General features: G+C 33.2%; 5 protein-coding genes across 6 annotated transcripts; 1 reads left to right on the top strand and 4 right to left on the bottom strand.

Annotated features, from left to right (window-relative positions):
• Window positions 1-14,245: 14,245 nt before the first annotated feature.
• LOC108331890 (peroxisomal membrane protein PEX14) lies at window positions 14,246-22,528 on the bottom strand. Of its 2 annotated transcripts, none has more exons than XM_017566889.2 (12): window positions 22,358-22,528; window positions 21,679-21,923; window positions 21,514-21,553; window positions 21,181-21,374; window positions 20,814-21,003; window positions 20,607-20,696; window positions 20,095-20,156; window positions 19,936-19,984; window positions 19,786-19,853; window positions 19,033-19,077; window positions 15,254-15,322; window positions 14,246-14,889 (listed from the first exon to the last, which is right to left on the bottom strand). In XM_017566889.2, exons 1-12 carry the CDS (start codon window positions 22,404-22,406, stop codon window positions 14,461-14,463), a joined length of 1,530 nt encoding a protein of 509 aa, XP_017422378.1. In that variant the 5' UTR covers window positions 22,407-22,528; the 3' UTR covers window positions 14,246-14,460. The 2 variants fall into 2 exon arrangements, with proteins under 2 accessions (XP_017422378.1, XP_017422380.1); XM_017566891.2 differs by having other exon boundaries at window positions 19,936-19,978.
• Window positions 22,529-26,880: 4,352 nt separating this feature from the next.
• Window positions 26,881-27,508, bottom strand: LOC128196196 (uncharacterized). Its single transcript, XM_052876429.1, has 2 exons — window positions 27,406-27,508; window positions 26,881-27,332 (listed from the first exon to the last, which is right to left on the bottom strand). Exons 1-2 carry the CDS (start codon window positions 27,506-27,508, stop codon window positions 26,881-26,883), a joined length of 555 nt encoding a protein of 184 aa, XP_052732389.1.
• Window positions 27,509-40,459: 12,951 nt separating this feature from the next.
• On the top strand, window positions 40,460-44,245 carry LOC108331116 (carbonic anhydrase 2). Its single transcript, XM_017565742.2, has 9 exons — window positions 40,460-40,543; window positions 41,505-41,573; window positions 42,611-42,742; window positions 42,838-42,886; window positions 42,968-43,084; window positions 43,209-43,262; window positions 43,374-43,459; window positions 43,627-43,732; window positions 43,822-44,245. Exons 2-9 carry the CDS (start codon window positions 41,521-41,523, stop codon window positions 43,999-44,001), a joined length of 777 nt encoding a protein of 258 aa, XP_017421231.1. The 5' UTR covers window positions 40,460-40,543; window positions 41,505-41,520; the 3' UTR covers window positions 44,002-44,245.
• Window positions 44,246-44,778: 533 nt separating this feature from the next.
• Window positions 44,779-48,887, bottom strand: LOC108331988 (protein KINESIN LIGHT CHAIN-RELATED 3). Its single transcript, XM_017567053.2, has 3 exons — window positions 48,565-48,887; window positions 45,944-48,007; window positions 44,779-45,323 (listed from the first exon to the last, which is right to left on the bottom strand). Exons 2-3 carry the CDS (start codon window positions 47,992-47,994, stop codon window positions 45,113-45,115), a joined length of 2,262 nt encoding a protein of 753 aa, XP_017422542.1. The 5' UTR covers window positions 47,995-48,007; window positions 48,565-48,887; the 3' UTR covers window positions 44,779-45,112.
• Window positions 48,888-65,957: 17,070 nt separating this feature from the next.
• LOC108332157 (serine/threonine/tyrosine-protein kinase HT1) lies at window positions 65,958-70,569 on the bottom strand. The gene is made up of 3 exons (XM_017567325.2): window positions 69,718-70,569; window positions 68,277-68,732; window positions 65,958-66,316 (listed from the first exon to the last, which is right to left on the bottom strand). The coding sequence occupies exons 1-3, from the start codon at window positions 70,075-70,077 to the stop codon at window positions 66,056-66,058; spliced, it is 1,077 nt and encodes a 358-aa protein (XP_017422814.1). The 5' UTR covers window positions 70,078-70,569; the 3' UTR covers window positions 65,958-66,055.
• Between the last annotated feature and the right edge of the window lie 1,520 nt (window positions 70,570-72,089).

Below are 72,089 nucleotides of genomic sequence, written 5' to 3'. Positions count from 1 at the left end.
TGTGTTATTGTGTCATTGTGGTGTTGTTGGATACAAGGGAGGAGTCATGAGATGTTGTTCGCATGAAGTTGTTCAAAGAACTTAGTAACATTATAAATTATGATAATCTATTTAGAGGTAATTAGTGATAAGAATAACTAAAACACTTCTTATAGTCGGGTGTCAATGATATGAAATGATGATGCAATTGTAGTACTTTTTATACGTAACACAATATATCACATCTCATTATATATTTGTTATTTTCATGTAACTATACTTAAGATGAGCCAAATGTCTCTCATGATTAGTGAGTAATGAGGTTTCTACATGTCCTCCTATATAACCATCATCCTTCACTAATTTAAGGTCTTTTAATATGACATTCTCTTCTTCATGGTCTACCTCGTTAATCAAACTAGGTTTCCCATGTTCTCATCGTCTTACTAAGGCAATTGGTCTCACACGATCATATTGAGAACCACTTCCTCTTGTTTTAACCATGAATATTTACAAGTATGCAAAAAAAATATATCAATATCATTAGCTATAATAACAATAGGATCCAAAAGAACATGTTCCGTAACATGTAATCTGAAAACATGTACGATATTGGGCATTCTGAATCTGAAATGTTAAATCCAAAACTTCTTTCTAAATTTCATATTCTAGAATATGTTTTTGAATTGGTCATTCGAGAACACTTTTTTTCAAAAATGTACAATTTAAAACACTCCAACACATTACTAATGATAAAAGACTATCCCATGACTCCATATAAGAAGAATTTGTAGAGGAACCTTTGACATTCAAAGGAAATGAAGGAATGAAGATCATGGCTTGGAGTACATTTCAAGAATATTTCTTAGGAAAATTAGTTTATGTTTCTATGTTTATGGGCTTTAGACTTTCTTTTAGAAATTACTTTATGTTTTATGATTTTGGGTTTGCGTTTTTTCCAGGGTTTCTAGGTTTTCTTAAGCTTATGTATCTATATATAAAGGTACCAAAATCTGATGAAAATACTTTTAGTTATATATTGAATTTGATTTTTATCAAAACAGATGATTCTTTTGGTTCTTGTTTTAGAACATTGGTTCGTATAAAAAATTAACATCTTTGTGACGACACTTCTTTGACTTATCAATTTGTTAGGTTATGGAATCATTTCATTCTTGTTTAATTTTATGTTCTTTATCTTATTTTCATGTTTATATTTCATACAAAATTCAAACTAAAAAACGATCATAATCTTTTCTGGATATGATCATATCATTGTGGTATTCAAACCAATGTTCTAGTTTAGATATCTTCTTAAGATACACATATCATTTTGGCTCTAAAACAAGGTTCTGATTTGAATTTCTTACTCTGTCTTATCTTTTTATTATATAAAGAAAACCCTAAAATTCTTTAATGTTTTGATCTTATCTTATCTTATATCTTATTTTTCTATCATATAAAGAAAACCCTAAAATTCTTGAATGTTTGATCTTATGTTATCTTATATCTTATTTTTCTATCATATGAAGAAAAACAAATTTTTTTGAATATTTTGTTTTGAATTCTTATTCTAAAATTCTTGAATAACATTTTAGTATATTTTTGGCTTAATACCATTATTGGTCCCTATTTTTGTCAACTTTGTTCGAAATGGGACTCATTTTTTTAGAATGTTCAGTTGAGTCCCTTATATCGTAATTTATGTTCAATTTAGTTCTTTTGGCTAACGACGTTTAAATCGTTAACGACTAAATATCCAGATGAGAAATTAGTGAATGACCTGTTGGCTGACGTGGACACTTTAAGACATAGTGAGGTGGATTTATGTTTTTTGGAACTTATTTTATGATATCTAATGACCTTAATATTAGGGTTTTTATCGAATTAACGACCACCGTGACATCCATAGCCACCTCCATCTGCGCCTCCTTTGCCACAACTCTCGCAACCAGAAAAATACCAATAATCAGATATAAAACATAACTCTTAATCCCAGAGACAACCCCAAAATGTAGCCATCAACCTCAATCCCAAACGTTGAATGATTGAAAACATAAAATCTCCAACCCGATAAACCCTAAATCTCCATTTCCAATTTCGCAAACAAGATCAATAAAACCCCAAAAAGAAAACCAAAATTCCCTATGAGATGCACCACCCTAGTGGTCGCGAGCGCGCTGATGAACGAAGGCCGCCACACCGCGAACATCAGGTCAACTTTCCCCCCTCCACGATAACACCATCATCAGGGTCTCTTGCAGCGCACCGTTGTCACTCACATGTTCGCGCCCTACCTGCACAAAACCCCAACAAGAACGACGAAGGAGAAGAGGAAGAAAAGCAAAAGAAAACCCTCCATAGGCGAGAACTTTGCACGAGAGAAAAATGGCGCCCAAGACCAATTCATCCGCGAGAAAGGAAGGGAAAGAAACTTGAAGCTTCTTGGTTTTGCTTATGGTAAATTGAGAAAATAAGAGATTGGGGATGAATCTCTCTTGCGTGACCCTAAGGCTGGGTTCCTAGATTCTAGAAGGTTAAAGATGGAAGATGATGAAATGGCCAGGATGAAGATGACGAGAGGCAGTCACGTCAGATAAAATAGGTTACATCATTTATTGATTGTTGACTTTGACACTGTGTCGTTAACGATTTAAACGTCGTCAACCAAAAGGACCAAATTAAACATAAATAACTATACAAGGGACTACATTGAACATTAAAAAAAAAGAGTCCCACATCGAACAAAGTTAACAAAAATAGGAACCAACAATCGTATTAAGCCTATATTTTCTATTCGTCATGTTTTTCATTTTAAATTGAAATTTTTTGCATTTGATTCGTAGAAATTATATGTTTTATGTTCCAATTAATTATTATAAGTGCAATTACATTGCTTTAAATGAGTTTTGGTGTTTGAACTACAAAATTCGTTAACAAAAATTAGTGGATCCAAAAACAAAAGAAAAGGAAAAGGAAGGGTCCAAAAGCAAAAGGAAAATTGTAGAGTTCAACACAAATTATCTTTTTGCACTAATTGTTTATGGTTTGTTTAATTTGTTAGTTGAAATTTAGTCTTTTATTAGAGTATCTGTGTTGTTTAAATTAATTCTCTTTGGTAGTCCTATTTATTCTAGCTATATTGTTTTATGTATTTTAAAATATCTTAAAGTTTTGTCTAGAGTCTCTTTATTTTTTACCTCTTGAGTGAAGTTTAGATTTTGTAACGTTTTTCATATTGATTGTCAATTTTTGTTTAAGCTATTGAAGTTCTTTGCCAAGTGCTACGGGGAATTTGAGTAGCAAAAGGTAAAAGAGTATATTGAGAAAAAGCCTACAAGTGTGATATACAAGTGGATTTGAGTGATATACGAGTGGATTTGAGTGAAACACTTAAAAGAGTGATGAGGACTTATTATTGTTATTTTTTTTAGGTTTAATTGCTTGCTTTGTTCCCAGTTTGGTTGTAGTGTGTTAAGTTCGTCCACCTTTTTAAAAAAGTTTCAATTACGTCTAAACTTGGTTTAAAAGTGTCAATTTCGTCCAAACGTAGTAAAATTTGCCTCAATCAAATCCCTTCCATTAAATAGGCAGTAACGGTGTTAACTTTTTTTTTCTCTCTCTTCTGTTTTTCTGTACAATACAACCTCTTTGTCAATGTTTACAACATAAAATGATTACTTTTCAAATAAAGCATTTGCATCCAGTTTTCAATGTGTTCCACACCAATTTTTATCAACCTATTTATTACGTTTACATATATACCATTCTTTAAATAAAAAAGAATGTTTTAATAATATAAAAGGACAAAAACAATATATATTATTGTGTAAATATATCTAACCAAAGTATATGTGTTTTTGTTTGACGTCCAATTTCAAAAGAATATTAATATAATAAAAATATTATAATAAAGTTAAATAGAAATAGAATTTGTAAAACTCAGTAGTATTTAAATAATTTTAATAAATAAAAATAAAACATAGACTAAGAGAGAAAAAACGAGAGCTTATTAGAAAAAGTTAATTTTTTTGTGAATTGTTAATTGGCAGTTTTCATTTTTTTTAATATCTATAGCGAGTTTTTTTTTACTATCAACACAAATGTTATTATTTATCAATTGTTTGTTTCAACTTTTGTAAATGTTGATTAAAAAAGAAATTCAACAACATTAATTATGATTGTTTTACATTTAAATAATTGTATATTCATCCGAATAATTAAGATTTAATTTCATAATAACTTGTTGATAAGTAATAATGAATAATTTCACTGTAAATTGAGATGAGCAAATTTTTACGAAATATATTTTTTTCAATGTCTAAAATGATTAAAATTATAAAATTAGCATGGAGAAATATTCTGCTGTATAAAACATAATAAACTGTTTAGTTCTTTAAAATTATAAATGTAAAATATTATACTATTTCCTTTTTCACTTGATGAAAATAATTCAAAAGCTAATTGAAAGCGTAGAAGACAACTGTAAGTCATTAAAAAAAATGACACAAATTAAATCTTTAGATAAATAATGATAGAACGATAGTAAACAAAAAAATAAAAAATAACCGAATAAAATAAATGGTTGTATTTTAATGATAAAGAGTTAAAAGGGTAAGATAAAAGATAATATTTCATATGAAATAATTGATTTTCTTTTCTTTTCATAGTTAAAAAGTTACTACAAAAAACCATGTACATAAATTTAAGCAGGAGAAATAAAAAGGAGGGATTGTTTTATAAAAAATAATAATTGATACTTTTTAAATACGTTGTGTAAGAGGTGAAGGTAAAAATTAAATGTTAAAAGATGTTATTTTAAAAGGTGTTTAGAGATCAGAAGTGAGAAAACTGCAAACTTATTTAAATTTTATTAATTTAATATTCTTTTGAACACGGGTCTTTTAACAAAAAAAAATATATACTTTGGTTAGATATATTTACACAATAATATATATATTGTTTTTGTCCTTTTATATTATTAAAACATTGTATTTTATTTAAAGAAAGGTATATATGTAGACGTAATAGTTAGGTTGATAAAAAAATGGAGTGAAACATAGTGAAAAGTGGCTGCAAGTGCTTTATTTGAAAACTAATTATTTTATGCTATAAACATTGTTTCTGTCTATTTAACGGAAGAGACTTGATTGAGTCAAATTTTACAAAGTTTGGATGAAATTGACACTTTTAAACCAAATTTGGATGTAATTGAAATTTTTTTAAAAGGGTGGACGAACTTGACACATTGCAACCAAACTAGAGACAAAACAAGCAATTAAACCTTTTTTTTACTAACCTTGCTTGCATAATTTATCAATTTTGAGCAATGCAGTATGTTTCCACAAAGTCATCCTTCTGAAAGTGATTTAACATATGGTTTTACTTATTCCACTCCTCATTGGATCATTTGGTTAGAGGAATTGAAAGTACTAAGAGAGATGCACAAAGATATACACCTAGTGTTTGTGTGGTCTTGGAGGAAGAAGTCAATGAAATCGTATAACGCAAAATACATATAAATGAAAAAATATTTGAGCTGGGAAGAAGGCATAAGCATGACAAAAATCTTTGTTAACAGATAGGACAAGTGTTTTAAGATGCATTAAATGTTTATGGTCATGAAAATCATTAGTGTTCTAATTAAAGCACAACTTCCATAACCAATGCAAACCTCAATAACTACATTATATACTTTAAAGATGAGGAAAAAAGAACGTTGCAAAAGTTAGATGTGTTGAAAAGAAGACAAGAACAACAGATAAAGAGAGTACAAGAAATTTAAGCACTTATAGAAAAGGAAGCAAAAGAAAAAAGAGAAAGAGAAGAAAAAAAAAGAAAAGAGAGAAAGAGAAGAGAAAGAAAATAAAGAGAGAGAAGTGGAAGTAAAGAGAGAGAGAAAAGAGAAAGGAAAGAGAGAAAAAGAAGTAAAACAAAGGGAGGAGAAAAAAAAAGAGAAAAGGAAAAAGAAAGAAAAAAACACCTTGATTTGTCATTGAAAGAACATACTAATTCATCTCATTTTGTTTTGTTTCCTAGGGAAGAATTGTTCGTCAAGAAACAGTGACATCAACATAAGGAGAGGAAAGAATGATGTTACCTAGGAAATATTTATTCATCAAGGAGTAGTGACAATAACAGAAGGAAGAAAATATGATAGAAAAGGAAGACACAAGCTTGACATTCAATGAATATGTGTTTGATACTATTAGCTTGTTTTTCAATTACTTTGGATAGTCCATGCCTTTATTTTGTTTGGACACAAAATTAGAAATAATTATACATCAGTTAGAGTTGTTTTTCCATTCCCAACCAATCTATGGGCAAGGAGAATTTGGATATATATATATATATATATATATATATATATATATATATATATATATATATATATATATATATGTACATGAGTTAGCTTGCTTGTCCATCTCTAGGCAACCTAAGGACAAAAAAAGTCATACTTAAAATTTGAGTGTTTATTTGGCCAATATTCTTTTGACTTTATTTGAGCATTGCATCTTTAATTTAAATTGTTTAATGATATGTGTAAGTGAGTATTTGAACTTAGAGGAAGACTTTCAAAATCTTTGATAATAAGATATTGGCCTCTTTCAGAATCTAGATCTTATTTTAGTAGAATTTTTATTTTGGATTATTTTAAATTTGTTTTTGACTTATGTTTGCGTTTTTTGTGTAGGATCTTTTAGAATTCGTGGTCGGATTTTCTCCAAGAAGGAGATGATAAAGAAAAAAAATTGAGAAGGGAGCTACCTAAAAAATCATTCATAAGGGGAGCTACTCAAGAAATCATCCACTTCATGGAAGGATAAGGAGAAATTTAAGGAGGAGTAAGCTTCTTCTAATAAGGAGAATGAATTTTCAAATGGTAGAATTTATTGAACACTTTCCTTGTGTTGTTAAGAATAAATAAAGCATGGTACGATGTTAAGGATTACTGTGCTTCAAGAAGGAAGGTATAATAAAGTATTGTCACATGACTCCATAAAGAAGAACATGAGGAGAAGCCTTTGACATTCAAAGGACATGAAGGAGTGAAAATCATGGCTTGGATTTTACTCGAAGAATAATTCTTAGGAAAATTAGTTTACATTTCCGTGTTTTTCGGCTTTAAACTTTCTTTTAAAAATTAGTTTATGTTTTTATATTTTTGGACCTCGGACTTTCTTTTAGAAATTAGTTTATATTTTTATATTTCTGGACTTAAGCTTTCATTTAGGATTTTTAAGCTTTCTTAAACTTATGTACCTATATATATATATATATATATATATATATATATATATATATATATATATATATATATATATATATATAGAGGTACCAAAAGCTAATGTAAACACTTTTAGTCATATATTGAATTTTATTCTTATCAAAAGAAAGGATTCTCTTGGTTCTTATTTTAGAACATCGATTCTTGTGAAAGATTAACATATTTCTGGAAAATCTCCCTTGATTTATCAATCTGCTATATTATGGCATCATTTCATTCCTGTCTAATTTCACTTTCTTTATCTTATTTTCTTGTTTATATTTAGAAAGAATTCAAAGTCAGAAACGATCGTTATCTTTCCTGTATAGGATCGTCCCTTTCTTAAGATGACCAATATGGTATGTTTCTAAAATAATGAATCCAAAAAGTATAAAACAAAATGATACTAGTGGTGACTATGAGGTGTCAGCAAAAAATAATGAAGGGTTTAAGGAGAAGGGAAGGGTGCAGTGCGGCAAAAACATGTCAAGCAATGGTAGAGGTGCAACACAAGGTTTATGGTAGCAACCATGAATGAGAATAAGGAAGAGTTAGGTTAGGAGGTAAACCAAGTAGGGTTATTCCATCCACCACCACATGTTGCTCCCTGCACCTTCTCATTCCCATTTTTCCCTGCAGATCAACAAATATGAGAGATTTGTTTGGCCTTTAACGAATCTTAACATCCATCAACAGAAATCAAGATTTGTTTGACCTTTGAACGATTTTTTTATACAGAACAAATTTTAAACAAATTAAATAATTATAATTAAATTAATAAATAACTCAAAATCTAAAAGTATATAGTACACATAAAAATTTATACAAAAAGAATAAAATTAATAAACTAAAACGAGAAAAAAAAATAAAAGAAGTCAAACACGAAGGCCTGAACGGATATGCGAGATCCGTTGGGCCTTCAACGAATCTTGACATTCATCGATGGAAATCAAGATCCGTTGAAGGCCGGATGAATCTCCCATATCCATTTAGGCCTTCGCGTTTGGCTTCTTCTACGTTTTTCAAACAATAGTGCACAGATACCAGCATTTTTGGGGAGAAATCAACCATAAACCACACTCTTCTTTGCGAAGCAACCATCTCTAAAACCAACTCAGTGACAATGGAAGCATCGAAAATGGAGGAGGAAACATAAATCATAAATAAGAGAAGTATTAGGAGGTGAGGAAGAAGAGAGTGAAAGGAAAAAATAAAGTTTTTGTGAGGGTGTGGGGGTGTGGTGTTGCGATAGTGAAAAGGGGAAATAGGAAGAGAGGAAGAAGAGAAGTTTTGTGGTGTGGGGTGTAAGGGTTGCGATAGTGAAAAGTGAAAGGGAGTGAGATTAGATTAGGGTTTTAGATTAAAATACGTAAAATTAAAAAATAAATATTTAAATAAAGTCAATTTTGAAAATAAAAAAAGTTGAGAAGGTGGAGGGAGCAACCTCTGGTGGTGAAGGGAGTAATCTCTAAACCAAGAGTCAAAGGCCTTTTTTTTCACTATTAAGAGCGTGCAATAAGCAAAAAGCCTATTAAACTTTTGCTTGTGTCGACAAACCTAAAAGACATAGAACCCAAACTAGTACCAAAAACAACAACACATTCCAAGCTTCTACTTCCTGCACCCCTTAGTTTATAAAATATTCATTCTACCTTAAGTCAATAGTAAAATCAACCCTAAATTTTCCTCTTAAACTTTGTGACGTAGTTCCTCCTTCACGTTCTGCATCCCCTTCTCCAATCTCTTTTTCCTACCAACACTGTTGCACCTCCATCATACCCAACACTTCATTCTCCTTCTTCCTCACCAACGTTTTGCAGCAAATATCTTTCAGGAAAGCCATTATGCAAAAACACTTTCATTTTACTCAAAGAAATGCTTTTATCCATACTCACTCTCCATTCCTCTTTCATTTTCATTAGTGGTGGACTTCACTAAGACGTTGAGGTAAAGTGAAATGAAGTTTAAATCATGCATCACTGCATTCTAGAACAATTGTTCCAGGAAGTATTTTTGAATTTAGAAAATATCTTCCGAAAATGCTGGTTTTGAAAACTTATTTTATATTCTGAATATTAAATAAGGAGATATGGAATTTTTATTATATTTTTAGTGATGGATAATTTGAGGAGCACCACTTTTATGGGAGCTGCAGGAAAAAAAAAAGGGAGGTGAAGCACCCCACACTCCTTCCTATAAAAGTAATCCTAACAGTGTCAAACTTTCCTCCTTTGCGTAAGAATAAACCATGATATTCCACCAAACCTCGTTTCTCTCATTCATCTTATGAATTATTTTCTCCTCTATGTCTGAGCAAACATATGTCGCAAAAAAATGAATCAAACTGTTACAAACGTGTGTATCTAATTCAAACAAATCTTTCAAACCGTGGGCATGCACCTCTTTTCACACTAAGAAAACGTGTAAGCGCATGCCTTATCAGAACTGCAGTTTTGTATTCCAAGATTATACAGATCTTCCAAATAAATAATATTGTATCGTACTCCTTCCTAACACGGAACGATTCTTCTTAGGCTAACACCAGGCCAACTACCCCTACCAACCAGGTCGACCACCCATACTGACCGACCATCCCGGTCGAACAGATCGCATGATTAGATTACAAATAATAATAGCTCATTAAAGCTCCTAATGGAGATTAAGGCATGATTGGACCACCATTAGGCTAACAAAAGGTAAAATCTCATTACAACCCGTATAAATAAGAGTCTCAGGTATGATTTCTGCACAGGTTGCATAGGATGCACTATATACATTCATTACTTACCGCTCGATTACATTACTAACTTGAGCGTCGGAATGCCTTTGACAAGTACCTGCCCGGCTCGGAGGAGGAAGGAGAACGAACAACTTGGAACATGAGGAAGATCGAGGTGGCCGTCCGGCCTTCAATGAATCCGTCTACCCCTCAACGTGTCTGTCCCATCATCAAGAATCGTTCAGCCTCGAAACCATCTCGGAATGTTTTAAGGGGTCTTCAACGTTCGTCCAGCTTCCAATGGTAGTCTGCTTGGAGCAAAGCCCGCCCGGTCTTCATCCTGCAGCACGTTGAACAGAGTTCGTCCGTCTGGTCTCTAGCATCCACCCAGTCTTCAATACAATTAGGAGTGTTTTAGTAGGGTCACACCAAACCCGACCGGAACATTTTGGCGCCCACCGTGGGGCCAGCTGGTATTCCTCATTGTAGCCACAAGGAACCAGTGAGTGGTGCCTCAAGACAACGTCAACTCAACCTTTCGGCCTCTCACACTCGGCCTCAACTACCCGACAACTCGGCCACTTGGCCTCGTTCGCACGGCCATTCGGTCTCCACTTTCCGACCGTTCGGCCTCCAAGGTAATTCCTCGAACCTAGCCTCGCATGTACTTAGTCAAATCTGGCATTAAGTGTTCGGCCTCAGCTTCTCGGCCTTCCGTGACCCCTACCTTCGGCCAAATCTAGCCTTAGGGACTCGGCCTCCAAAGGCCTCAACCGTACGGTCGTAGTAATCATGTACTTTCTTAAACCAGGCCTCTAGGTATATGGTGACAATCGGCCATAGTAATCAGATACTCTCAAGTACAACCGGCATCCGGCCTCAACGTTCAACCGTTCGGTCATATCTTGACCTTCCAGTTACTCTACCAAACTTGGCCTCACAAGTACATAGCCAATCATTCGGCCCCTAGTGTTCACCCTCGATCGGTCGGCCATACTACGAGGAATCTCGGTCGAAACGTATCAAAACCCAAGTTGATGAACGGAGTTTCACTCCTATCAAAATGGCTGGGTGGTGAACAGCGAGTTCTTCCCAGAGAACCACTGCCGCCCGGTTACTACGGAAACCCAACTTGATGAATGGAGTTTCACTTTTGTCAACTTGGCCGAGTGGTGAACAACGAGTTCTTCCCAGAGAACCATTGCCGCCCAGTTACTACGAAAACCCAACTTGATGAACGGAGTTTCAATCCTGTCAACTTGGTCGGGTGGTGAACGGCGAGCTCTTCATATAGAACCATTGCTACCCAGTTACTACGGAAACCCAACTTGATGAACGGAGTTTCACTCCTGTCAACTTGGCCGCGTGGTGAATGGGACACCTTGCCGCACCAGTCGTTTCGAGGTCCACCCTACCGTTCGACGCGTTTCAAAGGCCTCAACTCCTCGACCTCTACGGCCTCAAGCGTTCGGCCTCTAGAGGCCTCAACATTCTCGGCCACAATGGCCTCAACCGTTCGGCCTTCAGAGGCCTCAACATTCTCGGCCACCACGGCCTCAACCGTTCGGCCACTGCTTGGCCTCAACTTGGCCTCAACTCCTCGGCCTTCAAAGGCCTCAACTCCTCGGCCTTTGCGGCCTCAACTGTTCGGCCTTGAAATGGCCTCAAGCGTTTGGTCATCAGAGGCCTCAACATTCTCGGCCACAATGGCCTCAACCGTTCGGCTTTCAGAGGCCTCAACATTCTCGGCCACCACGGCCTCAACCGTTCGGCCTTCACAGGCCTCGACCGTTCGGCCACTGCTTGGCCTCAACTCCTTGGCCTCTGCGGCCTCAAGCGTTCGGCCTTCAGAGGCCTCAACATTCTCGACCACAACGGCCTCAACCGTTCGGCCTTCACAGGCCTCGACCGTTCGGCCACTGCTTGGCCTCAACTTGGCCTTCTCGGCCTCAACTCCTCGGCCTCTGCAACCTCAACCGTTCAGCCTTGAAATGGCCTCAAGCTTTCGACCTCCAAAGGCCTCAAGCTTTCGGCCACAATGACCTCAATTGTTCGGCCTTCAGAGGCCTCGACATTCTCGGCCACAATGGCCTCAACCGTTTGGCCTTCACAGGCCTCGACCGTTCGCCACTCCTTGGCCTCAACTTGGCCTTCTCGGCCTCAACTCCTCGGCCTCTGCGGCCTCAACCGTTCGGCCTTGAAATGGTTTCATGCTTTCGACCTCCAAAGGCCTCAACAAATTGGCCTCCTCGGCCTCACTTGATCGGCCTCCTCGACCTCAACTTCTCGGCCACCACGGCCTCGACCTCTCGGTCATAGCCTGGCCTCAACTTCTCGACCTCGAGTGGCCTCGATCGTTCGACCATCCATTGGTCTCAACTTCTCGGCCGTAGCTTGGTCTCAACTTCACGGCCTCTATCGTTCAGCCTCAACTTGGCCCCAAATTATCGGCCTCCCAAAGGCCTCAGATTCTAGGCCTCGAATGGCCTCAACAAAGCACGACTCTTTATCTTCCATTCGCTCACCAATAAGCATAGATGACTTAGAAACGAAGGCCAACTAGGGCAATCGTCCTTTCCAGGAAGGGCATCTACTAAAACCCTTCGCATCATTAACATCATGCTCGAGCTTGGGAGGCTGATGTACCATACGGTACCCACGGTCTCCTTCCTAAGACCGAACGGTTCTTCTTAGGCCAACACCAAGCCAACTACCCCGGTCGACCAGGTCGACCACCCATAATGATCGACCATCCCGGCCGAACAGACCGCATGATTAGATTACAAACGATAATAGCTCATTAAAGCCCCTAATGGAGATTAAGGCGTGATTGGTCCGCCATTAGGCCGGCAAAAGGTAAAAGTCCATTACAATCAATATAAATAAGAGTCCCAGGTATGATTTCTACACAGGTTGCATAGGATGCACTATATGCATCCATTACTTACCGCTCGATTACATTACTAACTTGGCGTCGGAGTGCCTTTGACAGGTACCCGCCTGGCTCGGATGAGGAGGGAGAACGAACAACTTGGAACATGAGGAAGATTGAGGTGGCTGTCCGGCCTTCAATGAATCTGTATACCCCTCAACATGTTTGTCCAGTCATCAAGAACCGTCTAGCCTCGAAACCCTCTCGGAATGTTTTAAGGGGTCTTCAACGTTCGCCCAACTCCCAATGGTAGTTCGCTTAGAGCAAAGCCTGCCCGGTCTTCATCCTGCAGCACGTTGAACAGAGTTCGTTCGTCCGGTCTCTAGCATCCACCCAGTCTTCAATACAATTAGGAGTGTTTTAGTAGGGTCACACCAAACCCGACCGGAACAAATATTATAAAGCTTGAATACAATACCCCATTTTTTAACTTCCACAATACACAATTCAAAAAAATTTCTGACCACTCAATCCAAAATCTTTCCAATAAACCAAAAATAAGAATATTATTGATATCTCTCAATGTATAAGCATGTGCAAGAAGAAAGCAAGGTGCAGAAAGAAAAAATCTATCATTTATTTATTGTCTTTACACTGGCTTCCAAATTAGTCCATATACGAAAAAGCATTTCCTAAGCTTTGGTCTCTAGGAAATTGACATCTACATTATAATGGCCTTAAGCAAATCTTACATTTTAGTTTTGTATAAAACTAACACTATGCTATGGCTCCTATATAAAATTATTACATTTTATACTATACGATACATTTTAGTCATTGCATAAGAATTGATTTATTTGCTTAATTGTTTACGAGATTTCCTTTACTAAGGTGTCATCGCTGACGGAAGGCCTAAGCTAGCTAAAATTCTTTAATTTCTTCACTTGGTTATTATCTATTCATGAGGGTACCATTCTCGCTCTCAATGCAAAATGATAAAACTCCACACATTTTACAACTCCAATTCATTAACCATCCGTTTTGTAAGAATTGAATAACACAAAGTTATTAAATAAAAAAAAGTACAACGTACGCAAATTTGTTGACTTAATTAAGAATAACTATTTTAATTGACCAATATGAATAATTTTTTTATTGAATTTAAGCTTTACATCGTTCCTCCTCATTGATTATCCTTCAATCTGTTCGCGTAAGAGAACAACTACCAAGTCTTTTCATCTAAGCCAGCTAATTTCTAACATAGGATTGAAATATACTGATTTCAGATACAGACTAAAAATTTAAAAAAATACTAACTGATTATTAAAAGGTAATGTTTTGTTCAAAGAAAAAAAAAAGGGAATAACCAAAGTACTTATGTGGTGTTGCATCTATAGTGAGACCGTTGTTTAGGCGGGAAAAAACACGGTAACCACTGACTATTAACATTTTGACACTTAATGTTTTGGTGTACGTAGAGGACTCGACCCTCATCTAAAAGGGAGCATAGTAGAAATAAAAGCTGAACCATATCAAGCTATTCCACAACTTAGAGACCTCTGGATCCAATTTCATGTATTGTTATGATGAATCAAGATGACCTAATACAAAGATCTACATTTATTTTTCTTCGTAATTGAATTCATGATTTTGGATCTCACCAGAGCTGATAAGTGAGTCGATGCCGTTGCCTTCTATAGCATCTTCGGAATTGGATCCATTAGAGAACTCTGAAGAATTTGGTGCTGACTGATCATCCTGAATTGCTTCCTTTTGGACGACTGATTTTGGGCGCCTGATTGCTTCGGCAGCCTCCCGCATTGCTATAGGGGGAGGTTGAGGAGGAACCCACAATCGTTGGACTGGCTGCTGACTGGATGCAGCAGATGCTACATTATATTCAACTTCGTTATCAATCTCTTTGATTCTGATGTCCTTCGTTTGCCACCAGGGTACTGAGTTGTCACCACCACTATCTTGGACCTTGCCATTTGCTTGATACTGGACGACTTGGGATGAGGTGTTTTGCACCTGACTAACCTCCCAAGGCTAGAAGCCATGGGAAGCAAATAATAGAAAATAATAATAATTGTTAAATTGCCATATAAATCAGTTACCTGATTCTGCAATTCTGCATGCTTATGATATTTGCAAAACAACTACGAATAAAATTTATGCCTACATCAACTATCTTTTCCTTGATGGTCCAATGAGTCATTGGTGTTATCACATAAATGGTCAGTAATCAGAATCGACAATCTAGAAATAATAATTTTGCAATTGAATTAATGCATAGAAACACTTGAAATGTGAACAAAAATTAATTTATAAATTATAGACTAGCGAAACTAGTCTAAATTTAAAATAAAAACTGTTAGGAAATGTAATGAAAGATCTAGAAATATAAATATACCTTCGCTTTAGGGGCTAAGCGAGGGTTTGATGGTTGCTGATAAGGGTTGGGGGCTGAATCATCAATTTCCTGCATTAAATCACCGTGTCATAGAAGTAACAATGGGGCCACGCAAAATTCGAAAACCAAATGAATAAGAGTAAATTTATTTGCGTGTTACAATCTTTTACTTCATGGTAGTAGCACCACCTTCCTTGTCTCACATTTTACTAACAAATTTTATTTCCATCAATATTTTATTAGTTTATATCAATATAACACAAATGAGATGCATAGTACTCTAAAAGCTACTGTTTGAATACACAAAGGATACTAGTTGATATAGGCTTGAATACATGAATACCATAATCCGAGGATTTTTTTTTTCCTTCAAATCATATATATTACTGGCCTATAAATGCAAAATATTTCAATCTAATTTGGTGAAAATATTAGTCAATAAAGCTAGTCGTGATATCCTATGCTTAATAAAATGACATCTACCTCAATGTGTTATGTCCTCTCATGACAAACTACTAAATTAGATGCAATATGCAAAGCACTTGATTATTGCAAATCAACATCATATGCATCGACTCTTCAAAGTGGATCTCTCTAAGGAGTTGCTTTAGCAAGATAAGTTCACAGTTGCTAAAGCAGGGCGCATTATTCTGCTTCAATGAGGTAATTTAGTTTTTCAATTGACCTTCTATATCTTCTTGAATCTGACAAGGGATTCACCTAATTGGATAGCAGTTTCCCATTGCCCTCCATAAGAGTATCCACAGGTTTGGCATTCAATAGGACAATTTCTTCAAAATATTGTGTGTATATTTCATCTGAGATCCTTGGATTGAGCTACCATGATAACTAAAGCTTACCAAGATCGTATGTCTAGATTGACGTGAGGAATTATTTTCGATGGAGAGTGCCATCTTGACATTGAGGTAGATGCTTCCTTGAGGTGATTAATGATAGAGGACAGCATAGTCAACTTTACTATGAATCATACCAAAATGTATCACAATATTGTGATATTTGTGAAACTAGACTCGGGAAGATTGTTTAAGTATATACAAGGACATATGAACACGGTAGAGGAATCCCGCTGAACAACAAATCCATGTATTTGTTCCATGAAAACATCTTTCTCGAGATTGCCATGCAAGAAATCATTTCAATTATCAAATTGAAATACAGGTTAGTGGCAAAATGGTATTCAGAGAGACTGTGTAGCAAGGCGTGCTATGTTGGGACAAAAACATAAGACCATCTCCCATACTAGGTTCTTAAACTATTCTTAAAAGTAAGAAAACGTTGTTATGATATGGTTGTGTTTTGAGAATTCTTATATGTTAAAGAACCTTTCAAAATAACTTGTTCTTAACATAAATAATACTTTTATTGGATAAAAAATGAGCAAAAATAGCAAACAAAAAAAATCTCTGTTATGAATTTAAGATCAAGAAAAGGGAAGACACAATCTCAACCCAAACAAATTAAAATCCTACATCTGAGAAGAATGTTGAGAAGAACATGGCCTGCATGTCACGAGCGCAGACGGGGATTTGGATCTTAGAATTAGTTGTTAGTTGTAGATGTTTGGCATGATGAAGAGGTTAATATCGACAAGGGATTTGGAGTGGCGTGATGATGTTTTGTGGCCCTCTTAATGCAGCAATAGGAGAGAAGGAAGAAAGAAAAGAGAAAGGTAAGAGTGGATGCTGATCACAAAAGATGAAGAGAAAAGGGAAAGGGGAAACATGGCGGGACTGATAACATTAATTTAAGAACTTGAAAATTGGTTCTACCATTGGAGGAAAATATCCACAAATTCTTAAACCCATATGGTGCGAAAGGGTGCACTCAAAAAGGCACTCACATCCGATGCCAATCATTTGTTCCAAACATTGCTCTTACGAGGTAACAATGTATTTAGAAAAAGTAAATAAACAATCATGAGATTGGGTGAGACAATGGACAAAAAGGAGATGAAAAGGACAATCAAGTACACAGAGAACAAAATCACAAGGGAGGAAGGGGACAAGTAGTGCCAATCCTTTGAGACTGACTTTGGGAACCATTGATAGATGTAATACGAGGTAAATAACTAAATGTAGAAAAGAGAAAAAAGTTATTTACTAAAAATGTGGGCCAAGCACACTAGAATCAAGAACCTAGAGACCAAAGGAAGGAGCAGTGTCATTGATATCAGATAATGGAAAATATTGGGAACGCATAAATCCTTTATGAAACTATAGCAGTAACCATTACGAGTTATTGCAGATGCATTGCGGTAAAAAGAAATACAACATATGCAGAAAAGATGAATGGCAATGTTAGTGGCGACGTCAATGCAAGTGGCAATGGGACTGAAAAAGGAGAGCCGTGGGTAGGGTATTAGGGTGTTAGGTTAAAATATAACAACTTTATTGAGCAGGTTATGGCCCTATTTTTAACAAAGTTATCATTTGGGTGTTTTACCCAACAGAAGACAAGGAAAAGAGAGAACAAATTTCTCATGTCCTACAACTAGGATTTCTTCCCTGCGTCTCTGCTCCTACTCACTAGGGTTTTCTTCACTTGCACCACTGCCTCTGCAAACAAGGGTTTTCCTCTCCACCTTTTCCACCATCTCTGTTCTGCACTGACTAACCGTGATGCAAAAAATGGCTCCCACGAGAAACCTGCATCGCCACCACCATGTTGTGAAGGCAAGCAGCAAAGCCCCAGTGATTTCCACCATGGTGCCACCACAACCAATTTTTGATAACACTAGGAAGGAGATGATGATGCAAGCAAATGAATTACCAATTTGTTCAACCAACAAGTAGATCCAAGGTTTTAGCAATTCCCATATCATGGGAGAAAGTTATACTTAAGAATGGCAAATAAGAAAAAATGTCTAGGAGAGTTGAGTGACTCTTATTTGATCCATTCATTTACATAGATTCTTACATTAGTAGAAAAAAAAAATATGATCTACACATAGGTGTCAGATAGGTAATACAAAAGATGAGTTAACCTATTCTAGTTCCACCAAGGACCAAATAACTCAAGCATGGACTAGATATTTGTGAGTAGTAAGTCCAACAAACTTTGCTAGCACAGACTTTGATACCGTCTTAAAAAGTGGATTTAAACCTAACTCAATCATACAAAATATGTTATCTAACATGGTATGAAAGCATTATCATCCCTCGTGTCCTCTTTTGTCACTTAGTCCTTTCAACATAAATCAAGTTCCATGGTGTCTTCAAACACAGATTTAGCCAACCATGTCACATAATTGGAGGATATTTTGTTTAGTCTTATTAGAAGGTGAGTTTTTAAGCCTAACTCATTCCCACAAAACCGGCTTGTAAGGTGAGGTTTGCACCTCACTTATATATTATAATTTGGCCTTATCTCTAGTCGATGTGGGACTTCCAACACACCCCCTTCACGCCGAGGTATAGACATCTCGTGCGTGATAGTAGAAATTGGGTGGTCCGATAACGGCCCAATAGCGGGTGGAATAGAAGAATAGAATGTCCACTTAGAACTCGCTAGGATAGACTCCAACTATGGCTCTGATACCATATTATAATATATAAGTGAGGTGCAAACCTCACCTTACAAGCCGGTTTTGTGGGAATGAGTTAGGCTTAAAAACTCACCTTCTAATAAGTCTAAATTAGATTTTTCTCACCTAAAGCCACACTATACAGTAAATGCAGAATATTTCATTATGATTTCAACAAGATATATGATTTTAGGCATGTATCTACAATTAACAATTGAAAGGAATAAAGATTTACTCTAATATTAGAAGGCTTCTCTCCTCTTTGGATCATGGCCATTATCTGCAGAAAAATAATGGAAGGAAATAATCCGCGCAAAGAAACATATGACCTCAATTAAAATAAACAAAATAGAGGATCTAATATTGAGTCTTTTCTAAAACATTGGTTAATCAACATGTAAAGTGGATGAAGTAAATTAAATGTTATCAGTACCAACAAAGTGTTGTAAATAGAGATATGGATAAAAATACCTTCAAAATCTTATTATTAGGACAAAATATCATCAGAATCTTCTTATATTATCTTTAGAATCATCTTATTTATTCATACATATTTTACTTCCTTATTTTAGAAAGATTTATTGTTACAAAATAGAAGAGCTAAGAATGTAATTGATATGATTTGTTATTTGTTGTTTCCCTGCATTGTTCAAGTCAAAGGAACAAAAAAATAAGCTAAAGTTGCAATTTAATATTTTTAGTTAAATCCCAATCATCTATTTGCTGGTGTTGATTTGGGAAGTTTTAGAAGCATAAACCAAGGAAAAATTTCCATAATTAAAAAATATATTTACCCATAAGAAGAGGAATTATAATCCACAGCTAGACTCCAAAGTACATAATGGCCAACAAGTGTCATCTTTTGATTAGTAGAACAATGATCTTTATTGATTGATTAGCAAAGACTCAAATATCACCTTGTGACTGTAGAAAGTGTGTGCATATAGGGGTAAATGGGGGAGAAAACATAAATAAGACAGAAATTTACCTCCAAATATGATTTTGGATGCGGAGCAGTAGATGGTTGAAGAGATTTAGGAGAGGATGAAGATCTCACTACATATAACACTCTAACCATAGGTAATAATTCAAAAAAAAATTAATTTATTTGATAGGAATTAAATTAATTTATAACAACCTGATTGGGACTCGTAGTCTGACTTCCCATAAAGGACAGACTGCTGTATCTATTTCAAAAAAATTCAGTTGTCAAATGTCAACATTTTGAACAACTCATATGGGGATCAGAGCTGTGTCAAAATTTCATTAAAGGCAAAATATTCCTTAATAATCTGACCTTTGAACTTGTTTGAGTGACTTGGCGATCTTCTTGCTTGGAGACAGAGAGTCCACCAGAAGCTGTTTAAATCCATAATTTGGAGCCGATGATATTTAGTAAGAATGTAAAAAATGAGAACCTTGAAATATCTTAAGGCTAAATATGATAGAATTTCTGACATGCAAAGTCACTAAGCTTTCAGGAAGCCTATCAAGATTTTAAGAAAGTAAAATGAGGTGTAAGAGAGAGCTTGCTGGCACAGTCAGGAAGAAATTCAGTCATAAAAGTCAAAATGCATATGAGTTATCAAAGCTCTTGCTCACCATGATACATAATTATCTCTGTTTCATTCTAGAGGGGGCTATAAATGCAGAGGTTATAAATAACAATCAAGAGCATTCTTAATAAACATAAAAGTGCCACTGCAAGATGATAAAACAAACAATCAAGAGCCTTCTGAACAAATATACAATTGCCCTTGTCATATCCTAAACAAAACCCTTTAGCAAATATTCAGAGCAGTGGAATACCTTCCAATCTTTTTACTGCATTGATCATCAACTTCATTTCCTCCACTTGCCTATCCAAAAGGCTCACAACTTGTACAAAATATCTTTTCTCTGCAAAATGTAAAACCATATGCAGCAACAAATAACAAAAGATGTCAACAAAAATTAGTAGTATTAAAACATTTATAGATATTTTACAAGTATTAAATTGAAGTTTTATTCATCCACCTTCAATTATAGAAGTCAATAATTCTTGGCTAGCTTTTGCCATATCAGCGGCTGCAACTGCAGCTGCTTTTGCCGCCTGTGCAGCTTCTTCTGCCAAAGTTGGTTTTGAGCCTGTTCTCTTTAATTGGACATTTTCCCCTTCTAGCACAACATTGCGCAACCAGGATTTTAACCAAGGAAGAACAGAATTCTAAAACAAGTAACATGCTACCAAAGTTCAGTGAGTCTCAAACCAAATCGCAAAGTGATAAAGCTTATGGATAGGGCAAGAAAATAAGTTAAGTACAAGAAAAGATAAATATATAAAACCGAGCCCACTAAGATACCAACTAAGATAGAATCATCCAGAAAAATTAGTTGCAAATACCTTAATTAGTATAACTGTACCAGCACCAGAAGTAGCTAGTAATCCAACGGCAATAAGGGCATGAGACCAGTGAAAATGGCGGCGTGACAAAGTTCCCAGTGAAGTAATAACACCAGTAGAAGCTGGTACAGTCGTCTGCAAAGCCTGTGGTTGGCTTTGCTGATGAATGTTTGAAGATGGTTTTAATTGTTCATCTGTGAGTATTACAGTGAGCCACAAGTTGATATACTGAGAGGAAATGCAGTATTTGAACAGAATAACTAAATGGCAGCTTAAACTAAGTCCAAAAAACATAAAAGAACAATTCGGCAACTTCAACATCAGACATTGCACCTTGAATTACACCAGCTGTCTGCACAGTGGGAGCTGAATCCTGAGATTAAAATTGAAGATAAGAATTTTAAGAGAAGAAAATACGGTAAAGTGACAATCAATTAGCTGGTTGTATTCATGCATATACAATAGAAAATTGAGCAACAAATCAAACAAGATGCATACAGGCACACGCCTAAAGGCTTCATCAATCTCCTCCTTCGTAAGGCCCTTCTTCTCCAGAAATGACCGCCTATGGATGACAGGAGAACCTCTAACTTTCGGGTGCGACAGAAATTTCACAGCATTCTGAATTTGTTCTTCGCGCATTGGTTCTGAGTTAACAAACACAGATGTGTCTGAACTTTGTTTACCAAGCTCCTCTACACTATTCTGCCGATCAACATTTTCCGGTTGAACAATTTCACCACCTACACCATGAAAAAGAGATTCAACGAATCAATTTAATCAAAAGATTCGATAAACAAATTATATAACCATCGAGCACAGAAATATCCAATAGCGACACAGCAAACTATATAAACACGATGAAAAATACAGTATTATCCACACAGTAATCACACCTCTCGAAGAACGAACCAGAGCTCAGGTTAACTGCGTAGGTTAATCATTTCATACAAAGCTATAATGCTTAATACTTTAATCTAAAACGACAAATAAAACACAACGAAATCACCGTATTTTTATTTGTTCTAGATTAATTGAATTCATCGACCAATGATTATCCAAATGCGAAGTACAAAGTAGAGAGCGTGTTCGTGAGCTTCAAATAATTGTTCGCAGATCATGCATAATATTATCGAGTTGCACGCGAAAAAAAGAAACAAAAAGTGTAGAGTGAAACCAGCGGTTTGAACTGTGGAAATGGGAAGAGACGAGGATTGAGAAGCCATAGCCCCTGGTCGCACTATCTCCGAACTCCCAATCGAGGTGTGTTTTTGCTCATCGCATTCGCAGTGTTGATTATTGCTACACTGATAGACAAAAAGGCAAAATCAAAAGTATTTTATGTGCCCTCGCCTTTTTCAGCCGCTATGTATATCCGTCCTTTAAATTCTTTTTTTAAAATTATTTTAAAATAAAAAAAAAAACTATATCTTTTAAAGCTTAAATAACTTTTTTATTCTTATAAATTTGTAGATTTTACACATGGCGCTCGAAGAAAATTCAGATTTTTATTTTCGATAAAAATTGTATTTCTACTTTAATCCTAATATTTTCAAGCATCTATTACATAATGATTAGTTTGTGAAATACTCGGTCAGAAATTAAACATATTAACACGTGTATTTTTTCTAAACTCATGTTAGATTATATATTTTAGTATCTCAACTAACATTCAAAATACAATAATTATATGTTATTACATAATTTTTTTTTATATTTTAGTATTTCAACTAAACTGACACTCAAAATACAATAATTATATCTCTACATGAATTTTAATTTCCTTTTAGGTTCTAACAAATTTATATAAGTTTTAATCTTTAACAAGGTTTTTCTCATTTTACTCCTTGTAATTATGTTATCATTGATGTTCATTAAGTGATGAGTTGTTTATGTTTGATATGGGTATTGTTTATTTTATCTTTTAATGTTTGTAGTAAAATAGGAAATAATGAAGGAAAAAAGATTAATCTTTCTCAGATAGGAAATGACACTATTTATTTTGTATCATATGACTTTTTTTTTGTTTCGCATAAAATAATTTTAAAAGTACTCGTGCTATTTGGGTAGATAGTCTCATTACTTGTCACTTAGGGTGTGTTCTTTTGGGTGTATTTGGGAGAGATGATTTGAGGGAGATTTGAGTGGATTTGAGGGTAATTTTTTAGTTGTTTTTTTGAGTGGATTTGTGGTTAATTGAGAGTGGATTTGGAAGTAAAGTGTGAGAATTAGTGTAGGATTTGATTGATGTGATAGATTTTAGAAATTATTTTAATTGGTAGAAAATAAAGATTACCAAAATGCCCCTAGATATAAAAATATTATAAAATGTTATTTTGTAATGTTATATTTAATTGTAAAAATGTTTATGAAGAGAAAAAAATTATGAATATTTTATAAAATTAATGGTGAAAAATTATAAAAGTTATAATGTAGTAAAAAAATATATTTTAAAATGTAGTACTTGCTTGTAATATAATTTAGTACGAAGTGATATCAATTTATTTGTTACGGAAGTGCGAATGATTAACATTAAACAAACAAATAATTAAGTAGCAACTTTTAGAATTACATGACCTAAACAAAAGTTGCAACAAGTTAGAATACAAATTTTCTTTTAATAGTTCATGATGACGTTGATTCAGCAAGGAATCGTTGCAATGCATTGAAACGATATTGTATTGGCATTCCTATTAGACGTCTTGTATGGGATGGATGCGAAGATAAAAAATCGAAGCACTGTCTAAATATATTATGATCTTCAATGTTCATAGTCCGTAACAAGTTTTCAATTTATTCTGTAGTTGGATTATATGATTTAATCGTAGCATTTACCAGGGATATTCGACGCTCCATGGCCTGTGTATGTCGTTCAAGAACGGCAGATAGTCTTCTTGATAGATTTATTTGTTTTTGCACTTCATCAATGATTTGAGAGTCCATCTAATTTCCATATGAGAAAGTACACAATAAAAAAAACTACCAAAGCTGATGTGAAAGATAATAATTGGAAAAATAAGTAATGTAATATTTTAAACACATAAGTCAATTTAAGCAAAACAAAGTCATGTAATACATTATCGTAATAAAAATTAACTCAATCATCTAAATGGTGAAGAATCAAGTTAACATTCTGATTGAGGTGAGCAAATTGGCGGTTCATGTCCAGGGAAAGGTTTGCCAAGTTATCTTCAATACGTTGAACTCGCACCTGCATTTGTTCCATACCCTGCATTCTGTGTTGCAAGTCTTGTACCCCTTCCCACGTTTGAGTCATCAAGTTAGGATTTTGAAGAGGTGGAGGAGGTTGCACAGGGTTGTCATCATGGTGTGGTTCGTCTTCTTCGTCATCATCATGGACATCGTGTCGCCAAACACCGTTGACATTAACAATATTCAACCTCTTCAAAGAATTAATGGAAAAATGATGTCGGGTCCCAATAAGAGTGTTGACATCGCCATCAACATGAACTCCACAATATTACATTATCTGTGTGATAAGGACACCGTATGGTAGGGGTGTGTCAGCGGCCTTGCATTTAAGCATATGCTGCATGATGTGATGAGGCCAATTGATAGCTATAGAATTTTTAAGCACCCATATCATAAAGATATCTTCCTGCAATAACCTAGCATAATTCGCTGCTCGTGGAGTCAACATGTGCACAATAACATAATGCAGAAGTCTATCATTAATATTCAAACAACCAACCGTTTTAACATGGTGACCCTGCATTTCTGGTATAACCATAGTAGCTAATGCCATCTCCCGGTCATATGGGAAGTCGTCAGGGATATTTGAAAAAGAAAATTTGTGACCCTCATACTTCAATTTAGCTACATTCAACCAATCAGCAGGTTTCAATCTAATTCTTCTCTTGTTTACCTCACTGATCAAATATCCATTTCCACAAATCTTCAGATTTGAATAAAAAACTTTGATTAAATCAGGATAGTAGGGTCTTTCCAATGTAAGAAATTCGACAACCCCTTGAAACAGAAGATGATTTGGGAGCAATAACCCTGAACCGGCAAATGATTCAAAATTCATTATCTTTGGACCAACAATACTCCTTGTATAGAAATCAGCTGCATAGGTGTCCATCTGATGGTTGTTAGTGAAGAAACGACGCTGATCTAATTGGTCCTCTACAGATGGTGTGACATTTGCTGCATCTTCTGCCTCATTGAGGGATTTTTTTCCCTTATAAGTTTTTCTTGGCCTTTTCGTTGATGATGAGGCCATTTCACAATCCTATGGTACAAAGCATCAGATGATAACAATAACAAAGTTGGTTAAGCATAATTATTTATATTTCAAAATATCAACAACTAGGACATACACGATGCATCGTAACCATAACCATAACTTATAAATTATTGACGGATGGAAAACCAATAAGTCATAATTACATCACAGAAACATTAATGAATATAATACTACTACAACTACTAAGATAACACTTCCTAACAATCACCTCCGGAGATCATTTTACATAATTTATTCCACCGCTTGTGGGGTGGAAGTCCCATCAACCTCTTTGTACATGTGGGGTTCGCACACAAGAAATCATAACATTGTTCGAGTAAGTTTTCATCAGCAATGTTCATACCACTCAACATTTCATAAATGTCGCCCTCTGTGTATGTGTACGTCGAGCTGCGACGGAGTATTTGATTTCTGTCTTCCATTGCTGAGACTTGACGCACGGCTGCATCAGATATCACACCAAAATGAACATTTGATGAGCTAAGCACATTTGTGAAACCATCCAGGCTGGTCGTCAACTTATCAAATTGAGAATCAATAACATCGACCATAGGTGCCTTCCTTTTTTAGCCTCGTGAGGATGAAGTTCCACCGGATGGGACGGAAGGCACAGATTGAGTCTGTCCTGGACTATATTCATCCACAAATGGAGGAGGTGATGGTGGAGTTGGGTCTCTATACCTCGTCCAATCAAGCTGTTCTGGAATGTACTCAATATTTTGATTCAAATCAACACTGACACGAGGCCCAATACGCTGTCGACGTGCTTGACGAGCAGTTCGAACACCACTCCCAGTAGCTCGATCAGCTGCCCATAACTCGACCATTAAATCATAGTGCTTTATACTATTAACTCTCCACTTTGCCGTCGTTGGTCTCAACTGAAACAACAAAAAGATATGATGTCTTTGCTTCATATGATGTATAATAACGATCCACAAAATGTTAGTATTTGTATAAATACCTGAATAAGGTTCATCCAAACCTCATCCTCAGCATGAAATGTCATACTAACCGGGTTCCATGCAAATCCACTCAATTCAGAAAACAAGTCATGTACCTCGCGTCATTTATCTTTCAAGACTTTCTGACGATTTTTTACATTATTTTTGGTAACTGCGACATACCCAGAGCTATGAAGATGATCAACTATATTACTATATGCTTGGGATGTCCAGCTTCCGTCAACCCAATTACCGATTCGTGATTCCTCAATCATAGAGTGTAGAAGACGTGCGTCCATGTCCTCTGTCCACTTCATGAACTCTCTAGTAGGAGTAGAGGACTCAATGGCGGCTGCCTTACCTCTGTTCATTTTTTACCTATGTCATAAACAAAAGGGTAACAAATTTACATTAAACATCCTTAATTGCTTGTTCTTGTCATACACATAACATCAAATAGTCATACAACACAATAACATAAAATAACTACGAGTTTTGATAATCTCGCCACATATGATCTGCTATACAATCCTTGATACTACTACCAATCCTATGGTCGTCTTCTCTGACTTGAGATGATGAAACATTATGGTCTTCCCTTTCATTCAACTCGTTATCTACTTCATCAAGTAATGAGTCATCGTTATCCACACCACGAAGGAAGTTGTGCAAGATACAACAAGCTAGTATGATGTCTGTCATTGTCTCCAATCCATAGTGTGGTTCAGTGCCACTTGCAATGATAGGGAATCTTTTTTTCACCACACCAAAAGTTCTTTCAATAACATTTCTCAACGATGAATGGCGATGATTAAACAACTCCCGTGCATTTTGTGGTCCTTTGCGTGTAAATTCTTTAAGGTGATATCTTACGCCTCTATATGGAGTCAACACTGTGCTTTTCAACATAAATCCTGCATCACCGAGGTAGTATTTTCCTACAATTTTGGGATATAATGGTAATTAGTCACTACTACACTAAATCTTCAACATCCGAATGTAGACACTGACCTTCGGGGATAACCAACGGATCATCTCGGTCAAGAGCATTTTTTAAAATTCTTGAATCAGATGCAGTGCCTTCCCACCCAGCAAGAACGTATGTGAATTTCATGTCAAAATCACAAGCCGCAAACACATTTTGAGTTGGCCAATCTTTTCTTCCATGAAATCTCGGAGCTTCACATCTTGGCACGTTTACCCGAACATGAGTACCGTCTATGGCCCCTAAACAATCCTAAAGATAAAAATAAGAAGTCATCATATTACTCATAATTTGAGTTCATCCTTTCATGTAATAACATGTTCGAATATAATGAAATTACTACCTTAAAGTACGGATAAAATCGATTGTTGTTAAACACATGTGGATGAACTTCATTTCCTGAGGGTTGAATTAGAAACTCAGATTCCAAACTTAAGATCGCATCCAAGACATTGTGAAAGTGTCTGCTAACCGTCGAGCCAGATCGATGAAAGAAAAATGCGACACTTCGATTCTTAACATTATGGCCAATTATATGAAGAAATTGAGAAACTTATTGCTCCACTGTCGACCGAATGGTGTCCTTAACTAACTCAGCTGATCTTAGCCTGTCACAAAGAATTATGAATGCCTCTGGACCCATCCTAATAATGTCGCGACACCGATTAGTATGCACAAGATATGACACCAATTGCTTCCTACGACGGTCTCTGTCTGGTAGGTAATTCATTACACTACTGGAATCACTAGAGTACTTATTCAAGATACTCAACGCGTGTCCAACAATGCATACCATTGTTAAAGCACCCAATGAAGTGGTTATTTGTAATTGTTGACGTATCATTGCGATAATATTGAAGCCTACACCAACCACGTCATCATCTATATCTTCACGGTCCACATATGATAAATCTAATTCTTCTTCCATCTATATTTACTTAACAAAATAATATAATTGATGAACTTTATACATACAACTTACAAATAAACAATATCAAAAAAATCCATATCTTCATATAATCACATACTAATTAACAATATTCATGCATTCATAAAACATTTAAACAAAATTAAGTATATTTATTCAATAAATCAACCACAGTCATGCATAATAATTAAATTAGCTAATATGAAACATACCTAATCAACAAACTTAGGAAGCTTTAATTTCAGAATTGTTGACTGGATTTGAAGGAAGATTGAAAACGCTATAACGGTAAGCTCCCAATAAGATACCAATTTCAATTATCAATATTGATATAATTGAGTGACAATTCCAAACCAAACCTGTTCAAAAAAATATATCACTATCTTATATCATATAGGTAAAAAAATAAATTGGTTTGTCAAATATGTACCTTCAATTCACCCTACATGCGACTTCAACAAACTCCGAACAATGATTCAACACAAAACAACTTACGAACCTCAACCTCTTAATGCGTCAACATTATTAACATACAGCCACCAAGATTTTTCAGCCTCTAATCAGACTATAACAAGAACTTCAGTAATAACGTACACATTCCAAATAACAAGATTTTCTTTAACAATAAAACATTCAAAAATGAAAACAATAGATCTCCCTAACCTTCACAGCTTAGTTATCCCTCTCTTCACCTCGGTGAAGTACGTCGTTGCTTTCCAATTCTAAGATCTTGATAAAAGAACCTGCAAACACATACAAATGTTTAATCTTCATGCCATAAAAATCTATTTCCAAAAACAACCTATGACCAAATCTCATTGGTCGTGCATCTACGGTTTGATGGAAGCCATATCACCCCAACCCGTAAGCCACAAAACATTCCTATACTTTGCCCTTCACCCTCCTCACAACTCTCGTACTCCACCTTCTGCCACCTCCATCTATATCAACCTCACTATCTTATTCATGTTCTACTGTTACCATGCATTCTCGGACCACCACTTCCACCATCTCTGTCCACTTCATCTGAAACTCCATGCCACACATGTCCCTCATCTTCGTTGATTGATGTCCCCATTTTCGTCCAAGGGTGGTCATAACAACACACCTTCATCCTCTTCGGCGTACCTTCCGCCAACCGCTGCTTCCAACGCCGATGTACACTTTCTCCAGCCACGCCTCCAACATCATAACAGCATCAGTCCATGGGCGACAGCTTACACGCTTCTTCACCTTCACCTTTGCCGACGGAGCCACCATTCCTACACCTTGACCTTTGCCGACGGAGCCAGGATTTCAGCTATGGGGATCCGCTTACTGGATTTGCAACACAGCGCTGCCATCCGCTTGCAATAGGAAGTCGCACACCACCCTCATATCCGGATACGTGAAACACCGTATCCGAATACACCAACAAACGAAAAACTTGGTAACCCTGGATCCGGATACACTTTACCCTTTATCCGAATACATCAACTCTACCATCTTCTTCATCCGCTTGCGTCTTCATGCCTTGTTCCTCCTCCTTCATTACTTCTTCATCCACTGCCGTCGTCTCCGTCAACCCCCTTCTTCCTCCTCCAAACACCCTTCTCTTTCGTCTTCACTGCTTGCAGAGGTCTTCAACCTGCAACAGCCAAATATATTTGTTCCATTAACATCAGCTCACCTCAATTGTTCTCCACAGCTGCTCACTCTCAGATCTCTTCAGCACACACACACAACTCTCACTCACGCAAACATTTGTATAAATAAAGAAACCCTCACTCACAATTAATACACACCAAACTTCTGTACAAACACCGTCTTATTAATGTTGTTGATGGTCAGAGATTCTTTCAGAAATTCAAAAACGAATCTCTACTTTGCAGCACCGAATGGTTGTGTCAACCAGGGAATCTGGGTAGCACACTGTGCGCTACTAAACCACCATGTAAAAGCTTGCTTTCGGACACTCCAAAGACCTCACATAGGAAGGCACAGTAACACGCGTGAAAGCACAGTGCATTTGCTGAGTACGGTTCAAATGAAACCCAATACGTTTTAACATGTTTATATATTATGCATGGTATATTCAATGCTTCTGGAATTATTGAATTATTACAGGGACATAGAGGACTTTTCATCCCAAATCGTTGCAAATCTTTCCAAAACTGTGAGACCCGGAAAAAGAATAATCCGCGCAAATCAGTCCTGTTACCTGCTTTTCCATCATCGCAAATCATACGTATGGAACAGCCTTTAACCCACAAAGCCATCCTTGCAAATTGGTGACTACAGGAAATCACCCCAAACGAACAGAGTGTTAAAGATGTTAATAAAAGATATTGATCCAAGCAGAAATAAAAGTTCAAACAGATGAGAAAGAAAAAAGTTTATATTGAGAAGAAAATATCAACTGTAAAAATTTATCAAAAACCAGTATAATATTTGTATCATATGATATAAAATATATTGATTATTATGATAAAAACAAGTTAGGAACTAAACAAAAATTTTAAATATTTTAGAAATCCCTTGAAACAAGTAAACACAATTGTAGGAATGAAATATAAATAAATATTATTTTCAATAATTAAATACAAAGTCTAAATATTTTAAGGACTAAAAGTCAAACAAGGTCTAAATATTTTAAGGACTAAATGTCAAACGAAAAGAATTATAGACCAAATGAAAAATTCTTAAATTTTATGAACTTTTATATTTCATTAATAACTCAAATTTTATTTATGAACCAAATATTAGCATAATGACAGAAAAACTAATGCCAGTTTTATAAAAATAATAATATTAATTTTATTCCACTTTTAATATAAAATGCTAAACTAAGTGACATTTAATGAAGAGAAATTTATAATTTTCCAAAAATACTAAGAAAAAAAGCTTTCCATATTTACCTTTTAAAACAGATACATTAAAAGAAAAGGTGTAAGAGAAAAAAAAAGGAATTAAAAAATATTTAAAACTTTTTTGGTAAAGAAATTAAAGTTATCATATGTAGTCTCACTATGATAAAATGAAATAATTTGTCTCAACTTATGTCCACGTTTTGTTTTAACTAGTTTCAATAATAGTTAAAAGACAAGCATTTTTCATGATTACTTGTCCCTTACAACATTTTTTTTTATGTCGCGAGTGAAATATAAGTTGATAGAATTCATTTGAATGTACAAGCATTTGTAAATATAACATATTACAAAATTATGGAACATAAGAAAAGGTATTTACAATAAATAAAGGAAATTTGCAATCCTGTTACTAGTTTTTGTTAGATAAGCTTTTATTTTTTTCTTAAAGGACTAGTGTTAAGATAGTAGTTGTTATTTTTCTATTTTTAGGAAATAGTTTGGGTTTTTTTTCTTTTCAATTTTTTGAACCCTTATTTAAGGGTTTATTATTTAATCAATAATATAATGAAATAATTCCTCCCAATCATTGTTCATTTTATACGTTTATTTAAAGAATTTATTGTTTAATCAATAATATAATGTTATTCAGTCAGTTTTTTTTGTTACGGTGGTGAGACTTTGACAAGTGTACCAAATCGTTTCAAGTAATAAAATCGGTAAGACCGGATATCGTTTCCCAAAAGACTCGTGTCACCACACAATCGTATAATTTCCAACTAACTTAAACTAAAGAATGCTTCATAATTTGGGTCTTAGTGCAATTAAAGTAAACATGCAACGTAAATGATAAAAGTGATCTTTGATACTTAAACACTTGGAAATGAGAAGATTTGAAATAATATGGAATGGTATTGTTGGGGGTATGATTTCACCTACTTCACTCTTATGTATAGAAAATCACCTCTTCTTCATTAATATGCCAATGTCAATCTACTAAATTACTCAAACACAATCCCTTGGTAGAGAGAGCCTAGACTTCTTTATTAGGCTCCAATCCCTTGGAAGACCTAATAATTATTTCCGCATTAAGAATTGAGCTTTAAGACAACCAAAGGTCCTAGTTCTATCCCTAGATATTATTTCCTTTAGGTGTTTAATCCAAGTCCAGATTTACCCAACATTTTCCAATATCAAGCAAACCCTAAAATCATGTCATGGGTAACAACTTCACAACAAGCATTAAGAAAATGAATTAAACACTAACAATCAATGAAAGATGCATATATTCATTCAAAACACAATAGTTTACATAAGAGTTTAGTGGCTACATCAATCCCTAACAACAATGAAACTAGCTCTCCATGAATGAAGAGCTTGAGCTTACAACAATGGTGGAAATGGAAGAAGGAAGAAGACCCAAGGAAGAAGATGGATTGTTCCCATAGCTCCTAGCTCGCCTCCAAGAGCTTCAAATGAGAGAAAACGCGTTTGGGTGTTAAAAGATGTCAAGCTCTTCGCGCCTCTAAGTTAAATAGGGCAAATCTGCCATGTCAGCAAAGTTGGCGCTCAAGCCCCCAAAAAGAGGGGGGCTCAAGCGCACGACAGTCCTGATGCATTGGCGCTCAAGCCCCCATAGACCAGGGGCGCCCGGGCTAGCTTCAGCAAAATAATGGTTCTTCATTTTTGTTGTTTTTCTTGCTTTCTTTGCTTTCCAGTGTCTTCATTTGATGCATAGACTTCTTCCAACTACTTTAAGCACATGAAAGCAAGGATTAGTGATCAAAATATCTCATTAAAACTTAAAGTGCAACCACTTAACAAACTAAAAGAAAACTACGATTTACAAGGCAAAAAGTTAAGAAAGGATTGACATTTTCTCTTAATTCATTACTAAATTCATGGTAAAATATGTCATTATCATACGGTTTATGATAGTATGTAGGAAAAATTTGTTTTAAAAGGTTTTCAGAATAATAATAATAAGTATAAATAATAATATTAATAATAAATATATAAAATAAAAAAGATTAAGATAATAGTAATAATAAAAATACATAAAATAATAAGAGTGAAAGTAATAATGATAAAAAAGATAAATAAAAATCAGAAATTAGATTAGGCTTGACCCATTTCAGTTTTTTCCTTTTTTTTTTTGAACCCCTTCTTCTATTAGGTTTACACCTTAGGTTTTCTTTCTGCACTAGTTTTTTTTTTGTTCATCACTCTCCATATTTAGGTAATATGGACTGAAAATGATCCGATCCTGTTTATTTTTTTGAACTTTTTGTTTATGTTTACCATATACTTGAAAATAGAGGATTTTTCATTATGTTAAATCTTGGATTTAATTGATAATTATTATTTTTAAAAATTATTAGTTATCAGAATTTGTTTTATAAATAATTTTTTTATAAATTTGAATCTCGAATTAATTTAATAATAAAAATATTACAATTTAAAAATAATATATGTCTGTGTGTGTTTTTGTGTAATCCAAACAATGGACCTCACCCCGCCATCAATGGAGCTGAGCTCCTCCATGACAACAAACTGAAGGGTAAGACAAGAATTATATAATATGACAGGATGCTGGAAGAAAATGATAGGGTGCAGAAAGCAAAAGCCTATATTCTTTACCAACAAACCAAATTTTAGTCATTCTAATACCATATTGTATACAAAATTCAAGATTCCATGATATGGAGGGAAAAATCTTCAATCAATGATAATGTCGGATATAATTAATATCACGGCGAAATGATTTTAATGTTAAAGGGTAACTATAGTGTGTTGCAAGTTTGAAACTTTAGCTATTAGATTTTCTGTAGTTATTGTGTATTTTATTAATGATTCTTTATTTTATCAAACTATTTAATACAAAAAAAATCATATCATATCTTTTTAATTAATTCAGACAAGTTTACTTCTTTTTTGACGTAATCAAGCATAAATCTTGTTTCTTCAATTGATTATAGCAATAATTAAGTACATAAACACACAAACATTAAAGAATCGATCTACAAGTGCCATAGGTGGAGGACTATTTGCTAGGTTAGAATTTAGATATTTGTATGGATTAGGTAATTAGTAGCGGTGCATCTTACCCACTCTTGTGTCTGTATATTACATCCCTATCGGCATATTTATTTTTTATATTTTATTTAATACCTCTAAATTTAAGGACTTGTTTTGGATTATAATTTTAAAACATTATTTTAACGTACAAGTTTTTGTGAGTTTTAAAGACTAAATAAAAATGTAATGACTTGTAAAATTTTATTTAACATACACTTATAATCAATTCTTTTTTTGTAGTTTGAGTTACCATCGATTTATATTGTAAGAATGCTAAGATTGAAACGAATTTTATAAATTTATAAAATTTGAATGGACTTGCGAGGTTTTAACAATCATATTATAAAACTAAGATTCAATTGAAAATAGTAAAATCAAACTAAATAATAAAAAAATAAATTTTAAGTCTAACTTAATTTTATAAAATTTTGTGAAGTGAAATTTGTATTTATTTATATATTTTAAATTAGTTTTATTTTTAGTTGATAACGAAACTAGCCATTTAAATTTATTTATAGTTTTTGACAATTTTTTTTGTTTTTAACCATTTAAAAAATATGTAGAGACTACTTTTTCAAATATATTTTATGTAGCTCTTAATTAAATTTTTTTTAGAAACTAGTTTAAAAAATGGTGTTGCTTCTTCTCTTGACCACTTTGTTTGTATGGTTGATTTATGTGACAAACAAAAATGATACAAAAATCTATTTCAACCTAAACTAAGTTTCAAAAATATACAGTTATATTGACGATGGAAATAATCAATTCGACCAAAGTTTATAATAATCTTGATTAGTATGAAACTTTATTACACTTGTTTAAGAAAAATATACCTCTCTTGATTTTTTTTTAGTACATATCCAACGCTTGATCTAATTGTAAAGTTCATAGTTTTGATGTTTACATGTTTGTAACTTTAGTAGAATAAATGATAAATAATTTTTGTCACAAAATAAAATGTCATGAAAAGATAAATATACACAATACAATACATATAAATAATCTATTAGTGTACCTTCTCTTAGTAATTTCAACGTTTATTAGCTAATAATTTGTCTGTTGTAAAAGTTAGACTCACGGACCAACACACTTTTCACCTAAAAGGATGCTAAACCTTCAGCTACTATGATCTTGTTGAATTTAGTCGACGTAGCACAATGCATGAAAAATTCTTGGTCATTATACAACCTTACTTTTCATTTGGCAATTCTTGTAAACAAGCACTATGTTCTTACCAAAAGGTTTTGAAGAATTCAAACTTTTTAAGTAAATCATTAAATGAAAACAAAGAAATAAGTTCTAATTAAGATAAAATTTAAATAGATAAATATTTAAAAATTTATATATAGAAGCTAAATATTTATTTCTTATTTTATTTTTCTATTTGTTAATTTGAATTCTTCCTAAATTTCTAAATGTTATGTATATAAGTTTCTAAATGTTGTTACTTTGTCAAACTATTCTTCAAGGAGCTAGAAGAATGGTTGTAAATCAATAAATTATTAAGTTTGGTAAGCATATCATTTTCTATTAAAGTTGTAATCATATTTTTACGTCTCTTTTATTGGAATTTAAGAGAAGATGTATTGATATAGATTGAGAGTTCTTAGATACTTGGATTTCTATTAGATTTACGGAAGGGCTAAGAAAAGCTTAGATTCAATCTACGTAAGAAGAGTTGATATGTACGATTACATATAATAAGTTCTTTTTTTAATATATAAAAAATTGGTGATCGGACATATATATATATATATATATATATATATATATATATATATATATATATATATAGAGAGAGAGAGAGAGAGAGAGAGAAAAAAGAGCTACAGTTATTTTTTAAATTTACTCTCTAAATAAAATTCTTTATAAATTAAAATATTTATTTTATCAATTTTATCATTTCTTTAAATTTAAATTTTTTTCAGTTTGATTATTTTCTTTAATTATAAAACTACTTATAAAATAATAAATTATAAAACTATTTATATTTAATTTCAATACTATAATAATAACAATAACAATAATTTTATTATTTTTAATTATGATAAAAAAAATTGAACACTTCCTACTGTAATGATTCTTCATTTTTGTGTCCATATATTTGTTTTCTAATTTTACTCTTTAAATATATGTTTTTTTTAAAATTAAGATAATTATTTTATCAATTTTATTTTTTAAGTGATCATTTCCTTAAATTTAACCCTTTTTCGACTAGACTATTTTTTTAACCTAAACCATTTTATTACAAAATAAATACAAATTATTTACAATAAAATTCTAAAATTAATTTAATTTTATGATTATAATAATTAATTTAATTCTAAAATTATTATTATTATTATTATTATTAATTAATTAAGTGGTATAATTGTCTCCTATCTCGTAGGCCCTTTTTGAACGGGCGTATCTTTAATTATGATTTCATTTTTAAGCTTAATTAATTAAAGAGTCCTAGAATAAATTATGTGTTGATAACTTTGGGTTCCTCGTATTGTTTGTTTTCTTATTAATTAGTAGTTCTAAATGTGAATTGAGTTCAATTTTCTCATTTATTCTGCTGATAGACTATATGAATATTTCAGTAATGAATCACTAAAATTGATGCAAGAGATATTCATATTAAAATTGTGTATTATGAGTTCCTGTTCATATTAAAAGTGTGCATTATTAGTTTTAATCATATTAAAAAAATTCAGTTGACTCCTCTTTTGTTTAATATTACAAATATATTCCAACCATCTAGAACAATAAAGAAATAATTTGTAGGTATTTCACGTGTTTGTACTTGATTTTAACATTTGGTTCTTAGTCAAACACTTTGCTCACATAGTTCTGTATCTTTATATTGGTTTCATATGGAAATATGATAAATTTCTAAAAAGTAATGCATAAAAATATTAGTTAAAAAAATCATTTTTCAGACATCGAGAAAAAGAGTAAAAAGTGATTCTACTTCACCAAATAAAACGTTCCAAACGTGGATTCATATGTTGGGAGAATGTATATTATTGCGTACTTCATTTGTGAACATGAAACGAGACCTACGAGTTTACTGTTGTTTTTACTTATGAAAAATGGAACGTACCAAAGATAATTAATTTTTTTATATAATTTTGATATTCTTAAAACTCCATTGATTTAAAAAGATATTAGTTAATTAATCAATACATTAGTTATAAGGGATATATGTATTTCGGAAATTGATTAAATAAATAATTGCACATATATAAGATAATATATGCTTGCTTTTTTTGCCACCATAACACGTAGACAATAGGGACTTTCAAAATGTGCAATATCATGCAAAATGTAGAACTTTTGGGACATTTTAATTCATAATAAAAGTTTATTTTTTAAGTATATACATTGGAAGATAAATTTTCAACAAAAGATGACGCTGGATAGCTAACTTGGTGAGAACATTAGAGTGGGATAATTTTGATCAATGCTTATATATTTGAAATTTCTTGAATTAAACATTAGACTTTATATAGTCAAAATTAACTAGAATAGTGTCAATGTGAAATTAATGTTGCATGATTGAAGTTAAATGTGAAGATTTAGAAAAAATGATTAAGAATAACAATGATTTTATAAATAATATTCAAATATTTTATTATTAAAAAGTTAAAATATAAATAGGATTATATTAAAATGAGTTTTATTTTATAGAAACTTTCATCATTTTTTTTAGGTTTAATAGGTTCGGAAGTCCCTATATTTGCGGGTTCGTTTCAATTAGGTCCTTCAATTTTGGAAGTGATCAATTGAGTCCCCACCACCGGCCTAATTTAATATTTTTAATAATTTCTAATTATATTTTCATTTATTAATATATTTAACAATTAAAAATGTTAAAAATTCATCTATACAGCTCAAACGGTGCCACCTGGATGCCATCTATATTTAACGAAAATGCTATTATTGAATCAAATTGACCAAAATTAGGGACCCAATTGATCACTTCCAAAATTAGAGGACCCAATTGAAACGAACCCGCAAATATAGGGACCTCTGAACCTATTAAACCTATTTTTTTTTTTAAATCTCTAAACCTCTTCTACCTTCTTTCTAAGTTTTTAACACTATCTCTCTCGTCTCTTTAAATATCTTAGTCTATTTTAAAACTCGATGCAACATCACATTTATCTAATCAAAATTGTGAATAAAATAAGTTTCCTTTGTGTTCTTTTTCTTGAGTCAATCTTGATCATGTTATATGTGGTCTTTAAGAGGTTTGCATATAACTTTAGGTAGCTCAATTTAATTGTCTACTCTTTTGTGCTAATGAGGGTGTGTTCAGATCATTAATATGCTCTATCTTTATGTAATTAGAGTCATCTGAAGTGTTTGACTATATGGAGTCTGTGATGGCAAACGCTTTAGCCATGGCTAAAAGGATCCAAGAAGTTTGAACTTCACATAAGTTGAGCATGCCTAAGTTGATTTCATTTGGGCTAAGGAAGGTGTGAAGACTTGGTCTATGATTTCTTCTGTAAATATTAGAATATGTTAATTTAGGCTTTGTATTATGTGTCTTTTAATGTAAGATTATATTTGGATAATGTATTTGGACAATAGTTTGGGTTTGGGCCTAGTAGTTTAGTTTAGGCCTAAAAGGATATGGACCTAGTTTTAGGCCAATGAGTGTAGCGTATGGATTAGGGTTTCTTAAAACCTAGCTTGTGCTCATTGGGAACCTTGTTTTTGGTGCTGGGCGAGTGAGTCTGAGTCTTATTGGGTGTTTTAACTTTTTTTCTCTTGTGTGCATAGTTTTAAATGGTATGATAATTTATTTTATGATTTGTTGTATGGTTTGGAACATATGATTATATGGATGTGAGGTTTGTAAGAGTTCTAAGGAGAATTCTTAATGTTTGTATAAAGTGTTGTTTGTATGAATGTAGGGAGCTCAGTCTTGGAGATTATCCTGATACTCTAATGATCATTCATTCTCAATTAAAGAGGATTGATACGTGTGGTTAGAGTAGCAGGAGGTCTTAGTTTGGATGCTTCCAGTATGGCCTAAGATACGGTACAAACTAATCTTGTGAGTGTGATGGGGTGAAACCCATTTACAATGACTCTGTAGAGCAGTAGAAGCCACTAAAAGTGCATGACTTGTCATAGCTCGACAGTCATACTATATCCAGACAATCTAGTCTATGTCTTTAGCATGATTAAGATGTTTGGTTTGTTTATGTGAAATATGACGAATGTATGAAATGTTAATATATATTATGATTGGTTTTGTATCACTAGCTTACCCTGTTTGTTTGTTCTAGGTTTAGGTGTTCTTGTACATTGTTTTCTTGGCAATAATCATCTGGTGGATATGAGAAGAGGGTGATGATATTTTTGTAGAGGAAGCTTTGGATGAAGGTGCATCAAACGTTTAGTTTCTTTTAGACTAGTTGTGTGGTATATAACTTTGTCTTATTGGCTTATATATAAAGTTAAATTGTAATTATGTTTTGTATAACTATAATGTAATTTTTTATTTCTCATCTTGTTAACTGTTCTATTTTATTGAATATGTGATAGTTTCTATATAATATTTATATTATGTCTTTTTGGGATGTTAATATATATGAACTTTAATTGATAATTACTTTTTATTAGATAACGTGCATATTTAATGTATTTTAATAACATTTTTTTAACTTAAATTTTACTAATAATTTTGATCATAAACAAAAATCTCCGTCTTCCCATCGAAATATATTTAATTTGTTTGGACATACTTAATAAAAAATGTTAGGATAGAAGAGTATGAAGAAATATAAAATATACTTATTTATAAACTAAAATGAATTTTGTGTATAAATTAATCTATAAAAGCTTTTTTATAATTTTTTAAAACGTTTATTTTAATTCGTAAACAAATATTTTTTTTTTATGAAAAAGGGGTTAAAACTTGTCCATATCATCATGGTCTCAATCTCAACTATAAAAGTCACTAGCTTCTACCTTTTATTATCATAGGGGTAGAGTTGTTTCATGGACGGTGTGTGCGAAAATTGTTTTCAAAATGCTATATATTATTTAAAAATTATTTTCTTGACATTTTCATATTCCACTAGAAATGTCAAATCACTAGAGAGAGAAAAAAATTATTTTAATAAAATAAAGGAAAGTGCTAAAAATAATAATAATAAAAACATAAGAAAAACCCCACCATCTTTATTGCCAGCTATAAATAGGAGACCCTGGAACTGAGAAAAGCACAACCAAAACTTTGTTACTTTCATTTCTCAGAAAATCTCTCAAGCAAATTATTTCTGTAATATCTTTTCGGAGCAAGAAAAGGTGGAAAAAAATATTGCTTGTTTCATAGGGTTATCTCAACCCTAATCCTACATTTGAGTTTATTTTTCCTTAGTTTTTGTTATTATTATTTTTTTCATTTTGTAGTATCTATCGTGTTATATCCTTTAAAAGAAAGCATACTACGTTTTAATAATAAATAATTTCAGAAACTTATATATATATATATATATATATATATATATATATATATATATATTTAGTTTTTAATGACTGTATTTCAAATATGTTTTATGCAGAAGTTTGTTTGAATTTACTTAAAATTCTCGTTTTTATTAGGAAATGATATTTTCCTATACAATAAACTTTTTTCAAGTTAAAGAAAGTGAATGTAATTTGTAGATCTATGATAAATTTCTTCAAGATTTTTTTTTTCAAGTTAAAGATTTAAAAAACCTTCATGAAGTACATTTTTATTGCAGATGTCATATTTAGAATTATAAATTTAAGATTTAAGTTTTATAAGAACTCTTTGTTAAAAGGGATGTTAAATATTAAATATAATGTTTAGTCATAAGAATAAAAAATTATTTCTTTGTCTTGAGAAGATAAAATATTAATAAATATCTTATAAGATTCTTTCAAATGGTAAAAGTGGTAAAGAGATCTTAATAATGATGCAATAAAATAAAATAAAGAGTAAATAAATAAAAAATATTATGCTATGAAATGACTCTTGTAACAAAGATGTGATTAAGTTGAAAGCCAATGTAATTAATGCATTTATTTCATCCAATGCTAATATGTATGTATAGATACAAGTTACAAGTGATTTTGACTTTTTTTTTTATTATATATATATAATATTTCAATAAAGAAAACTCTGGAAAATTTTCAAAAACATTTTTTGAAACAGGTTTTATATTACGTTTGCAGAAATCCATTAAATAATGAAATGGTTTGTTGATGGCCTTGTAATTAGTAACAGTTTTGGAATTTGCAGATCAGAAGAGATAACTATGGCAAAACAGACATCTGAAGTGGCCATTGAAGAGCTGAAGAAGCTTCTCAGGTTAATTAATTATTCATAAACTTCAATCACATGAAAATATTTTTCCTTTATTACACTGTTTTCTTACCCTTAAACTAGTTTAATGATGCACAATAAACTAACTTGAATCATATGTTACCAGTTAGAGAAATAAAATTAGAAAAGTTTCATTTAAAAATATAAGTTTAATTGTAGTTTTTCTTTCTTTATTTATATAACGTGCTCATTTTCTATAATTTTCAGTTATTTAAGTCTCTTCATTTTAAAATTTGGCAAAATTTAGTCTCTATGTAAACTTTTGTATTATTTAAAACCTTTACATTATCATTTTTGCCAATATTTAGGAGTTACTACGAAAGAAATGTGATTTTTTTTTTCAAAAGTTTATAAATAGAAGACAATTGATAAAATTTGTATGATTCTGTAAGATGAGAGATGAAGGTAAAAAGAGGGTAAAAATTGAGTTTTCTTTATTTTATTTCTTTTTTACTTCATATAAAATCTAATGTTTTGATTAATGAGTTTTAAGGAGAAGATGGTTTTAAACTGTTTAATTTGGAAGGAATTTTTAATAAAAAGGGTAAAACTTAAGGGTTTTAGATAATTTTTTTTAATTAAGTAAAGTACTAATTTTTTACTTTTAAAAATAAAAATTAACTACTTATTAAAAAAATTGAAAAAAGAGAGTCAAATGAGTATATAATTTAATTAAAATATCGATGAGAATTGAATCCAATTGATAATAATAGTCCTTCAAAATTAAGTGAATCAAAATTATATTTAAGTGTAGTGACATCAGTACATATTGGATATTTGTCGGAAAACAAAGTAAATTAAAATGAGTGCAAATGTGTAACAGTTAAGTCAGAAATATATTTATTTATTTATTCTACAAAATTTAAAAAATGTGTGTATACTTAAATTTAAATAAATAAAAGAAAATTCTACACTTATTTAACTTCACTCCATGATGAACTAAAATTCTTGAAAGACTCTATGATCATAAGATATAGAATAGTTATGCTAGTATAATAACATTTGTAGCTTAGTGATTACAGAGAAAAGGAAGAGCTTAATGCAGTGGCAGCAGAAAAAGTTGAAGAAGTCATAGCTGAGTTGCAAAAACATAATGACCCTGCCTTCCAAAGAATCATACTCGGATTCACTTACTTCAAGATCAACAATTTCGAGTAAACTTCAAATTCAACTCTTCATTATTGTGTTGATGCAAAAGAGAAATATGATACATATTCAACAATTTCTCATGTTTATTTATATCTTGCAGTAGGAATCCGGAACTGTATGACAAACTTGCCAATGGTCAAAGCCCCCAGGTGATGAATAGTTACAAGTTTTATCACCATTTTTCACCACCTTTGATCTTCTAATTTTGATATGTTCTGAATATGGTGTAGTATCTGGTGTTTGCTTGCTCGGACTCTCGAGTGAGTCCTTCAACTATCCTCCATTTCCAACCTGGAGAAGCTTTCATGGTCCGCAACATTGCTAACATGGTGCCTCCATTTAATCAGGTTCACAAGACTTTTACTTTACTTTGAAGTTTAAATTATGTTACTGAAATTCGTTCTCCATATATTCTTAAAATTAAACAAAAGTGGTTAAATTTCTCACTGTCATGTTCTGTTCATTCAACAGCTAAGGCACAGTGGAGTTGGCGCAGCCATTGAGTATGCTATCACTGCTCTCAAGGTGATGATGATTGGTTTATTAAAGTTTTCTCTGAAACCAATTACTTTATTTTTGGTTTTTAATGCATAGAGGAATCTCAACGTATATAAGACCAACCGTATGTTTTTACAGGTACCAAACATTCTGGTCATTGGCCACAGTCGCTGTGGTGGAATCCAAAGGCTTATGAGTCATCCAGAAGACGGTTCTGCCCCCTTGTGAGAATTAATTTCTATATATAAAATACATAGCTAATATCAAGATTTTAATTCCTTCTTTTTCACAGAAGAGTTAAACTAAAAATGTATACAATGTGTAGGATGGAACAAGTCTCCAATTAGCCATGCTTTAACCCTTTTGTACATTGTTCGATTGAAATGTGCAGTGACTTCATAGATGATTGGGTGAAAATTGGTTTGCCAGCTAAACTCGCGGTTCTGAAAGAATATGAAGGCTATGATTTCAAGGACCAATGCAAATTCTGTGAAAAGGTTTTATGTACTTCAATTTTGATTCAACTACCATGCTTTTAACATTAAATAATGAGTAGTGACCATTTTGTAATGTTCTGATGATGCAGGAGTCAGTGAATAACTCGTTAGTGAACCTGAGCACATATCCATATGTTGAAAGAGGAATAAGGAACAAGACCATAGGACTGTTGGGGGGTTATTATGATTTTGTGAAGGGAGAATTCAAGCTTTGGAAGCACGTGACTCATGTCACTGAACCCATTACTATCCCTCTCTCAACCCAGTGATGGATGACTCAAACTTGGCACTTTGAATTGGCACCACTACCACCTTAATTACTAAGTTTCTTGCTTAAGTTGTGCTGTTGTTCCTTGTCTGTGTGTGATTTTACGTCCTAAATAAATAGCATCTGCTTTTGATATTTCAAAAGTAAATGTACTTTAAGAATATTACTGAATTTCATGCATCTCTGTACGTGTTTAATTCAAATGCCTAATAAATGATGATGAGAGTTGTGGTCTTTGATAGATATATATTGTGGACTAACAGAACAAGTATAGTTTATATTTTGTCAAGTAGATGTTAAAAATAAAATTAGAAAAGAGAAAAGTGTGTATCTTTCCAATGCAATAAATGAAAGTGAAATCATATCAAAATAAAATACAGTGATAAATTCTATCTTTTGATGCATAAATAATTAATAAATAACCAAGCTGGGTTTATCTGTATATCTCGTAATATATATTTCTATGAAATCTACTGTGTAGGATTACAGAAAGCAATATTATCATGGAAGTAATGTTATCATGAAATGTAGACGTTAAAACAAGTGTCTGCAAAAGTGCAAACGAATAGACATATAAATTCAGTTTCCTTTTGAGAAAAAAGAAGACTAGGCTCTGGAGCCATATGATTAATCGAATTTAGTTTTATGATAAGTGTTCTTTGGACATTTTAGGCAAGACCACAAATCATTTATTTATTCCATTCTCTATCAAACTTCACTTAAGAAACAACATATACGTAACTGTCAACCATTAAGCTAATATCGGCAATGCAGAGTCTTGAACAAAGGGAGAAAAATAAGTCTTCTCTTGATATGTGAAACGAGGGGGAAAATGTTGTATACACAAACAAGGGGAGTATCTATACACCATAATTACTTACATAATATCATATAAACAACAACATAGCTTTTAAATAAGAATAATCTAGCACAAAAATTACACTCTTCCAATTTTACCCCATCAATGATAACACTATTCGATCATTCAATTATACCCAATAAATTAATACTGTCCAGACTGCAGGTTTATCTCTTCAGCCTTTCAGCATATGCTACTTTGAGTTCCTGTAAAGCATAGCTTTTCTTTTACGAGTCATTGATAGAAATCATCGTCAGGCCCTGATGACAACATTGTTTACAGTGTGAGCATTGCCATCAAGAAGGTTCTCAAGTGATCTGTTTTTTCTGCTCCGAACTCTTCCTGCTTCCTTCAACAACTCACCCAACCTTTTCTTCTCATCATCCACGTCAGGATTTGCTGTCCCAAGCTTTTCCTCCCTCGCGCTTACAACGTACTCCAGAATTTGAATTGCATCATCCATTCTGAAATAAAAAATATCAAACCCCATGAGAAGAGAATAACTAACTAACCATTCTGTGGAAATCTAAAACTCAGCTGTCCATTTGGATGCCAAGAAAGATGATACAGATGAGAAAAAACAAAAAAGATGGTGCATTTTTTTTGGGTTTGGGTAAAGAAAAAGTAAAAGGAGGAAAGGAGAGAAAAGTTTACTTTTAGAAGCCAAAATCAAGTTTCTTGCCTTCTGTTTTCTCTTCAATTCTAACTTAAAACATGTTATACCCCCTTCCCTTTCTTTCCCCCAAGCCATAGTGTTAATGTCACAAAGATGCAATTGTTTATATGTTGTTAATGTAATGGTTTAGAGGAAAGAAAGTGACATTAAACTAGTGAACTAACTCAACATGAATGCCACAATGAAAATCGGTCATTATATTCACGAGTTGCATGAACATGACTCAATTAACATACTGAGTGGCGTGACTGGATTAGGCAGACTATTAATATATAACATATCGTCTTACTACTAGCCTTCTCAATGTCGCAGTAAATTGAAAGTGCTGCATATGATCTAATAGTGAAAATATATCTGCAAATAGAAAAAAGGAAATGACCCAAAAAGGAAGAGAAAAAAGGTGAATACCTGCCAATTGCATCGTATGTGCCAGCAAGATTACTGCATACCCCAAGTGTTTCTGGGTGATACGGACCATATTCTTGTTCCAAAATACTCTTTGCTTCTTCAAATAATTCTGTAGCCTCACTTAAGGCATACCGTTGGACACAGGCAAGTCCCATTTGATTAAGAGCAATACCAAAGAAAGATGATTTCTTTTCTCCAATAGCACGAAGTTTTGAAATAGCCGTCTTCAAAGTTTCGTAAGATTCAGAAAAGTTCCCCAACATGTAGTACATGACTCCCATCTGAGCTTCAATTCCAGCTATTGTGCTTTGCTGACCAGGGACATCATTGTATATCTCCAGTGCTTTCTGCAGTAACTTGAGAGCCCGTTCAAGTTCATTCATAGATTCATAGATAGTTGAAATATTTGTAAGACCACTAGCAATCTCCTCTAGAGGAACTCCAGGAATTGGATTCTCGTATATTTTAAGTGCACTCTCACAATATGATTTTGATTCCCTTATCTTTCCTATCCTGTTATACAAGTCAGCCAGACGCACAAAGACAAATCCCACTGCTGGATGATTCTCTCCTTTGTTGGTCTTGAAAGCTGTTAATGCTTTCTGATACGCAAAGATAGCTTCATCATATCGAGACAAAGACAAGTATGCATCTCCAATGCTGCAATCAACAGAAGCCACATCCCCTTCCTGGCCATTAGCGACCATTGCCATGCTGGCTAGAACAAGATGCTCAAGAGCAGCTTCGTGATTTCCCTTTGTATCACATACAAGGCCCATGAGCCTCCTATCAGCTGCCTCTTCAAGAGACGGAGCTGGATTATTTGCTTTATGAATGTCTAGAGCCATCTGACAAAGCCTCTCTGCTTCATCAAATCGCAAAGCCTGAACATTAGCTTCAGCCACGTACCGACAAGTTTCACCAACTCTTGGGTCTGTCTCCCCCAAAATCTGCTTCTGTACTTCTAATCCAGTGGTATAGCACTTAATTGAATTCTCAAGCTGGCCCAGCATAGCATAGGTGTCTCCCAGTTGCATGTGACCAGCAAATTTAGCAAGGGCATGTTCCTGACTTTCCCCAATAACAGGAATCTCAATTGACCGCTCAAGAATTGGGATTGCCTCACCATATTGACCCAAGCTGCAATATATTGCTGAAATAACATGTAAGCACATAACCAGCTCTAAGCTCGGTTTCTCATCACCAAACTTCTCAAACAGTTTCATTGCTTGAAGAGCTAAGTCAAGAGCCCTATTAGGATTATCCCCGAATGAAATCATATCTCTTGCTTGTTTTAGTAATATCGGTGCCCTCTCAGGTCTGTCTAATGCGGACTCGGCCCTTTTCTCAATACGGTTTTGTGACACTGACTTATTACCCGAAGGAGAATTCTTCAAATTCTTCACGCCAGTAACACCACTACTTTGTTTCCTCGAAGGTCTACCATTCTTTCTTTGCATAGGAGGTTTTGGGGCAGGACTTTTTCCTTTGGCTGTTGATTTGGGCGACGTATCAGATCCCACCCGTGAACTCGATGCCTTAACAGACTTTACTGAGGAACCAGAACTAGTAGGTGCAGGCTGAACCTCCTGAATCTCATTCACCTGATCCAATTTCTTATCAGTGGTCAAGCCATCCAATCCGGAAGATATTTCACTACTTGAACTCCTTTCTTGCCCTTTCTCCTCCCCAACTTCCTCTTCCATTATCTCTACCTCCCTCATCCGTCCTCCAACTAGATGGCGCAATTCCGAATCGATTCTAGACTCATCGCCATCAGATCCAAAACTTTGCCGTGACGGTGACTGATCCGAACTCTGCATGTCACATACATTTTCATAAAGCTGTTCAATGGAGGGTTCAACCACCCCATCAACACCAAAATTAGCAGTATTGCCTTCACCTTTTCCCGGACTCGAGGAGCCCCTGGGGGACTTAACCGCACTCGAGGTTTCCTTAGAAGGGGAATCAAGGTTCACATTCATCTCATTACCTTCCCCTTCATCATGAACACCGTTCGTAACATTTCCTGTCATCCTCAACTCTTCCATGATATACAAGCTCCTGTTACAATCATCATCAAACACGTCGTCCACAAAATCAACACCACCCACAAACAACCAGATCCAATCCAAACCAAGCAAACACACAACACATCACACAAAAGAAAAACAAAACAATTGTCTAACTCAAACCGTTTTATTAACGAAGACACAATAGTTAACAAACCAATACGGTTCAAAACACATACATCTAAACCCAAGATTAGTAAGAGTCAAAATTCGTCAGCCTTGGACATCCCACAACCCGGGCAGAAACATCAACGTTGAGATACAGAAACAGTTGCAGAACCCAACAGTGTCATAAAAATAGAAACAATTATCAGCAAAGAAAGATAGAAGTAAAAAAAAGAAAAAACTCACCACAAACCGGATTGCACGGAGGCATACAAAACAACATATATATTATAATAATAAAACAAAAAGACAGAGAAAATTACGGGGTTATGTTTTATTTTGTTTTGGGTTAATTTTATCATTTGGTTTTTTCTTCCTCGTCGGATTCGGAGGCATAAAAATAACCGATTCGAAGAATAAAAAAGAAGAGGAAGGGACACATACCTTAAGAATGAGGCATAAGTGAAGAGAAGCAGAGGTTGTCGGTTGCAGAGAGACAGAGGAATGAGTGTACGTATATATAGAGATAGAACTCAGAGAGAAGAAGAGAAACTCAACAGAATACCTTTTTTTGGTGCGATGTATGAGAGAAGAAAAATGAATGAAACAGAGACCAGAACGGTGGTGGTGGAAGGGGCAAAACAGGGAATTCACCACCCACGTAATGAAGATAATAAATTGACGGAGAAAAAAAAGGGTTTCTCAATTCTGCAGAACTGTAATGTCAGAAAAAGGAGGGAAGCATACGAACTTGACTTCTCCCCAACCACGCCGAACGTGTTTTCTAATTTCTCTGTCTTTTTTTTTCTATTTGTCAACTCACCTTCTGCCGCCACGTGTCAGAAGCACTTTTCTGTCGGGACCGTTCTGCCCCTTGAAAATGTGCACAAGCACGAAGACAGACAACTTAGGTCTTTTTTATACGAAATTATTTCTAAGAAAATTTATCTCAAATATATTATTTTACTAATAAGGGTTAAATTCATTTTCTACTTACTATTAGATTTGTTACATTATTTTTGTTTTAGTTGTAAAGGCATCTCTGTGATGAGTTTGCGGAGATTGGAAAACAGGTTATGCAGAAAGATTGGCAATCACAGTCAGGAAATTACTTGCATCCTTTGTAACCTCACTCTAAACCTCTTTTTTGTTAACAGTTGTTGTCTGTTGCCAAGAAAAACTGAAAATTCACATACAAGGTATTTTATATTCTTATACTGTGATTTCACATTGTGTGTGTTTTACTTATTTGGATGTTTCAGCATTATTTTATTATTGTTGTATTACTTGATATAGAATTTTAGTATAGTGAGTAAATTACAAGTAGTTCATTGGTTGTGGTGTGAAGGAATCCGTGAGAGGGAAAAGAATAGCATAGCATTGAGTGATGACTATGATAGCATGTGAAGGGAATAACTAGCGTCCCCGCGTGCAGTTGCAGCATAATAATAATAATAATAATAATAATAATAATAATAATAATAATAATAATAATAATAATAATGCATATATTAATGTAAGATTGGATGGGAAAATTAGATTGTAAGAAGCCTATATATACCTACTTTTATGGTTGAAAACGAAATCCTACTTTCAAATTCTCCTTCGCTTTCGCAAAACATTATGATGTAATAATAGGGCATCTCAGTTTATACTTTACAACACTAAAAGAGTATTTGATTTTGTAGCCCCATATCAACACCATTATAGTAAACTCATTATAGGGGTAAATCCCTCTTATGGCAACTTCAATTCCATTATTCAATTATTCACTCATTCTCTCTCTTAGTTTTTTTTTAATCTTTAAAATATATTTATTTTGATATATTTAAAAAATTAATATAATTTAAAATATTAACATTATTGTATTTTAGAGATGCACTAGAGGGATGATAAAAAATATTAACTTTTAGAATCCAAATATGAGAAAATGCAAAATAAAAGTTGATACGGTTTGATTGTTAAAAAACATGTAATATAATTTAGAATATTAAAATCAATATATTTTAAAAACATAATACATGTGGTCAAATTAATCAAATTCTAACTAATTTGTATTTAGTATCTTACTATGATAAATATGATTAATTTGTTATCTTCAATTTTCAATTATTATTTTGTTAAAATATCAATGAAACCACATATTCTTATACTCGGCAAGATGTACCGAATGCATGGAATCTCTTGTATATCACCCAATAGCTTCTACATTGTCCTTGTTTCACCGCTATTCACAGACAGAAGTTATCATAGTTGGAGATGAGCTTGTTAACAAAAAAGAAACAAGCTAGGATTTGATAACGATAAATTCTTAAGAAAAATTCAAAGTAACCTTAAAAAATCAACGATGTTTATGTCTATTTATTTTGATATTTATCTTTAGTATATAGAGCATAAAATCGAAAATTAGGGTTGACAGCGTATAATTAATTGTTTGGAGCATTTGGGGATTGGCATGGTTCTCTTTTTCGATAGTCCATTGTGTTGTGTTGTGTTGTTGTGAGAGTTTTGAAGTCATAAAGGTAGGTGGTTTTCTAGGTCTCATCTTCATCGTGCAAATATTTTTCATAGGACCACAAATTTTGAGGTTCGTATTTCTTCACATTTTATGCAAAAATCATCTCTAAATCAAGGTCAAATATGTAATTCAATCAATCTGCATTTATAAACAATCCATAAATAATTAACTTCTATTGGAGATTGGCTTCAAGTTGCGTTATGGGATTTTCAATTATTATACTAAATTTAGGATTTAATTGACCAAGACTAAAAATAAATAAATTTATACAGAGTTGGAGATTGAACTAAAATATCTAATTTTGAAACGTAAGAGTACCATGTGTATCTGATCTGATCCAAGTGCTTGATGCTTAAACTTTTTCAAAAATGCATACTTACTTTAAAGAAAAAGTAAAAACTGGAACTAGATGACAGGTTGAAGATGCATTTGTACAAACAAAAGCACATATGCTCTATTTCTTAAAAAAATTGAAATAAAAATGTAGAAAGTCTAACTTTGTTTTAAAGTTAAAAGTGGAATTTAAGATCCAAATGGTAGTGAAAAAAACTGAGGGGAGCTCAAAGCGATAAAGCTTAAAGAAGTCACAGTAAAGGCTGTGGGAGTTACAACCTAGTATGCCCGTGATTATTTTTATTTAAATTTCTTACTTTTACTATATTTTTTTTTACAATGATACGTTGACACTTTTTTTTTTTCATACTCCATCCCATTTAACGATTCTATATTCTATTACTAAGAGGGGTTGTAAAATGAAAATAATTAAGAAAAAAGTTAATGACTGCTTCTTATTTACTGAGCAGGACAAATTAGCTTAGCTAAGAGAAAAATATGTATGTGAGTGTTCTTTCTCTAAAATGTCACTGTTGGCTATATAAAAATTTGTAAAGATAAGTATAACCGTCAAATAATAATAAAAGAATGTGTCCCACAGAAACCAAATAGCAAGTACCTAACTCATTCAATTCATATGTTATCTAAGAGATTCAAAGTGATTAATGACACCAAAGAACATAGGGTTTTTTATTATTAATTTTTTACATTACACTAAAAGATAAGGGTGAAAAAATATAAATATTTTCCGTTAATAATTATTTAAATTCATATTATTTTAATTTATTTTAATAAAGTAATCATAAATTTAAATATATTTTTTAATTTTTGTCAAATTCAATTAATTGAATTTAGTTTGGATAATATTTTGGGTTAACGTGAGACAATGTGAAATCAAGAATTGAAATTACGAAGTTAGATTGGATCATATTAAAGGAATGTTTATCATTTGAGTTGGATCGAACTTATAAAATGTTGAGTTGGGTTGTACTTATAAAATGTTGTAAAGTTAAATCAAACTAAATTATGTATAAGTCTAGGTCAAGACTTAAGACAAGTCGAATTGATCTTAGTTTAACCTAAGTTAAATAAATTTACGATAAGACATGTTGGGCTATGACCATTTCAAACTAGTTGAGTTGGACCTAAATCATGTTAAGTCCATGTCAGACTAAGTTACACTTAGTATATGTTAGACTGGGTTAGATTGGAGCCACATCAAGTTAAGTTGGGTTGAGCCCATATTAGAGTGAGTCAGTTTGGATCAAGATTGGGCCAAGTCGAGTAAAATTAGTAATGGGTGGGGATGAGTTTAGCCAAGTCAAGTTACGACTACATCAAGTCAAAATAGGTAGGATTAGGTCAAATCAAGTCAGATCATACCCACACTGAGTCAAGTCAAACCCATGTCAAGTTAGATCCAGTTGGGCTAAGATTAACTCAAGCCCACATTAGGCCAAGGCTAAGATGACTCAGTGCATGCTATGTTGGGACAAACTAGTCCTAATTCAAGCCAAGTTGAGTCAAGTCTGTGTTGGTTTGAGACAGGTGACACTAAGTCAAGTCATTTCATGTCAAGTAGAGCCCATGTCAAGTTGACTCAAGTAATTCCTACATCAAGTTGACTCAAGCAAGACCCACGTTAGGTTTATTCAAGTTTGACCCAAGTTAGGTTAAGTTAAGTGGGGTCCATGTTAAGCCTCGTTGAGTTAGAACTAAAATAAGTTGAGATAGGCCAAATTAGATTAAGTCAAGTTAGGTCGCCCAGGTTTGGTTAGGATGGGTTAGATTCAAGCCACACCCATTTTAGGTCAAGATGGTTTAGGCCAAGTTGGGTTGAGTCTAGTCCACTTTAGGTCATGTCGAGTAAGGCCCATATTAGGTTGACTCAGGGTTAACCTATGTTAAACTAACTCAGATCGAGCCAATGTTAAGTTTGGTCAGGTCATGTTAGCCCTACATTGGACCTATTTGGGTCAAGAACATGTTAAACTTAATTTGGCCAAGCTCATATTTGACCAAAATAGGTTGATCCTAAGTTCAATAAAAAAAATAGTCAAGAAACATTCAAGTCATGTTGGGTAGGGTCCATTTCAAGCTAGGTCTCACATTGGGTTGGGTTCTAATTATGTTAAGTTAGGTCAAACCCATGATAAGTCAAGTTGAGTCATGCCCATGTTAATATGGGTCTAAGTCAAGAAATTTTGTTCGAGTTAAACCTAACTCATGAAGGGTTGAGTCAGATCCACCTAAGTCCAAGTTAATATGGGTTGAGTTGACTCTTGTCACTTGAGTTGGGTTAAGCCTATATTAGGTCTGGTTGAATCGTATGTAAGTGCAACTTAAGTTAAGTTTATATTAAGCCAATTTGAGTCTAGATTAGTCTGGGTTAGGTGGTGAACTCATGTTATGTTGGATTGGGCTTAACCCATGTTAATATTAGTCATTTTAAACTAAACTTAGGATAAATTTGGTTGGACTATATAAAGTGCAAGTCAAACTTAATCAAATCGAGTTAAATTTAAGTCAAATTGAATTTAACTAGACTCAATCCATGTCAAACTTTGTTTAGCGAGACTAAGTCCAAAATATGCTAAGTCGAAACCAAATTAGACCAATTCAAATAAAAATTTAAATTCATTTTCGAAAAATTATGCAAATTAATTTAAATTAAATTAAAAATTGTTATTGAAAAATCTAATCAATGTGAATTAGGTAAAATGAATATAAACTTTATATTTAATCTATTTTAATTTAGATTAAATATATTAATTTCGATTAAATGTATATTGAATTTTAAAAATGTAATTCATAGTCAATCATGTGAAAAACATATGCAATAGTCTAAATTATACGTGCACTCCATGAGTACTTCAATAATAAATGAAGATACATGGATGATAGAGTTATTAAACTTTGAATCTTTACAAGGTTAAGAACCATTCATTCAAGTTTAATTCCTCTAAGACTACTTATTGAGCTTTTGACCATAAAAGCTTGAAATAGAATCAACTCATAAACTAATTGAATGGGTCAACCTAGCGGTAGGCTAGCCAGCTTGAATAAGGCCGTGGCTCTTGCTCACAAATTTCTTATTGCACCCCCAAAATTTCAATATTCCTTTCTTATGACGTGCTAGATGAAAATAGTAGTTTTATATATTGTATAAAGAAATAAAAACAATTTCAGAAGATATAATTTAAAATAAGTTTTTATTAATTTGGAACTAATCTTTAATGATAAACTCGTATTTTGAAATGGATAATTTGGAGATAATTTTAAGCATTTGATTTCATTATAGAACCTTGTCTCCGGAATATTTGAATTAAATCATAACATAGGATGCTTTTGTTGTTACTGTTTGGTGATGACTGAAAAACAGGGAGGGTAGGCTTGTCTGGTCGATTGGTAATGGTGGCATAGGGAACCATTTGTGGAAGGTGTTGGAAATGGTGATAGCTTTGTTGTTGTTGTTGCTGCAGTTTTAAAGGGTTTTCCACTCCATACAACATTCAATGCCTCCATCAACAACCACTAACTTTTCAAAACTTAACCAAACAACCCTTAATTGAATATCTTATTTCACAGAGAAAATACAAAGAACATGAAGATGGAGAGACAAAGAACAGAGTTTGTTAAATATTTTGTTGTCGGGGAAAGGGTAAAGATAATAAAAGACAAAAAGTTTTGAAGCATCTGGTTTTGTCATCGGAGCTATGAGAAAAAAAAAAATAAACTAACAAATTTCAAATTATTTTAAAAAAAAGAATAGTAGATTGAAGTTTGAAATATTCCACAAAGTTAACTGGACAATAATAAACTTTAGGTTTAAATATAGTTTCAGTGTCTAAACTTTTTGTTTTTCTTTCAAATTTTAATATAATTTGGTAATCAAATTTTAAAAATAAGTACATAAAGTTCTTTTAATTTTATTATGTTAATTTTTTTTTGGTGATATTTTAGGGCAACGTTGGACCTATTTATATCATTTAATACATTATAGTTTAAATATAAGTTTATTTGACACATGTCATTTATTAAAAAATTATATTAATTTATTTTTAAAGTTTAAAGATTAAAATATAATTAAATTTAAAAAGAGATAAATTTCTTATAGTCGCAATAAACATATTTAAGACGTTTAGAATGATTAATTTTGTATAAAAAGTTAATTCAGATTGAAAAATAATGCATTCCAGCCACCGTTATGGAATGTTAAAAAATTTTCTAGACTACGTGTTCGAAAGTTGTTTTAACTCATTTACATTTCCACGTTACAAACAAAAAGGTATGATGAAATATTTGAGGTGTGAAGGAAGCAAAGGCCCAGTATCCAATAAGGTTCAAAATGATTTTACTTATAAAAAGAGTGGAGTACTTTTGCACCCCCAAAAATATGAATGTTGTCTCACTAGTTGTTCTTAACAAAATTTACTTCCAATTAAGTCCCTAAAATTTTATGTGGTTGATAAGTTGGCCCCTACTTTACCCCTTGTATATTTGTTAACTCATGCTTACCTCTTTAATTGAGTGTCATGCTAGCATATTTCTTTAACCCTTTATTCATCTAACTTATTATATAAGTGTCTTTAGAAATTATATCTAATAATTCTTGAAATATCATTTAGCGTATTTGATATGCCTTTCTTGTATATTATATATTTATTTTATTATTATCACATTTTTTTCATTATATTCTTTTAAAAGATTATATAAATAAACTACTAAAAAAAATCTTTATCTTATTATTCAAATATTTTTTGAGTATTTGATTTTTAATTGTGTATAGTACGTACATGTCAAACAACCAAGAGCATTGTATCAGTCTATTAGTCAATGAGTCACGTCGATTGTTAACATAAAAAATGACTTATTGGTTGACGTCCAATGCGACTAACCAATCGAAAAACAATTTAACGCAAATCAGCCAAACAATCATGTTAAGATATAATTGGGTCGTAATTAGACTGATAGTAAGTAAAAGCCCATTACAAATAGTACATATTAAGACATAATTGGACTATAATTAGGCCTGTGGTCTAGGGAGCGATGTTGACTAGGTGGAAGAAAACGAGAACATAGATGGGAGCAATGTGAGGGAACAATGGGGGAAAATAAGGGGTGTGGAGGTGGGAAAAGGAGGGCTTGGATATGCAAAAGGCCAACAGCCATAGGGAATCAGAAAGGGAGCAGAACCAACAATCACTGTATGATGGAGAGAGAAGAGGTGAGGGCATGGGTTGTGGAGAGAGGGAAATGAGGGATGAGATTAGGGATTCAAGACAGAGGGACTCGGAAGGGAGGAGTTTTAGACTTAGGGGTCAACCCCACCCTATCCCAATCCCAACTTACTTCCTATAAACTTTGTGGGCTACAACTTTAAAAAACTCCATATTGAATGAGCAAAAAATAAGAGGTTTAGTTTTAAATGAGATTAGGTCAAATAAGATTAGGTCTAGTTCATGCAATGTGGGTTAAAATAACATATCTATTCAAAGTAATAATTTTCTAAAATTTAAAGAAAAAAAATAGAAAAGTAGAAGAGAATAATGTTAACAATATTTTAAATATTATAACATTTTCAGTTCTTATTTTTAAGGAACATAAAGTGGTCCATTAAGTCATTATTTTTATCTTTTTAACTGCATAGAGGTTATGAAGCAGTTACTAATTTTGTTTAAATATAAAGTCTATTTATTTTTGAACTTGTGATGGCCAGAATTTATATAAGGGAATGAGTTATTCTCAGTTTTGATTACTAAGCCTATTCCTCTATTTAGAAAACACACCATCGAGTTTAAGTGAGTTAAGGTTTAGAAAACAAAGCTATATATGTTTCGATTACAAAAATTGCAATGATAAAATGTATGTACATTATTCTTTCATTTTGCTTTCGTTGTTTTTTATTTGAATATGTTACTATGATGTTAATATAACATTTTTAAGTCAATTTTATACTCTAATAATTTTATCATTTGGTATCAGAGCTATTGTTCATTCCTCTGCCCTGCATGTTTTCGTTGATTTGGTTTTTTAAATTTATGGGTTTTGTTATTTTAATTCATTTAATCCAAACTAAAATTCCCAAATTAATGTAAAACCTGATTACAATTTTCTTGTAGTCTTAAACGAAGCTTTTACCTTTTAAAAGCGAATAAAATTAGCCAAATCATCATTAGGATTTCCGGGTTGACGATGAACTGTTTCGTTTAAAGTTTTCCTTCTTCGCTTTTGTGTCGTCTTCCCCGGCATGATAGTCTGGTGCTTAACCTATATCTGGTTGTTCATTGGAGTTTGTAGGATTTTCCATAGCGTTATGGGATTAACCTGTTGATGACCACTTTCTTATGTGAATACCTCCTCAATCTCACTCTTTAGTGAAAGTCTCTATTTCACTTTCAAAAACAGTCTACACAAAATATAGAGCGACTATTTTCTGTGCTTGTGCTTTTTCACCAGTTTCTGCAGCGACTCGTCCCTGTCCCTGTTTGCATCGGCTTTGGCCATTTTTGTACTGTGCTGTTGCTTGATGAAGGGAATGAAGAAAGGTTTTTCTCTATTGAATTTTTCGTGGCAGAGAATTGGGTCTTTAAAGTTTGCATCTTTATTAATTAATAAAGATAGAGAAAAGGGTTTCTGCGCGCCTTGCAACTTTGTCATTGAACCCTATATTTTTTTTTCTTGGTTTTTACGCGTTGCAAAATTAATAAAGAAAGCGAGGGTTACTCCTCTCTGCCACGCACTTGAGAATTCAGCCATTCACTAAATTCTTTCGATCACACCAAATTGTTTTGATTATTTTATAGGTCATTTTAATAACCTGATGCAGCTTTATTTCCACGCAAACGCAACATTAATTGCTGCACTGGTGCTTTTATGTTTAATTATATTTAATTTTTTTTTAACATATAATATAGAATACGTAACATATTATTATTATTATTATTATTATTTTTAACATATAATATAGAATACGTAACATATCATGTTTTATAATATATATCTTTAAATGTTTTTGGATTAATAATTATGTATATTTTGTGGATATTATTTGTATGTATATATTTATTGTTATACGTGTAAATAGAATACGCATTATTATTACTATATTTGCATATTAAGAATTTTATGTAAATATTTATATATTATTAATGTTTTAGTAGTAATATAGTTTTAATAATTTAAAGAGTAGTCACAACATCTTTAATAAATTAAAATTATATATAAAGTTTTGCTATATGAGAAACATTAATTGTAAATAATTGTATTTAATACGATAAAATCTATCAACAGAAATTTTTGTCATTTTATATAATTAATTAGGATAAAATATTAAATTATATTTTTTAATTTAGCCACAAGAATTAAGAAAAGAGAACATAATTTGACAGTTTTATCATTAAGATAATGAGTCTAATTGAGTAAGACTTTATTTGATATCAAGTGTGATATTCTCGAGTTGAAAGGTGATAATTATAAGGTTTGGAAGGAAATAATTCTTCTTCATTTAGGCAGGATGAACATTGACTATGCTATTAGAAAATCAGAACCACCGGGTATTATTGAGACTAGCACTTCAGATGCTATCGATCTTTATGAAAAATGGGAGAGGTCAAATCGTCTCTCCGTAACGTTCATAAAAACCAACATTTTCGCTGGGATCCGGGGTTCAGTTGACAAGTATGAGAATGTCAAAGATCTACTAAGGACTATTGTTGAGCAGTTTACGACATCTGATAAATCTCTTGCCAATACCCTTATAATGCAATTTTCATCCTTAAAGCTCACTGGAATTAAGGGAGTACGTGATCATATCATGTGCATAAGGGACATTGTGGCTCAACTAAAAGCTTTGGAAGTTACCATGTCTGATTCTTTCCTAATACACTATATTTTATGCACTTTGCCTCACCATTATGCCCCCTTTAAAATCTCTTACAACACACATAAGGATAAGTGGTCTATTGATGAATTATTGACCATGTGTGTTCAAGAAGAAGAAAGGCTATTGATAGAAGAAGGGGAGAAGGTGAACTTGACCACTTCTTTTGAGAATAAGAAGAACCAAGCTAATAAGAAGGGAAAGATTCTTGCTAAGCCAGTTATTAAGAAGGAGTCTAGATGTTTCTTTTGTAAAAAGAAAGGACACATGAAGAAATACTGCTTAAAATTTAAGAATTGGCTTGATAAGAAAGGTACTCCATTTTCCTTTGTCTGTTATGAATCTAATTTGACTAGTTTTAATCATAACACATGGTGGATTGATTCTGGTTCTACAATCCATGTTTCTAATACCTTACAGGGTATGCAAAACCTAAGGAGGCTAGTGGGAAGTGAGCAATATATCTACTCAGGGAGTAAGATGAGTTCACATGTGGAGGCCATTGGAACGTGCATCTTAGTTTTAAGTAGTGGTTTTGTTTTGCATTTGGAAAAGACATTTTATGTTCCTTGTTTTTCTAAAAATTTAATTTCTGTTTCAAGACTTATACCTTTGGGTTTTTCTTTTAATTTTTCAGATTCTGGTTTTACTTTAATGAATAAATCTAAAGTTGTTGGTTTTGGTGAATTGTGTGATGGTCTTTATTCCATTTTTTTTGCAAAACAATATCGCTTATGATTCTATGCACGTTACTGCCGAGTTAAAAAGATGTGTTATGAATGATGATTCTTCTGTTTTATGGAACCGTAGATTGGGACATATCTCCATTGAGAGAATTAAGCGATTAATAAATGATGGAGTACTTTGTACTTTAGATTTTTGCTGATTTTGGGACTTGTGTGGATTGCATTAAGGGAAAGCAAACTAACAAGTTCAAAAGAGGTGCTAAGAGGAGTTCAAGTTTACTAGAAATTATTCATACAGATATTTGTTATCCAGATATGGACGCAAGTAGTCCAAAATACTTCATCACCTTTTATAGATACATACTACTCACGTTATATGTATCTCTACTTACTTCGTTCTAAGGATGAAGCTTTGGATGCCTTTAAAATTTTTAAGGCTGAAGTTGAGCTACAATGCGGAAAGCAAATCAAGATTGTGAGATCAGATATAGGTGGAGAGTATTGTGGTAGATACATGGAGAATGAACAAGCACCTGGTCCGTGTGCGAAGTTTCTTCAAGAACATGGAATTGTTGCCCAATACATTATGCCTGGTTCTCCAGATCAGAATGGTGTGGCAGAAAGAAGGAACAAAACTTTAATGGATATGGTGAAAAGTATGAGGAGTAATTCAAAACTTCCTCAATTCTTGTGGACTAAAGCACTAAAGACGACTGTGTATAAATTAAACCGAGTCCTAACCAAGGCCGTCTTAAAGACATCGTTTGAGTTATTCAAAGGTTGGAAACCAAGTTTGTGACATATACGCGTTTGGGGATGTCCGTATGAAGTGAGAATTTATTATCCACAAGAGAAGAAACTAGACCCAAGGACTATTAATGGGTATTTCATTGGATATGCTGAAAAGTCTAAGGGATATAGATTCTATTGTCCATCGTTTAACACTAGGATTGTGGAGTCAAGAAATGCAAAATTTCTTGCGAATGACTTGGTTAGTGGGAGTGATCAGTTTCCAAACATTGGGAATAAAAGACATCACTATGAAGCTCAACCCTCTAGCTCAAGTGATAGATTGGTTGTCATTCACACCCTTGATAACGGTTGAAAATACCGTTATTTGTGATGCAATTTTGATACTAAATGTACCATTTTCTGCTTAGAAACTTGCTTGAAATCATGTTTTTCTGTTAAGTTGTGTGAATAAGAGAGTTGAGGTTGAATTTGATGGTTTTATGACTAATTCTCCTTGTTTTGGTTGAAAATGAGATAATATGGAAAACAGGGATGAAGTGCTAAGGAGATGGAGCTCAAAAAGGCCTGGAAAAACACCAGAAGGGAGGAATACTCGAAGCTTAAGCACCCTTTTTGGAGGCTTGAGCGAAGAAGAGTGTTGCTCACCACCCGGGCACCCTTTTTGGGGCGCTTGAGCGCCGGAGGCACGAAGCTTGGGTGTCCTCTTTGAGGCTTAAGCGTGGTAGACCACCGCTCACCGCTCGGGCACCCTAAGTGGGGCGCTTGAGCGCCAATGACACGGGCCTGGGCTTTGTTTCTGTTCTATCTTCGCTCTATTTAAAGGACCCAGGCGTCATATGTTTTGTATCTCTGGCGGAAGCAGCACAACACAACACTCTTCCACTATTTGAAGGCGGATTTGAATGCGGGAGCTTCCATCCTCTACTTTTAGGGTTTTGCTATCTCATGATTTTCCATTATTCATCTAGTTTCATCATGTCTATGGTGAACTAAACTCTATTTTTTGTTGGGGGATGATGTAACCTTGTGAACTCTCATGTATTTGAATTGATTCTTAATAACATATGTTTTTTCATTAATTGTTAGAGTAATTCATCTGTGCTTATTACATGCTTTGTTTAACTCATTCATAGCATGATGTATGAATTGCATGAGTTCCGGGAGGTTCCTTACAATTCAGGTTCTTGTTGAATTCTCCCAAGAATAATATTGCCAGGGATGAGGGTGTGAGTCTTGGTCATCTTAAAGCTCTTGATCTTCACATTTAATTACTAAGAATGCTAGGAATTGCATGAACTGGTGATTAAGGATAGGCTTCTTTGCCGAGGGATCGGGTTTAAGTGATTTAGTGAGTGACGTTGACATTAATGCATAAAGAAGAATTCTTACATACATGAGAAGAAACTTGGTGTTCAAACACAAATGGGTGTTAGACAAACAATAATTGAAGCTTCACAACCTGCTGAAAATGATCTTACAGATGAAGTTGCTAATGAGGAACAACAAGATGATGTTGAACAACCTACTGAACAGTTGCTTGAGCAACAATTTTCTCAAGAAAATGATGAGGCAACATTAAGAAGATCTACTAGAGTTAAAAGGCCAGCAATTCCTAGTAATTATGTAGTTTATTTGCAAGAAGTTGACTACAATATTGGAGCTGCAAATGATTCTGAAACGTTTTCACAAGCCATGAGTTCTAAAGAATCAGATATATGGTATGACACCATGAAAGATGAGATGAATTCTATGGCATCCAACAAAGTCTGGGATCTCGTTCAGTTACCTAATGGTCTAAAATCCATTGGATGTAGATGGGTCTTTAAAACCAAGAAAGACTCAAAAAGCAACATTGAGAGACATAAGGCAAGACTTGTTGCCAAAGGGTTCACTTAGAGAGAAGGAATCGACTACACAGAGACCTTTTCTTTTGTATCTAAGAAAGATTCTTTCCGAGTAATTATGGCATTAGTAGCTCATTTTGATTGAGTTACATCAAATGGATGTGAAAACAACATTCCTTAATGGTCATCTGGAAGAAGAAGTTTACATGAAACAACCTGAAGGATTCTCTTCTAAAGAAGTTTGCAAGCTTAATAAATCCATCTATGGATTAAAACAAGCCTCCCGCCAATGCTATCTAAAATTTCATGATGTTATCACTTCATTTGGTTTTAAAGAAAATGTCATGGATCTATACCAAAAGGTCAGTGGGAGTAAGATTTGTTTCCTTGTATTATACGTGGATGATATTTTGCTTGCAACCAACGATAAAGGTTTTCTATATGAAGTGAAACAATTTCTCTCAAAGAACTTTGACATGAAGGATATGGGAGAGGCATCTTATGTCATTGGCATTAAGATCGATAGGGAAAGATCTCGAGGCATTTTGGGTTTGTCTCAAGAGACGTATATCAACAAAGTTTTAGAGAGGTTTAACATGAAGGATTGTTCACCAAGTGTAGCTCCCATCGTGAAGGGTGATAAACTCAGTTTGAGTCAATGTCCGAAAAATGATTTTGAGCGGGAACACATGAAGAATATTCCATATGCTTCAACAATCGTAAACCTTATGTATGCTCAGGTTTGCACTAGACCTGACATTGCATATGTTGTTGGAATTTTGGGAAGATATTAGAGTAATCCATGTGTTGACTACTGGAAAGCTGCAAAGAAGGTAATGAGATATCTTCAAGGGACAAAAGATTACATGCTTATATATAGACGAACTGAATGTTTGGAAGTGATTGGCTACTCCGATTCAGACTATGTTGGCTGCGTTGATTCACAAAAATCAACATCTGGTTATATTTTTATGTTAGCTGATGGAGCTGTATCTTGGAGAAGTGCCAAGCAGACATTAACTGCTACTTCTACTATGGAAGCTGAGTTCGTTTCTTGTTTTGAGGCTACCTCGCATTGTGTATGGTTAAAGAGCTTCATTTCTGGGCTTAGAATTGTGGACTCTATTTCTAGGCCATTAAAGTTGTACTATGACAACTCTATTGTGGTGTTTATGACTAAGAACAATAAAAGTGGATGTCGAAGTAAGCACATTGATATCAAATACTTAGCCATCAGATAACGTGTTAAGGAAAAAAATTGGTCATTGAACACATTAACACTGAGTTGATGATTGCTGATCCTTTAACTAAAGGCATGCCACCAAAGAATTTTAAGGATCATGTAGTGCGAATGAGACTTGGTTCCATGATGTAATTTCATTATCAGTACATTTATTATTTTCAATGAATCTCTTATTCAATTTGATGTTTTTTCTCATATGTTTTTGTGCACATTTATTTTGAGAAGATATCATTTAGTTTTGATCTAGCATAAACATATGGTTTATGCATTAAGTTGAAAGCTAATGTTGAGAGAAATATATATTGTGGTACATGGAAGATAACACTCACTATTAGAGGACCTATCGCCATGACTCGTATATATTTTGTCACTTGTTGTGGTTAATAATTGGATAAATGGACAGAGCGGTTGAATGTTAGCAATATTTTAAATATTATATTATTTTCAGTTCCTATTTTTAAGAACATAAAGTGGTCCATTAAGCCATTATTTTTATCTTTTTAACTGTATAGAAGTTATGGAGCAATTACTAATTTTGTTTAAACGTAAAGCCCATTTATTTTTGAGTCTGTGATGGCCAGACTTTATATAAGGGAATGAGTTACTCTCTGTTTTGATCACTAAGCCTACTCCTCTGTTCGGAAAACACACAATCGAGTTTGAGTGAGTTAAGGTTTGGAAAACAAAGCTATATGTGTTTCAATTACAAAAATTGCAATGACAGGAGATACGCACATTCTTTCATTTTGCTTTCGCTGTTTTTGATCTGAATGTTACAGTGATGTTATAACATGTTTAGGTCAATTTTATATTCTAATATTTTTATCAATTAACAGTGCAAAACTAATTTCTCTAATAAAGACCTCAGATTATCCAACTATCAAAATAAAGAACCATCTCTCCCAAAATTTGTTTTTAGAAATTCATGTCGATCCAATTATAAACAAAGCATAAATTATAATTTTACTAAGAAACTTGAATGTACCACCCGAGTCAAAATATATTTGACTAGTTTAAACTCTTTTAACATAGAGGTGAAAATCCAATCTAATAATACATGGAAGGCTCTTCCGACCAACAACGAAATGAAAAGAGACTCTCACCAATTATAAAAGTTATAGAAGAAACTAGAGGAATAGAGGAAGAAGATTTTTATCTTCAAACTAGAATACGAGTTGTGTTAACATCGCATATCTTTGTTTGACTCTCATCCAACATGAATTATTAGTTTTGATTGCTATCCAACATGAATAATTCTAGTAGATTTCCATTTTAAAGTTATAATGTTAATTTTTTCAAATCACCGAATGATTGAAAGAGACGGGTTTGGCCCATGCATGATCTTCTATGGTCTATATAACTACGTGAAAAATAAAGAGAGATTTGTCTTAAAGAGAAGACTATTTCAATTTTTGTGATATTGTATAAAGTAGAATTGTACACAAGAATATATAAGTTAAAGAAAGGTTATGATGGAAAAAAATCAAATGAAATCTTAAAAAACTTCAAAAGGTAACATAATCTGCCTAATTAAACAATTAATCCTTTAATTTTGAAAGCCATCCTAATATCTAATTATATTTATATTCATGCAAAATAAGTAATTTTAAGTGGAGATCATTAAGATTTTACATTCATATTAATAAATATTTTATTTATATAAATTTAAAGTAAATTATCTATTTCTTGTTTTATAGTTTTATTTATTATTCTACTTCATTTATACTCCTATAAAATAGTTTTCTATTTTATTTTTACTAAAAAGTAGTACTAATATTCCAGTATAGGTAACTTCAAAAAAATTATTAAATACCACTAAAAATAGTTTTAACTATGCAATTATATAAGGGTATAATTGAAAAAGGTACACAAATATTCTCTTTTTAACAACACACTTTTTGAACTCATTTTATTATTAACTAAAATTTATTAAAAACTACGCTTTGAGTTCAAAATGAACCAAAATTTTGAAAATTAAAAAATAACTAAAGAAACCAATATTTTTGAGATGAAAAAAAATGCATGTACTTTCGTTGGAAATAGTAAATTCCCAAATGAAAAGTACACAAGAAAAAAAAACATTTTATTATTGGTTAAAAACTATTGAAAATTCCAAAAATTCTTTTTTCTCATTCCATAAACTTCACTTAAAGTTTTGCAATTTAAATTCAACTTTAACTAAAAGTAAAAAGTTTGTTAAAAAGCATATCTGTAAGAAGAATTAGTGGAGAGAAAAAAAAAATAGGTGACTCACGTAATAAAGTAGTTGTTGGTCTAATTGATGCACACTCACCTTTGTCATGTTGTCCAAAAGTTTTCAGTTTTTACTACAATGCATAATCATTTTTGAACAACACGATTTTTCAGCTTTTACTATTACTTGTATGCATTAGGTGAAAGGTTAAACATCACATCTAACCCCAAAAAAAATCAGAGAAGAGAGAATTCATGGTAAAAAAAGAAGATACATTTAGCCATTAATAATTAATATATCTTTACTATAGAAATGAAAACAATTGATGGATGGAACACATGTTTAGTCTTTTCTTACTTAGTCTTGAAGAGGAAGAGAATTGCATTTGTTAATTGAACAAACTTTTTTCTTCCTATAGGTTCTGATATAATACAATTCTTGATAGTCACACAACTGAGAAATAATAGCATCCATTAGTAATGCTAAGCTTTGCAAGCACCAAATTTATGGCGTGCATTGCATTTTGGGAGGCACCCAAGAATAGTGTTACTACTACTACTACTAGGACTTGGTTTGTAAGTTGACAAAAACTCTGAATCCTGATCAAGTGATTCTGTGTAGAACTCCAAAATGGAAACTATCTCATCAAAATGAGGCCTCTTATCTGGGTTGCTTGACCAGCATCTATTTATCAGATCACTAAATGCCCAAGGACACTCACATGGCAATGGTGGTCTTGCATTCTACACACACAAAAAGTTCATCATACTCAGTTTCAAGATTCATAGAAAAAAAAATACAAAACCCCACTTAACTTTGCAAGTTTTAATCCATAAGAGAAGCTTTCGTAGTTATAAAACCCCACCAAACCTTATAGAGTATAAGGGTTAGCTTAAGTTAAAAGTTAGCTTTTTTAGACAAATTAACAAAAGATTATACCCAAGTTGATTTTAGTTTACATACCTTAGATAATTTATATATATTAATGGTGTAAATTATTTTTATATTATCATCTAAGACATACATAGTTTGTTGAACAATTGCCTTAAACCATATTCAATTCAACATGATTTTTTACTAGTAGTACTGTAAAACTATAAAATAAAAAGTTAAATTTTCCGAAACATATGTATGAAATATGAAGTTATATTGCTGAGTTTCATGAGTCCTGTACGTGGAACATATCAAAGGCAAAATAGTACAAACATAAACCGCCTTTACTTAATGGCATGTATATTTTAAGCATTTTTTTAGATTCAAAGAATATCTCTAGGATAGTGAAGCATGTGCAAAGACAATGAACGAAAAGTTGGAATGGACTATGTATATGTTTCTTGCAACTATGATTGGTTGGAAGCAATATCAGAAAAATGAGAAAAAAAAAATTAAAAAAATAAAAGCTTCTGTGTCAATTAGTGAGTCAATTATGTGGCAGCTTGTTGTGATGTGGTGTGCATGTGACAGGGAAGCAGAGGTGGTAGCAATCATTGATTTTCTTAAATAATGTTATATCTAACACTATGCCATATCTTAAATGTTGGAAAAGTAACCATCATGCAGATGTCAGGCAAAATGAAGAAAAATCTAATGTTATCATCGTAATTCAATGTTGTAAATGAGCTTGGATAAACAAGGCTATCATATCACAAACACAACCACATGTTCTGTAAAGATCATAGACAGAGAATAATTGTTGCCCACCACGCCAACACGTTTGAGAAAGATTCGGGGCACATAAACCATCAAAATGGGGTTATATAGCCAAGTGCATGCATAGAGAATGCATAGAGACATGATAGTGTTAAAGCAGATAGTGAAAACGAACATACAAATATATGTATATATGCATACAAAGGTGGATATTAAAGATTTTAATATGAGGAACAAGATAAACTTTTGTTACATAGATAATAATCATGCATGCCCATGTTATATACGTGTAAACAAATAATACAATGGCAAACTGTTCCCACTAAAAGGATCAGTAAGAAAACAACTTTAGAATAATAGAGAACGAAATAGATCCTCAATAGTACTATCATAATGATATATTGACAAAATCTACTTTGATGAGATGGAGTTTTTCATTCCTTTCTAAGAAGCTCTTTTCTGTGCTCAAGTTCTTTCTAACTATTTTCTTTTTCTTATTCTAGCTCGCTTGACTGGATTGAGATCTTTAACAGCATCCATGAAATTAACAACAATGAACAGTGTTACCAACACATTTTCTCTCTAGCACGTTCTTCTCCACGGGATGAAGTTCTTGTGGGTCCAACTAGTTTGAAAACGAGACTCATCAAATGAGAAATGGAACCCACATGAATTTCAATCTATATAAGAAAATGTGTCAGAAAATACTGTTTGAAAGTTTTTTACTAGTATTTTTCTTTACAAAATATCTGGTATGGCATTCTGTTGTTTTCCCCTTTGACAACAGATAGAGAACATTACTTGATTTAACCAGATTCATGTATAAATTTAGTGACTGAATATGCCTAGTGTCATTCAATGATTTAATAAAGCAATCTATTATACCACTAAGAACTGAAACATTGAGACAGAAGACAACATGTGCATACCGCCAATTTTTTAGGTAAATATGATGTTTAATTTTGAGACAAGTCAATGCAATGAGCACTTATTTTCTTTAAGAAATACAATAAGAGTGTGAGTGAAACAATTAGAGTAAATTCTGATGCAAACCTTGTGGGAAACTGCAAATGCTGCCTGCTCTGGAGTCATGTTGTCAAATGGAGTTTTTCCTGTCAAAAGCTCCCATAGAACTATGCCAAAACTATACACATCTACTTTCTTGGTATGATGCTTTTCTTTGATCATTTCGGGCGCCATCCAACGGTATGTTCCGGTGAATCCTTTTGCACTGCCACACTGAGATTCTAAGCATGAGATACCAAAATCTGCTACCTTTACACACATGTCTTCCCCCAAGAGGAGATTCTCTGATTTGAGATCCCTATGAAGAATCCCTTGAGAATGAAGATACTGCATCCCCCGTGCAATGTCAAGGGCTAACTTCAGAACAAGTTTGTGTGGAAGTATATCTGGTTGCTGGTGGTGCAGGAATTTTCCCAGTGAACCTCCAGCCAAATATTCAGTGATTATGCAAAACACAGGAGGTTTCTTGCAAGCGGCAATAAACTGCATCATCAATAAAAGTCAACAGTTCCTGATGAAGGGTTAATGTCTCTATATTCAGCACCAGAAATCTTGTATTTCAAACATTCTCTTCTCTTTAAAATGAGCAAATCTAAGCATTAATGACTGCTTTTATTGCTTTCTGTGTTAGTTAGGCCATTATCAACTTTCTAGAGAAAGCATTAATCAGTTAAAACACTTGTCTCTCAGAGCTCCTAAAACTCAATACTTGATCAACAACAAGATCCACCACAAGACTCTGGAATAATTGGGGTGAGAGGGTAATTAAATGACTAGCTAAAGAGATAGCCTAAATCAAAGACGAATCTCTGCTCTTATGTTCAATTTCAACCTTTCAATAAATGGAATGCAACGATATACTAAGGCATTGGAAAGCACCTTTGGCAGTTTTAACTTCATAAGCGCAAGCCTATTGCACCACTTTTCCAACTAATCCATTACTTCATTTTGCAGATAACTGTTTGCTTTTTGTTCTTTCTAGTTCCTTCACGAAATTTCACAACGCCTAGTTAGAATTGCAAGACAAAAACGACCTTACCACTGAACCATCGAAAAGATTAAAGGGGTAAAGAAGCTATCCTCAAAAGGTGAAGAATAAATGAGAATTGGACATTTAGACAAAGTATGAAGGCCAGCATCTTCCTCTCAAAAGGCACCAATAAATATTCCTAACAACGTAAGCAAGAGAATCATCTCTCGTATTCTATGCCAATGTTAATAATAAGACAGACACAAGAACAGAACAACAAATCAAGAAAACAAAATACTTCATTTTTCTGTACTTTTTTGGTAAAGTCATGATATTTTGTGACGAAGTTTAAGAGACTTCTGACCAGTTCATGTTATTTCTTACACATCATCCCCGAGATCAAACTTCTGACAAAAATATGCAAAAAAACATGACTATGAACCCATTGTATGAATCCATGTCGATAGAAAACACGTAGTTGAAGAGAGATAAACTTACAGTAATGATATTTGGGTGGCCTAATCGAAGGAGCAAAGAGACCTCAGAAGTGAATTGCTTCTCAAGAAAAGCAGCCAAGTCCTCATCCTCCTCCGGTTGACTAACGAGCTTAATTGCCACATCTTTTTGCTTGTAAACCCCTCTGTAGATTCTGCTGTGCCTGCCAGAGGCAAATTTGGATCCAATGAGCAACTGAGACATATCTGCACTCCATTCTTCTTCTCCTTCTCCCTTTATCTCAGCCCCCGGAGACACCAGATACTTAGACCATGACACTGCGCGGTTGTACTCCCCAAGTGAAAGCCTTCTCCCCAACTTGCCACTGTTGGAAATTTGCTTGTGCCACCTCAAGTTCTTCATGTGGCTCACACCTACCACCTCTCAAAACCATCAAAGTTCAACCTTTTTCCCAAGCCTCCCGCACCCCAAATGCAGATCCAGTAACGGCCTAAACCTCTAAACAAATGCACCAATTCTCACAACACCCAAGTGAGGAAAACTTCATTATCATGGCTTAAAAAGTAAGTGAGGCAACCACATTATAATTTTTTCTCACCATTCAGTCCCTCCCCTCTCACCCACAGCAGCTGATAACTGGAGGAAGAAAAGCAGGACCAAGGAAAAGAAGCTCCCAGCCTCGGTGAAAAGAACAAAATTTTAACCAGAGCTAGCGCAGAGAAAGAGAAAGAGAGTTAAGTTTTGTTGATTTCCAACTTCCAATCAAGTGCCTGCACCAAATGAGAGAGAGAGAGAGAGAGAGAGAGATAGAGAGGAGAAATAGTTATAGTTGGTCGTAACAAGACAAACAAAGACCAATACAATGAGTAAAGATAAAGTTGATATCTTACACAGACACACAAGTTTGAATCTTTAGTCCATTAAAGATTTCTATAAATAGGTGATTTTGTAAATATTCTTTTAAAAAATATATAAATTTATTTTAATTTAATTATTTTTGTAAAAAAGAAAAGAAAATTATAGAAGTTGTTACCGCAGACGATATACAGTTTGAGATAATTTAGGTTGGGGTGGTGAGGAGTGAGTGAGGGCATATGTGTTGGGTTGGGTACATTAGTCTCTTTACATTGGTATTCGTAACGTGCGAAGATCCACTTCCGAGGAGACAAAACGGGTCTGTTTGACAGCGACAGCTATGTACGAGATTTCCTCTTTTACCCTTGTCTTTCTCCCACATTCTCAGGTCTTGCCATTTGCTTTTACCTTTTACCCCACCCTTGTGTCTTTCTCATTATGTTGTGCCACCCAACCAACCCCCACTCCCCACGCACCACGTGGTGGTTTCTACTTTCTACTCTCTTCTCTACGCACACATCACAACAAACTAATGTTTCTGTCTACTCAAACTTACACCAAAATTATCACATCTCCCTTCTTTTTATACTGCACTACTTCATAAATACAAAACCTCTAAATAATGCAACACACTTTCTCTTTACCTTCATTTATTACTTCATTTGCCTCCTCTTCTATGTTAACTTTATTTATTCATAAAATTATGAACTATAATAAATATCTAAAATATTACATAATTGTTGTTACAAACTAACTTTTATTAACTAAATATTGTATCATTTTGGCCCAAGTAACATCTTGTTTTTAATGAGTTTATTTGAAGAGATAATTAAGTTTATTGAATGATTGATTAGCTTTGAACCCAAAAGTAGTGAAGATAAAAGATGATCATCACTTTAATTATTAAGCCAACTCTCCTCACGTCTTTAATTATTAAACCAGCACTCTTAAATTATGCACTTAATCATTTACGATGTTTCGTTTAGATTTTATATCAAATAATACTTTTATTGGTCCTACCAAAACTGTCATAGTTTTAATATTTTATTAATTGTTTTGTTTTTAACTCCTCCTCAAATGAATTTTTATATTTGCAACCGATAGATTTATTAAAATAATCATTTGTACATTTGTTTTGCAAATGACGTGTTTATATTATAAACAAGTCTTAAATTATCGTTATTTGGCGAAAGAAATAATGTTTAACAGAACTAAAAAGTTAGTTAATAAGTTAAAATAAAAGGGATCGATAGATACTTTCCTTTCATAGAGAAACCTTAATAAAGATTATGAACTAATATTTTATTTTACATAATTATTTATAATTATAGATATTATAGATGTTAATAGTTGTTTTTTTATAAGGAAATGTTAGTTGTTAATATTTTTTTTTAATAAAAAAATTGAAATCACAACTTCTTTCATAATTTTTAAAATTTTTCACCAAATAAACTATCTTATAACTTAGGTTAGATATATTATCTTTATTTTATATTTATTTATTTTAATTAGTTTATTATTATTTTTAGTATTTTGGATTTAATCATATTTTTTTATTA

Source organism: Vigna angularis, chromosome 4 (genome assembly GCF_016808095.1).
Source record: "Vigna angularis cultivar LongXiaoDou No.4 chromosome 4, ASM1680809v1, whole genome shotgun sequence".
Lineage (NCBI taxonomy): Eukaryota > Viridiplantae > Streptophyta > Magnoliopsida > Fabales > Fabaceae > Vigna > Vigna angularis.
The sequence above is the reverse complement of the archived record's forward strand: the minus strand, read 5'-3'. Positions and strand labels throughout refer to the sequence as shown.

What these genes read in the sequence shown, in the direction of transcription:
- LOC108331988 (XM_017567053.2), bottom strand. Translation starts at nt 47,994, where the DNA reads ATGGAAGAGTTGAGGATGACAGGAAATGTTACGAACGGTGTTCATGAT. An exon ending in ACATACGATGCAATTGGCAG is followed by an intron (nt 45,324 to 45,943) that starts GTATTCACCTTT and finishes TTTTTATTTCAG; the next exon opens with AATGGATGATGCAATTCAAA.
- LOC128196196 (XM_052876429.1), bottom strand. Translation starts at nt 27,508, where the DNA reads ATGAAATTCACATACGTTCTTGCTGGGTGGGAAGGCACTGCATCTGAT. An exon ending in TCCGTTGGTTATCCCCGAAG is followed by an intron (nt 27,333 to 27,405) that starts GTCAGTGTCTAC and finishes CCAAAATTGTAG; the next exon opens with GAAAATACTACCTCGGTGAT.
- LOC108332157 (XM_017567325.2), bottom strand. Translation starts at nt 70,077, where the DNA reads ATGAAGAACTTGAGGTGGCACAAGCAAATTTCCAACAGTGGCAAGTTG. An exon ending in GCCACCCAAATATCATTACT is followed by an intron (nt 68,733 to 69,717) that starts GTAAGTTTATCT and finishes TTGATGATGCAG; the next exon opens with TTTATTGCCGCTTGCAAGAA. An exon ending in CATTTGCAGTTTCCCACAAG is followed by an intron (nt 66,317 to 68,276) that starts GTTTGCATCAGA and finishes TTGTGTGTGTAG; the next exon opens with AATGCAAGACCACCATTGCC.
- LOC108331116 (XM_017565742.2), top strand. Translation starts at nt 41,521, where the DNA reads ATGGCAAAACAGACATCTGAAGTGGCCATTGAAGAGCTGAAGAAGCTT. An exon ending in CCAATGGTCAAAGCCCCCAG is followed by an intron (nt 42,887 to 42,967) that starts GTGATGAATAGT and finishes AATATGGTGTAG; the next exon opens with TATCTGGTGTTTGCTTGCTC. An exon ending in AATGCAAATTCTGTGAAAAG is followed by an intron (nt 43,733 to 43,821) that starts GTTTTATGTACT and finishes CTGATGATGCAG; the next exon opens with GAGTCAGTGAATAACTCGTT.
- LOC108331890 (XM_017566889.2), bottom strand. Translation starts at nt 22,406, where the DNA reads ATGGCTTCTCAATCCTCGTCTCTTCCCATTTCCACAGTTCAAACCGCT. An exon ending in AAGCCTTTAGGCGTGTGCCT is followed by an intron (nt 21,554 to 21,678) that starts GTATGCATCTTG and finishes TTTTAATCTCAG; the next exon opens with GATTCAGCTCCCACTGTGCA. An exon ending in GTACAGTTATACTAATTAAG is followed by an intron (nt 21,004 to 21,180) that starts GTATTTGCAACT and finishes TACTTGTTTTAG; the next exon opens with AATTCTGTTCTTCCTTGGTT.